Genomic DNA, 72,089 nt, shown 5'->3' with positions numbered 1-72,089 from the left:
AGACGGTGAGGTGTCACTACTTTTTAATGAAACTGTTTGACCTAGGGGTGTGTCAAATGGAACACCAACTCATGGGCTTGTCTCTCTGTCCTTTAGATCTTTGAAAGACTACCCAAGGCCCACTTATGTGCCCAGCCTGTGCTGAGACCTAGAGACACAATGGTTAAGCAGACATGGGCCCCAACAGACAGACACACAGACAAATGGAGGCACAGGTCAGTGGGATGTGAATGAGGGAATATCCAGATCCACCTGTGGGGAAGGTCAGGTCCCCCTCACTCCACTGTTGGGAGTGGCTGAATCTACCTGTAGAAGCAGGCACGTAAGGTTTCCTAGAGACAGCATTATTTAAGCATCAAAGGTCTTCAGTGATTGGAGAGTGAGGAGAACACTATAGGCAAGGGTCCCAGTGTGAGCGCAGGCCTGGATGTAGTCAACATGGCCATCTCTTTGGAGGCAAAAAGAGTGATTGCTGTGGTGGGGTTGAGGGTGCAGAGCCATGAGGTCATCACAGAAGGAGGGAGGCTGAGGGGATGTGGGTGGTGCAGGGAGACACTGGGCACTGTGTTTAATGACAAATTACCCAGTAGGGCATTGGGAGGACTGATGCAGCTGGAAACTTACTATGTACCATTCACTCTGCTAAGCCCTATCAAAACATCTTACGTAATCCATGCACATTCCTGAGGAATATGTTCTCCATTTTGCAGAAGAAGGAGACTGAGAGACGTGTAGAGGTCAAGATGCAAAACTAGGTCTCCTTCACACCCCACCATTTTGCACCCACTGTTCCATGAGCACCTACTATATGCAGGAAACTATGCCGGGGTTTCAGGAGAAACTGGTGAGTCAGACAATGTCCAGCTCTCAGAATGATGGGCAGGAGCCAGGCATGTCCACAGGAATTCAAGAGAAGGAACACCAAGCGACAAGAGTGTCACATCCAGGGTGGGCTAAACATAGCATTAAAGAACCTACTTGGTCCAATTCTACTTCTGGTTATATGGTGTGTAACAATGAGATTCAGGCATTCATTTGCTCAGCAACACTCTGGAAGCTCCCTATGACCAGAGGTGAGTACCAGTAGAGAGGAGGTTGATGTTTCATGGGCAAAGTAGATTTTAATGGAGCAGCCTCCAGAAAGTGTGCAAGGCATCACTAGACGACAGTAGAAAGGGTTGCCTTGGGAGAGGTCAGTGATGTTTTCTCTGAGAAGCGACATTTAAACTGCAACACTAGGGATCAGAGGAGGCCTCAAAGATAAATCCAAAGCAAGAGTTGATTTATAACCACATCCCTTGGCAGGGTTATGCCCCTGGCAATTCCAGGATACTTGGTGATATAGTTTGGATATTTGTTCCCTCCAAATCTCATGTTGAAGTGTAATACCCAGTGTTGGAGGCAGGGCCTGGTGGGAAGTGTTTCAATCATGGGGGTGGATCCCCCATAAAATGCCTTCCCCATGTGTATTAGTCCATTCTCACTCTGCTAACAAAGACATACCTGAGACTTGGTAATTTATAAAGGAAAGAGGTTTAATTGACTCACAGTTTTGCATGGCTAGGGAGACCTCAGGAAACTTACAGTCATGGCGGAAGGGGAAGCAAACATGTCCTTCTTCACATGGCAGCAGTAAGAAGTGTCAAGCAAAAGGGGGAAAGACCCCTTATAAAACCATCAGGTCCCATGAGAACTCACTCACTATCATGAGAGCAGCGTGAGGGTAACTAACCCCATGATTCAGTTGCCTCCCACCAGATTCCTCTCACAACACATAGGGATTATGGGAACTACAATTCAAGATGAGATTTGAGTGGGGACGTAGAGTCAAACCATATGACCATGGTAATGAGTTCTCACTCTATTAGTTCATGTGAGAGCTGGTTCTTTAAAAGAGCCTGGCATCTCTCTCTTGCTCACTCTCTTGCCATGTGACACGCTGGCTCCCCTTCATCTTGTGCTGTAGTTGGAAGCTTATTGAGGCCCTCACCAGAAGCAGATGCTGAGGCACTATGCTTCGTTTACAGCATGCAGAACCGTGAACCAAATAAATGTCTTTTCTTTATAAATTACCCAGTCTCAGGTATTTCTTTATAGCAACACAATTGCACAAATATTCTTTGGCCTGCCCAGATGGCCTCAGGAAAACTGCTCACCCTATTTGGGCCTCAGTTTCTTCATAGGCAGAGCTGAGATATCTGACTACTTTAGATGCTCTGTCAGGTCCCTGAGCGTGGGCAGGGTCTTTCAGAACCCGGAGGAGTTCAGAATTGCTTTGAAAATGATTGTTCACTCATACCAGCCATCCCACCTGAATCTCTGCTGTTCTTTCACTTAGAGGTATCTGAATGTTCCCAACTGCTCAGGTTTAAATGCCTTCTTTAGACTCCATACACAGACATAAAAGGCATTTCTCTGTCCCCAAGTTGAAAGACCTGTTACCTATCAGACCCACTGTTTCCAAGCAAGATGGACCAACATCAGTGTGCTCCACCTCTGTACTCCTCGGACAGACAAATGAAACATCTTCTACTCCTCAACCATTTTATCTTCACAAGTAAGCCTGGAGGTAGGGAACTTTGCTCCCATTTTATAGATGAAGAAACCGAGGTCAGGCGGTTAGCAAGGATGGAAAGGCAAATCTTTCCAGCTCATCTCTAGGGATTGTCAGTCTTGTAGCTCAGGAGCTCAAGAGATTTTTTTCACCTTTATTTCTTCTAAAAACCAAGAACAGGATACATGTGCAGAACGTGCAGGTTTGTTACATAGGTATATGTGTGCCATGGTGGTTTGCTGCACCTATTGACCCATCTTCTAAGTTCCTTCTCCTCACCCCCACCCTTTCATAGGCCCTGGTGGGTGTTGTTCCCCTGTGTCCAGGTGTTCTCAATGTTCAACTCCCACTTATGAGTGAGAACATGTGGTGTTTGGTTTTCTGTTCGTGTGTTAGTTTGCTGAGGATGATGGCTTCCAGTTTCATCCATGTCCCTGCAAAGGACATGATCTCATTCTTTTTATGGCTACATAGTATTCCATGGTGAATATGTACAACATTTTCTTTATCCAGTGTATCATTGATGGGGATTTGAGTTGGTTCCATGACTTTGCTACTGTAAATAGTGCTGTAATAAACATATGTGTGCATGTGTCTTTATAGAAGAATGATTTATATTCCTTTGGGGATACCCAGTAATTACATTGCTAGTTCAGATGGTATTTCTGGTTCTAGTCCTTGAGAAATTGCCACACTGTCTTCCACAATGGTTGAACCAATTTACATTCCCAGCAACAGTGTAAAAGCATTCCTATTTCTCCACAGCCTCACCGGCGTCTATTGTTTCCTGACTTTTTAATAATCGTCATTCTGACTGGCATGAGATGGTATCTCAATTGTGGTTTTGATTTGCATTTCTCTAATAATCAATGGTGTTGAGCTTTTTTTCATCTTTGTTGGCCACGTAAATGTCTTCTTTTGAGAAGTGTCTGTCCATATCCTTTGCCCACTTTTGATGTGGTTGATTGTTTTTTTCCTATAAATTTTTCTGAGTTTCTTGTAAATTCTGGATATTAGACCTTTATCAGATGGATAGAGTGCAAAATTTTTCTCCCATTCTGTAGGTTTCCTGTCCACTCTGATGATAGTTTCTTTTGCTGTGCAGAAGCTTTTTAGTTTAGTTAGATCCTATTTGTCAATTTTGGCTTTTGTTGCAATTGCTTTTGTCATTTTCATCATGAAGTCTTTGCCCATGCCTGTTCAATACTGAGTATTATTGCCTAGGTTTTCTTGTAGGGTTTTTATGGTTTGGGGTTTTACATTTAAGTCTTTAATCCATCTTGAGTTAATTTTTGTATAAGGGGTAAAGAAGGGGTCCAGTTTCAGTTTTCTGCACATGGCTAACCACTTTTCCCAGCACCATTTACTGAGGAAATCCTTTCCCCATTGCATGTTTTTGTCAGCTTTGTCGAAGATCAGATGGTTGCAGATGTGTGGAGTAATTTTTGAGGTTTCTGTTCTGCTCCATTGGTCTATATGTCTGTTTTGGTACCAGTACTATGCTCTTTTGGTTACTGTAGCCTTACAGTATAGTTTGAAGTCAGGAAGTGTGATGCCTCCAGCTTTGTCCATTTTGCTTAGGATTGTCTTGGCTGTACGAGGTCGTCTTTGATTCCATATGAAATTTAAAATAGATTTTTCTAATTCTGTGAAGAATGTCAATGGTAGTTTGATGGGAATAGCATTGAATCTATAAATTACTTTGGGCAATATGGCCATTTTCACAGTATTGATTCTTCCTATCCATGAGGATGGAATGCTTTTCCATTTGTTTGTGTGTCCTCTCTTATTTCCTTGAGTAGTGGTTTGTAGTTCTCCTTGAAGAGGTCCTTCACATCCCTTGTTAGCTCCATCCTTAGGTATTTTATTCTCTTTGTAGTGATTGTGAATGGGAGTTCACTCATGATTTGGCTCTCTGCGTGCCTGGTGTTGGTATAAAGGAATGCTTGTGATTTTTGCATGTTGATTTTGTATCCTGAGACTTTGCTGAAATTGCTTATCATTTCAAGAAGTTTTTGGGCTGAGATGGTGGGGTTTTCTAAGTATAAAATCATGCTGTCTGCAAACAGAGACAACTTGACTTCCTCTCTTCCTATTTGAATACCTTTTATTTTTTTCTCTTGCCTGACTACCCTGGCCAGAACTTCCATTACTTGGTTGACTACGAGTGGTGAGAGACCAACAAGAGATTCTTGGGAGAATTTTCTGTTAGACTGTAGTAAAATCTCTTCTCTGCAGGGAATGATTGCTTGCCATAATCACTCGCCTGGTGCCCCCAATTCCCAGGCACAGAAGACCCCAGATGCTTGAGATGTCTCCTCTGCCCTCTGGAGATTTAAGTCTGGAATCTGTACACTGTACACTGGATTTAGGTCTGCTGGATATACTCCATAAACAAAGCTGTTAAACAAATAGGAGTCATTTATTGGTTGTGATTCTTTTGTTTTTGCTTTTGAATAACAATAAGCAATTTTGTTTGTCTAAAATGTCTAGATAATTAAAGCTTTTATAAAAATCATTTTTTCTCCGGGCATTGTTTAGATCACCGCTTCTTTGTTCACTTCAAACTTCATGTACATTCAACCTCAGGCTTTTCTGTTGAGTATCTACTTTCTACTGTCTCCTTGTGACTGATTTTTAGGTGTGTACATTAGAGCAAGAGCTTCTTAATTGTCAAATTGTGGCATTTGCTTTATCTCCTCTAATTTTTCATCCTGAACTCTTTGCTTACTTCCCTGTGATCCCCATCTCTCAACTGACTCTCTACTATTTCTATCATGAACTATTCTCAAGAAGACACCTTGTAACAGGCATTTAAGCCCAGTGCAACTTTTCAGGTATATTTTGCCTACCAAGGACATTTACAAATAAACAGATCAAATTTTGTGGAATAAAAAGCCTTGTCCTGGATAAAGAATTGTGAGGATACAACACCATGGAGATGTTTTCAGTCGGAGTAAAAAGCTCTACTATGATCCTGAAGTTCCACCATCCAGGCCGTGGCCTATGTTATATGGATTTTAGACTAGTCTTGATTACAGTTTTCATCTTCCTCTCTCTGAAACACCTTCCTCAGAACATAGCCTGGTTTATCCAGATACACTTAACTAGCTCTATAGGGATAGAGAAAAAAGCCAGACGTTGAGTTTTAGTGTTGTCTGAATATAAGGAGAACTCTTTGCTACATACAAGGTACCCTGGACTTTGAGACAGGAGAGCTGGCTCCAAAGTAGTCGTAGTTTAACCAGGAACTTACATGACACTGGGCAAGTCACTTACTCCCTAGAGTCTCAGGTTCACAGATTTTGACGATATAGTTGGATGAAGTAATGATTAGATGATTTCTAAGGTCCCTTCCCACCTTAAGAACTTTTCTGACTTCCTCTCTTCACTCTCTCTTCTTCTTTCCCTTCTTTCATTCTCTTTTCCTTCATTCATTCTTTCCATTCTTTCTTTCTTCCTTACCTCCCTCCGTTCCCTCCTTTTTTTCTCTCCTTCCCTCCCTTCCTCTGTCCTTTTCCTTGAGTGATGTGAATACTTAACACAGGATCTACCCTCTCGGCAAATCCTCAGTATTACCCTTGACAGCATGCATCTTTCTCCACTGCCTCCCATAATAAGAAGTAACAAGAGACTATGTCCAGTCCCAGGGTGGGATTCCAGGGACTTGCTCCATGTAGCATGAGAGCTGATCCCTTCCCAAAGAGGAAAAACCTTTTGGCCAATCTGGGACCCATGTGGGGACTATGTGGTTTCCAAAATCGTTTCCCATCTACTATCCACTGACAACAAAATGGGTTCAAGTTAACACATCTTTATGGCTCACCCACTGTGTGCCAGGAGCTGGTGAACAAGACTGAACATTCCACCTCCAGGAGATCACAGGCTTTGGGGGTCAGATAGCAAACAGATAGGTGTGTTTAGAGGGAAATAAACAGCAGACAGGGGACACTTGGGACAAGACCTGGGGCAGGAAGAGGCTGGGATGGGGAGGTCTCCTTGGAGAGTGGCACAGCCTTTGAAACCAGCCAATTGTGTGGCCTCAAGCAAATTATTTAACATCTCTGTACCTCATTTGAAAAATGGGGATGGCAATAGCACATGCTGTCACAGGGTTGTCCAGATCGTTGAACAAAGAGCATGTGAAGTACCTGGGACAGGGCCGGGTGCCCAGGAAACCTCAGCGCTTATTATCGCAATGCTGGCATGTTTGGGGAAGTCTTTCTTGGGAGTGGCATTTGAGCTCTCCTGGTCCACTTTGTGGATGAATAAGACAGGGAGGCAAGAATGGAAGCAAGGACACAAAGTAGGAGTTGATGGCAGTTGCCCAGGCAGCATCCAATGGTGGCTAGGACCACGAAGGAACTGGATGACGTGAGCTTTGGGGGAAGAACTGGCAAGACTTGTTGAGGGATAAGGAAATGGAGGGAGGCATCCAAGAATATCCCCGAGATTTTGGCCTGAAAGAGCAAATGAAGCAAAGATGGTGGTGTTTATTAAGGTCAGGATGGAGGGCCCAGGGAGGAGGGAGGGACAAGTCTGGGGAGGAGCTGTTTGGTTTTGGATGTGTTGAAGAGGTGATGCCTGTGATTTCCAGAGGAAACGTCAAGGAAGTGGTTGAGGATATGAATCTGCAGCTCAAGAGAGGGGTATGAACTGGAGATATAGATGGGCAGGATAATGTAGAGAGAAGAGAGATGAAAAGAAGGTCACCTGGGTGAGTGCCTAGGGCACCTTAACATGTGCAGACCTGGCTAAGAGGGCAGCCAAGTTCAGGCCCTGAGCACTGACCAAGAAGGCTGAAGGATCAGGAAGCCCCTTGCTGGGTCAGGCATCTTCCCTTTTGTTTCAGGATTATGAGGAGGCCCAGGGATTCCTGTGCAAGGGTCCCTAGAAAGTGGGAGGCCCGTGGGGGGTTGAGGAAACAATTTACCAACGAGTATGAAAGTATTCTAACAGTTAAACAAGCAGGATAATTGTACCAGTTCCACTGAATAACACCCCATGTCAAGACCCCTTGGCAGGGGTGGCCCCAGCTCCCCCAGGTTCCTTGCATCCCCAGTCCCAGCTGGGACACTGATGTGGCTGCCAACTGGTCACTGATTCCAGCTCCTGAATTTTCATTAAAATCCTGGGCATTTCCCCAGAGCTCAAAGGCGTCCCGATTAATTACAGGCAAATGTTGGCTCTCCCCCCGGAAATCTGCTGCCCCAGCCTGGCTCCGTCCCCTATGATTTTATTAAAATCCACCTTGCCAGCCAGGGCCCTGAGATTTATGGCCACAGCTAATAGGCTGCCTCCCCAGGAGACATAAATCTGGGGCCTGCCCAGGGAGCTACTCGCTGCTAAGAGGCCGGTTAATTGTTCCACCCAGAGGGTTCCATGGAGGAATGTTCAATTAGGCCTCTTAGAAAATTTGGAGCATTAAATAAGGTGAACAGGGATTTGGGTGCCATTATTTTCTGAGTGAGAAACAGCCCTTTCTTGCTCCCCTGGCCTATTTCAGGCCCCTGGGCCTCCACTGGCTTTTTGCAGAATAGAAGGAATTCTCTAGGGTCAGGGCTGTGCTCTTAGAAGACAGCTAGACATAAGACAAGACCAGGATTTATCATCCTACAAAACCCTTGAAACTTTCTAATGCAAGGTCAACTACAGACTTGTGACTGTGTCCTTGGGTGAGTCACTTCTACTCTCAGAATCTGTTTCCCTTTCTATAAGATGGGTCAATACTGTGTATTCCATTTGCCTCACAGCATTATTGAAGGATACATTCATTCATTCATTCATTCATTCATTTATTCATTCATTCGTTCAACAATTATTTGACGAAGGATAGGCCTTCTGTCTTGGTCAGTTTGGGCTGCTGTAACAAAACACCATAACAAGAGCAGCTTATGCAATAAAAATTTATTTTTTACAGTTCAGGGGGCTGGGAAGTCCAAAATCAAGGTGCCTGCAGGTTTGGTGTCTGGTGAGGGCCCACTTCCTGGCTCATAGATGGCCGTTCTTCTTGCTGTAACCTCACATGGCAGAAAAGGGAGGGAGTTCTCTGGGTTCTCTTTAATAAGGGCACTAATCCCATTCACATGGGTTCCACCCTTATGACCCAATCCCAAAGACCCATCTCCTAATACCATCACAATGGAGACAAGATTTCAATAGATGAATGTTGAGGGCATACAAACATTGTCTATAACACCTCCTATGTGCCAGGAAATATGCTAGATCTGAGGTTATAGGGGAGAAAAGGACAAGGTTCCTGTTCTCAAAGAGCTCACAGTCTTGAGGAATGGCCAACAAGGAGCCCAGAGGTGTGGACTTATACATGCTATGATAGAGGCACGAGGAATGCGGGAGCCCAAAGGAGATTCTCATTCCAGATGGAGGGTGGCACCAGTCTGGGGAGACTTCCTGGAAGAGGCAACAGGAATTATGTGATATTGTATCTGTGTGTGGCTCAGCTCCATGACATCATGCCACCATTTCCCTTCATAGCATTTCTTCCTCAGAAGATTACTTTATGAGCACACTCTGGGTACATCTTGCATTCACAAATTAACAACCCCAGGTACCCAGTTTATTGCTATAGATTAGGACCTGGGGCTCAAAGTCATGGAGTAACAGGTGTATGGTGATGCCGCTATAGCTAGCAAGTGGTGGGGCAGACTGTGAGATGGGCTAACAGCTCTGCAAGGAGATGATCAGACCAGTGCCCCCACGAATGCCTAGGGGTGATGGCCACAGGCCCCAGGTAACATTCTCTGCTGGATTCCACCTGGAGGAGAGACCTTTCTCTGAGCTGCCATTTCTGGAGACCTGAATCCTGGTATGCCCTTCATTTGTTCAACACCCAGCTGCCCTGAGCCCAGCAGTCCATGAGCCTGTGACCTTGGTCCAATCTTGCAGGCCACACAGTCTTGGTCAGTGGGAAGAGGACCCAGTCTCCCGCACTGAGCTCACAGGCCCCTTCTCTCCCTCCTCCAGGATGATAACTCTGTCCCCTGAGTTCTTGAACCCTGGCCCCAAAATGGGGCTGTAGCTTAGGATGAGCTCCACACTCATCCCCTTGCAAATACTGCCCAGCCCTTATAAACGGTCTCATTATTAAATACTTGAAAATACTCTTTCCTATTGGACCCTGACTGGTAACACCAAGTAAGACATAGACAGGAAAATGTCTCCCAGGTTTAGGCTGGAAGGACGAGGACATCAATTCCAACCCTACTGGGAACACCAGTTGGCTTTGAACACATTCGTGATGTGATATTTAGTATTTTTCCTGATCTCAACTAATACATTAACAAGAAGACAAGTGGCAAAGCAGAAGGTTCCTCCATGTGGAGTCAAGCAGGTCTGGCCTGAGTCTGGGGATCTCACTTCCCTTTCTGTGGCCTTGGGTGCCTCAGTTTTCTCATCTATCATTAGGAATAAAACCCCCAGCCTGGAAAGATTGTGGTGGGGTCTGTGGGGCGAGATGACTGGGAAAATACTTGGCAAAGTGGAAAGAGCCGCGAGAACAGAAGGGATTATCACAATGCTTTGCATTTTTATTTTTAACCTGCATGAGATTCTGGAAACCACTGGCTGCCAAGAAATGCTAAGCTATAGTTTATGTTCCACAGGAAAACTGACTTTTCTTTTTTGTTTTTTGTTTTTAAGTGGGGAATTGCGTGGTGCACAACTTATTTATTTGGGAAACATGGACAGAACCAAGACAACTCCAGTCACCAGCTCTCTCCCTGGCATTGCCTCCTGGGACGCACCACACTGATGGGCTCTTCGTTTGCAGTTAGGGCCCATCCAGAATTTGGAAACAGATTGTTTTCACCCATGATCTCTGCCTCCTGCCCCTCCCTCACCTGTAGGGCTGGTTAGCCTGTGTTTGCACAAGCTGTCCTGAATGCCGCTCCCCACAAATATAGTAACACTTCTCACCAGAAGAGGTATGACTGCTGGCCTCACCAACACAGAGAAACAGTAACTGGATTCTCACAGCAAGGCTATGGCAGATGACACAGTTCAGGAGGGACACAGCTCTGTGTTGCAGAAAGTGTTGGTGGCAGAGGCTCGCTCCTGAGTCCCCCACCATATTTGACTTCAACTAACGAGCCCTCTTGGCCAACGCAGGAAGGAGGAGTGGCCCCAAGTCAACCCCAAGGGGCTGGATCTGCTCCATCTGCGGAGCAGCCCCTCCTGACTCTTGTCACCTCTGCCATGCTCTTGAGCTCTGCTTCCCTTGTTCCTTCAGATGCACCACTAAAATCTTGGGCACACGAATCACAGAATCTGTTTCCCAAAGAACCAGACCTGTGGCAAACCCTACGAGAAGCTGTCCCCCTTTCAGAAATGAGAAAACGGAGACACAGAAGGTTGAGGGACTCACATGAGGCCCTGAAGCTGGCAGGTAGCAGAGCTGGGATTTGAACTGAGGCCATCTGACTCCCCAGGAACATAAAGCTAAACACTCACTGTCAGTGAGCACCCACTGCATGGCAAAGCCGTTGCCAGCCCAGCCCTAGCCCTCCTGAAACCCCACACCTGGGCCATGCACAGGAAAGCCTGGAGCATGTAGAAGACAGCCCTGGGCAGCAGCAGCAGCCACATGGATCACCTGAGGTCCTGCTCCTCCCTCTGCTTCCCTGCAGTGCCTATGGCTCTGGGTAACAGAGGCTGCCCCCTGCCTGGGTCACATGGCTCCTGATATTCTCTCTGGCAATGGAGAAGGATGAGACCTGTGCTGGTCCGCAGGGACCCAGATAACTAAGATACGAAGTCCCTGAGAACCTGTAACTCATGGTCAAGCTGAGATGACTGATACTCCAGGTACGGTGGTGATCAATGGAACACAAAGGAAGAACAGCACCTCTGCCCTTTGTCCCTGCCAAGACGCACTGTCCTAAAGATGGAATTGTGTACAATGCACAATTACAATTATATACAACAAAGCACTGCTTGGCCCAGATTCACAGGTGCAGAGGTGCTGATCTATCTACCTGGTGGGTCAGAGGGGCCTCTGGAAGGGGTGGCGTCTGAGCTTTGAAGGTGGCACCCGCTCACCCACAAGGCAGTAGTGGAGAGGGCATTTGTGGCCAAGGAAACTGCACAGGGAGTAGTCATAGTTCTACCTCCTCTGTTCTGTGCACCACTAAATGCCCCATCCCCTCTCTACCTCCTGCCGACCCAGAAGCACACTACTTATTAGGAGGCATCAGCCCAAACCTCTGTGTGCTGCATCTGACAACCCCAAGGCCCCTTCTGTTTTCTCAGAGACTTAACAGGGGATGAGGTGCTTGCAAACCTCTTGGGAAGGCTAAGGAGGAGCTGGAGGCTGAACCTCCTGGGAGTGACTGGCCAGGGTGGCTACTAAGGTTTCCACCATGGTATGATGGGAAACCAGAAGGTCACCACTTCCACTGTGGAGCTTAGGGGGCCCAGGGCACTGGGCAGATGGAAATGCTTTATAGCTGGATGATGGGGTGGTTACTTGGATTTATGTATACATGTAAAAAACCAATCAAGAATCCATTTTTTCACACTTTATATAGGAGGTTAGATCTCAACAGAAAAGGACCATAGCTATAGCTATAATCAGGGATCAGGGAGAGGAAATCAGCAGGTTGCAACCACTGCTAAAACTGCCCCTCACCCTCTAGGAACCTGCAGAAAGCACACTTCACTGGAACATCGACTGTGGCAGAAATGTGCCCTGGCTGCCAACAAAAAAGAGCCCGAAGCGCTGGAAAGAAGACCTCGCCCTGTTTGTGCTTTCCAGGGCTCCAGATGCATCTATTTGGTGGAACCTAATTTGTCTTGGATCCAGAACTGAAAGGAAGTCTGGGAAATGTAGCTTTTAGCTTTCCAGCCCCTGAAGTCCAGGAAGAAGAAGCAGAAGGCATGGAGCAGGGATGCTAAGGGCCTGCCTACCCCATGGACTCTTTCACGTCTGCTTGAGTTTTCTCTGGAGCTCTTGTCAGCATCTGACAATTCCTGACATATTTATGTTTATTGTCTTCTTCCTCATTAGAGTGAAAGCACTGTCTCCCATTTTCCCAGAGCCTGTGCAGTGCTTGGCTTACAGTAGGTGTTCAAAAAGTATTCACGGAGTGTAGGAATGAAGTCTCATTTAAGTCATTGCAACTGCCTCCTTCCTGATCTCTTTGCCCCCAGCCTCTCACTCTTTGGCCTGCACATTGCTACCAGAGATCCCTCCCCCCAGATAAAGCCAATCATATCTCTCCCTTGCTTAAAACCCTTCTGTGACTCTCAAGTCCAGACTCCCCTGCTGGCCTGTAAAGCCCTTGCCTCCACTGTCCAGTGAGTATTCCCCACTGACACACCGCATCACACCTTACCTCTCTGCACGTGCAGTTTCCTGTGCTTGGATGTCCTCCCATAAAGGGGCAGACTCCTGTGCAAGCTTCAAAGCCCAGCCCAAAGACCCCTTCCCCAGCAGGATTGTGGTTCTCTGCTCAACCCTTGCCTGTCTCCTCTCCAGACAATCAGCTCGTAGAGGTCAGTGATGGTGTCCTAGTCACCTCTGTAACCCCAGAACCCATGTCTGGCACAAAACGGGCACACAGGCAATGCTGAATGAATGGATGGATGGATCAATAACTAGAGTGAGTTCAAAGAACAGCAATTTGTTCAGTGTAAGTAGGACTTAGGATTCAAGAAGTATTTATGGCATTATTTGCATACCAACTTCCTGACTTCATCCTCGCCTATGGTAGGGGGTAGTGGGAAGGAGGAGTTTTTCACTTCCATTTTATAGGCAAAGAAACTGAGGCCAGGAAATGTTGACAACACACAGTGGCAAGTGGCAAAGCTGAGACCAGAGGCACCACCCCAGAGGCAGTGCTGCTGTGGCTCAGCTCGCCCCAGGGCAGCGTGAAGTGCCACAATTAAGACTTCAAGAGAGGGACCCTTTGATCCAAATTATACAGCCCCTTGTGCTCTGGAGCAATTAACTTGGAGCCACCGGATGGCTCTTGCAGCTGGTGCGGCCAGTGTGGGCGACACAGAGGCATCATTATCTGGTGCCACGTTGCCTGCTCCGCCCTGCCTCCAATGGAGGGCCCAGGCAGTGCCCAGCACAGTTGAAGGCGGTGCAGGTTTCTATACTGGAAAGCTCAGGAGTGTCTACGCCCTGCAGGCTGTAGACCTGAGCCCCAGAGCTGTGGAGGAAGCTTCCCTAGACCGCAAGTTCCCACCGTTACCCCCTTCCATACTGGCTTAAGTGTTCCCTCCTGGAGAAGTTCACTCTGACCACCCAACTTGCATCTGCAGTCCTCTCTCCCACGTGCACTCCCAATTCCTGTTACCAACTCTACCCTTTCTTTTTTTCATGATGCTTCCCCAGGAACTCGCATGGAGCTTGCCTTATAGCAGACACTCACGAGACACTTGTTGAATTAATTAATTAATTGGTAAATAGTTGAATGCAAGGAACTAGTGGTGTGACTTTAAGCAAGTCACCTTACCTTTCTCCAGGCATTCATCTGCTTCTCTGTAGAATAGGGAGAGGCCTTCCCACCTCAGCCAAGGATTGTAAGACTCTTGGAGATAGCAGAGGTGGAAGCCTTTGCCTGAGGCTTGGCACTTAGTACAGTCTCAAAACTTTTTCTTTTTGCCCTTCCAATCTGGAGGTGCTCCCTCCACCCCCACTAGTTCCTGCAGTGGTACTTGCTAATCATTTAATATGATGTCACCTCTCCAAATGACTGTCCAAAGGTCAGTCCAAATGACTGTTCCAGGTATCCACTGCTGCGTAACAAACAGCCTCAAACCTAGTGGCACAAAACATTTTATTCTATGTCATGATTTGGGGTGACGGGTCAGGGTTCATCATGATGATTCTCTGGTTTATTTGGCATTGATGAGGATCACTTAGTGGTATTCAGCAGGCTGTTGGGCTGGGCTTGTCTGGAGGGGATGTGCAGACACAGAAAGACAAGTTTACACAGTCCCTTTACATGTGGGTTCATTATCCAAGTCCTGATAGGTACTGTGCAGCAAAGGAAAAAACACAGGTCTTTGTAACAGGAAGAGACTCACAAGTGAATGGACTACATATGCTGTCATCCCCAGCAAATCGCCTTTTCTGCTCACCTCCACCAATCATCTTGTGAAAACCACAAACCATGTCTCTGCTCAAGGCAGACCAGTCTGAGGCCATCTAACTCCTCTGACTGTAAGCAACACAATCTAAATGTTTGCTGTCTTACATGGAGTATCCCAGGAAACATGTCTGAGGGCTGATGGGCACGCAGAAAATTCCTGGAGAGTGCTCTGGGCAGCAATGCCCAGGAGGGAGAGAGAGGAGCACCTTGGACAGGGGAGAAGCTGAACTGTGATGCAGCCACCACTGAGCACCACGTGGAGCTCTGAAGCTGGGATGAGCTGAAACTGTCCAAATCAAGGCCAGGCTCTGTCCACCTGAGATTGACTGTTCATTCAATGCAGGCTGCCCCAGTGGAGCAGGTATAACCTTGGGTGAGGCTGCTTTCTTCTGCAGAGGGCAGTTCCCAGGGAGGACTTGGCTGTGTGACATTTATAGGAGAGTGAGGGCCTGGGTGGGATGATTGGAGGGGCAGACACAGAACATCAACTATGCATCCAGCCCCCACTATGACTGCAAAACAAATTTCAAAGTTTTCAAAGATGCACAATTTCCTCAAAGTGAATAAAAATGGTTGCATTTGATTCCTACTGCTGCTGTGACAAATGGACACAAACTTAGTGACTTAAAGAACACAAAGCTATTACCTTACAGTTCTGGAGGTCAGAAATCAGAAATGGGTCTCCCTGAGGCTAAAATCAAGGTATGGGAAAGACAGTCTTCTTCCTAGAGGAGAATTCATTTCCTCGCCTTTTCCTTCTTCTAGGGGCCTCCTGTGTTCCATGGGGTCATGGCCCTTTCTTCCATCCTCAAAATGCATCACTCCAACCTGTGGCTCCTTCATCACGTATACTTTTTGTGACTTTGACCCTCTTGCTTCCCTCTTATGAGGACCCTTGTGATGACTTTGGACCCACCCAGACTGTCCAGGAGAGTTCCCCCATCTCGAGGTCTTTAATGTCATCGCATCCACAAAGTCCCCTTTATCAGGTAAGGTGACATGTTCATAGACTCCAAGGATTAGGATGCGGACATCTTTGAGACCATTATTCTACCTGCCACAGTGTTTTTCAAGAATTTCTTCTGCCACAAGCAGAACTGGAGACACATGAGGATCTGGTGGGATTAACTCCGAGAACATTTGATGAAGAGCAGATCCACTCAATCAGGACAGCACAGGCACTTCAAGAGGAGGGATTTGCATATCCAAACTTGAGAGAAGCTCCTGGGAGCATTGATGAACTCCTCGAATGCTGTAAAAAATGATGCCCTTGACTTGACGCATCCTGGTGTCCTACAATTTGTCAGGATCTCCAGAAGAACCAACTCTCATCTCATCTTGACCGGTCCCAGGAGCCAGTCCATTGGTATCATAGGACTAAATGTTGTGAAATGTAAAATAAACTGTTTCACAATGCTATTTTATCTATCTATCTATCTATCTATCTATCTATCTATCTATCTATCTGTTGAGACAGAGTCTCGCTCTGTCACCCAGTGGCGTGATCTCAACTCACTGCAGCCTCTGCCTCCCAAATTCAAGCAATTCTGCCTCAGCCTTCTGAGTAGCTAGGACTAGAGGTGCCTGTCTGCCACTATGCCCGACTAATTTTTTTTTGCAGTTTTAGTAGAGACAGGGTTTCACCATATTGGTCAAGTTGGTCTCGAACTGCTGACCTCAAATGATCTCCCCGACTCGGCCTCCCAAAGTGTGAGGATTACAAGTGCGAGCCACCATGCCTGGCCTGTTTCACAATTTTAAATTTTATTTGCAAGCTAAGCTCTGTTCAGCCTCCCCTGTCCCACATTATTTACTATGACTTTTTGGTGTCTTTCCAAGAATCTGGCATCCTCCACAGCCAGGCTTTCCTGCCCTTGAACTGCAGCCAGGTTCAGAGTCTCTACGAGGCACAGAATGGGAGCAGAGGAGGACAGGGCCAATTCTGCTTGGGGATGTGGATTTGAGTCAGTCAAGACTTAACAGATGAGCTGAGCCTGAGGTGAGGTGCTGGCTTGGCTGGCAAAACAGAGCATGCGTATTGGAGGAGGGGTGCAAGCAGGCATGGTGGCATGAAACTGCTCTTGAAGGTCCTGGGAAGTTCTGGAACTCTAAGATGTTCCAAAGGGGTGCCGTGGGAATGGGAGGAGGCTGGGGAAGAGAAAGAAGGAACAGGTACTACAGCTCTCATAGGGGGCCAAAACCACAGAGCTTCCCAGAGACCCCAGCTGTGGCGTTAGGACTGTGAATAGAACTGCAGCTGTTTTCAGCTCCCTGGACAAGGCACAAGGGACAGAAGGGGGTGGCAGGAACAGGAGTCCAGGCCACTCAGCCAAATTGCTTGGGTTCATCTTCTGGACTCAACCTCTTTCTAGCTGTGTGATCTTGGGCAAGTTCCTTCACTTCTCTGGGCCTGTGTCCTTGTTGATAAAATGAGGATAGTATAGTCGCTCCCCCAGAAGGTTGTTGAGAACATTCAATGAGTGAGCTCAGGAATACCTCTAAGAGCAAAGCTTGCCACAGGAAAAACATTTACATGTCTAATCTTATTGGCTCTCTCCTTAGAAACGCATTTTATTTTTGAACCATTTTCATCTTCCTTGGAAGAATGTTATGTCTGGAATGCATAACTCACGCTGATACCTCCTTCTTGTCTAGTATTTCAGTCTCTCTTTCTACCTTTAAAAAAAAAATCCCAGCTTTGTTGAGATGTAATTGACATGCAATAAACTGCATATATTTTAAGTGTACAACTTGATAACATGTTAGCAGATGCATACGAACTCAAATCAACCAGTCATCACAATGAAATTAGTTAACTTAAAAGTTATCATCCCTCAGGGTTTTCTGGGGCATCTTTATAATCCCTTCCTGCTTTCCCCGCTGGGTACTCCAGAGAGCCACTAAATCTTCTATTTGTTATTACAGATTTTCTAGAATTTTATGTAAATGGAACCATTACATTATGTACATTTTTGGTCTGTCTTCTTCCACTCCACATAATTAATTTGATACCTGTCCACAATGTGCATGTACTACTTCTCATTGCTTTTTTGCTGGGTAGCATTCTGCTATATAGATATACCACAGTCAGTTTACTTGCTGGGTAGCATTCTGCTGTATAGATATACCACAGCCAGTTTACTATTCACCTGCTGGTGGATATTTGGATAGTTTCTAGTTTGGGGCTATTGCAAATAAAGCTGCTCAACGTGTTCCCAACATTTGTGTGCAGTTCTGTGTGCTTTCATCTCTGTTGGCTAAATACCTAGTAGTAGAATGGTGGGTCATTTGGGGGTATGAGTGTAACTCTTTGAGAAATTCCCAAACTGCTTTCCAAAGAGACTGCAGCTTTTCATGTTCCTACCAGCAGTCTATGACAGCTCTATTTGTTCTACATTTTCTCTGATACTTGGTTAATCGGTCTTTTTAATTTTAGCATGTGTGTGTGGTGGTATCTATAGTTTTATTTTTTATTTTATTTTATCTGAGACAGAGTCACACTCTGTCAACCACGCTGGAGTGCAGTGGCTCCATCTGAGTTCACTGTAGCCTCTAACTCCTGGTCTTAAGTGATTCTCCCACCTCAACCTCTGAAGTAGCTCAGATTACAGGCACTAATCACCATGTCCAACTAATTAAAAAAAATTAAAGACACAATCTCACTATGTTACCCAGGCTGGTCTCAAACTCCTGGCCTCAAGTGATCCTCTGGCTCCAGCATCCCGAAGCACAAGGATTACAGGTATGAGCCTCCTCGCCCCACCTCCTTGTAGTTTTAATTCCCTAATGATTAATGATGTTGGGCATCTTTAATGTCAGTATTTGCTATCCACATATCTTATTTAAGTCTTTTGTCCATTTAAAAATTAGTTTGTTTTTCTTACCGAGTTATGATAATTATTTATATATTCTAGATATGAGCCCTTTTCTGGATATATGTTTCATAAAAACTGCCAAATTTGTGGCTTGCCTTTTCGTTTGAGTGTCTTTTGAAAAGCAAAAGCTTTATATTTTGATTAAATACAATTCGATGCTTTTCTTTTATAGTAGGAAATTTCCGTGTCCTATTTAAGAAATCTTAACAAATCAAAGATCACTATGATTTTCTTCTATGCTTTCCTCTTGAAGTTTTATAGTTTTAGCTCTTACATTTTAGATTTATGATATAGTTTAGGTTAGTGTTTGCACATGCTCTCGGGTAAATGTCGGGGTTCATTTTCTTGCATATGGCTATCCAATTGTTACAGCCTCATTTGCTGATAGATTATCTTTTCCTTATTGAATTGCGTTGGCACTTTGGCAAAAGTTGAATGTTTTGTGTCTCTAGTGATGCGTTAGTGTTGATAGTAGACATTTTTAACTTATCACGGTTGACCTTCAAGTAATATTACACCACTTCACATTATAGTTTAAGAACGAACCACCTCCTAGCCTTTTTGCTGCTATTGTTACACATATTCAGCCTCTACAGGTTGTAAACCACATGGTTGTTATTTTAAAATATAAACTGCCAATTACATTTCAAAGTGGTCAGAAATTTAGAAAAGAAACCCCTTATATTACCAACATATTGACCATTTCTGTTGTTCCTTTTTTCTTTGTGTAGATCCAGGTTTTCATCCCATCTCATGTTACTTTGGCTGAATAATTTCCTTTAATACTTCTTGTAATATTGCTCTGCTGCTTTTAATGTTTGTGTGTCCTTTTCACCGCTCTCTTTTTATTTCCCCTTTCTTTAGAGAGAACGTTTGCTGGGCATAAGATTTTTATCCACAGTTTTTTTTTTTTTTTTTCTTTCAGTTCTTTAAATATTTTGCTCCACTTCTTTCTGGCTTACATTGATTCCAATGAGAGATCTGCAGCTATTGTTACCATTGTTTTTCTATATGTAATGTCTTTTTTTTTTTTTTAACAGGATACTTTTGAGATTTTCTCCTTATCATTGTTTTTGAGCAATTTAATCATGATGTACCTTGATAATGTTTTCTTCTTCTTTTTTTTTTTTTTTTTTTTTTTTTTTTTTTTTTTTCAGTGGGTTCACTGGCTCTCTGGGTTAAAGTTTTCATCAAATTTGGAAATTTTTTTAGCTCTTAATTCTTGCAATATTGTTTCTATTCTCCCTTTCTCTCTTCTGTTTTGTGGACTATAATACACATTTGTTAGTAAACTAGAATCTGTACCACAACTCAATGATGCTCTGTTCAGTTTTTTCAGTTTTTTTCTTTTTTGTATTTCCTTTTTGAATAGTTTCTATTACTAGGTCTTCAAGTTCACTTATCTTTTCTCTCTGCAGTTTCTAATCTGCTGTCAATCTCATAAAGTGTTTTGTTTTATTTTTTTAAAATCTCAAGCAGGCCGGGCGCGGTGGCTCAAGCCTGTAATCCCAGCACTTTGGGAGGCCGAGACGGGCAGATCACGAGGTCAGGAGATCGAGACCATCCTGGCTAACACGGCGAAACCCCGTCTCTACTAAAAACTACAAAAAACTAGCCGGGCGAGGTGGCGGGCGCCGGTAGTCCCAGCTACTCGGGAGGCTGAGGCAGGAGAATGGCGTGAACCTGGGAGGCGGAGCTTGCAGTGAGCTGAGATCCGGCCACTGCACTCCAGCCTGGGCGACAGAGTGAGACTCCGTCTCAAAAAAAAAATAAAAAATAAAAAATAAAAATCTCAAGCATTGTAATTTTCATTTCTAGAAGTTTGATTCTTCTATACCTTCTATGTCTCAACATGCTCAATTTTTTCTCTACTTTCTTAGACATAGTTATGTAGTTGTAATCACTGTTTTAGGGTCCTTGTCTCTTAATGCTATCCTCTGTGTTATTTTTTGTTCTGTTTCTATTGACTGATGCGCTCATCATACATTTTATTTTACTGTTTCTCTGCATGCCATTGCTTCTTTTATACCACATATTATGATATTTATTTTCTTGTGTGCTAGACATTTTTATATTCTGTAAGTATTTTTGAGATTTTTTTCCTGCAACACGGTTAAGTAACTTGGGAGCCATTTGTTCCTTTCAAGGTTTGTTTTTAATCTTTGTTAGATGCTATCAAGGCAGCTTTTAGTCTAGGGCTAATTTTGCCCACTTTTAAGACCATAAATGCCTTCTGGAGTACTCTGACATTCTTCTAACTATGAGGCTTATCCACTATGGCTGCAGAAAGCGCTGTATTCCTGGCCTGTTTGTGCTCTAGGGATGTTTTCTCTAATTCTTTGGAGGAGGGTAGCTTCCTCTCATGCAAGTGCTGATAAGTACTCACAGGATCAGATGAAGACTCAGAAGGGACCCTATGCAGCCCTTTCTGTGTTATTTCCACCTCTGGTACTCGGCGTGAATTTTAGCCATCTCATACTCCCTGTACTCCCACTTCTACCGCCTCAGCTTGTGGAGATGGTCAAATGCTGCCTGGGTTCGACCTCTCCTGTAGTTGGAATGTGTTGCCCAGAACACATGTGCTGCAAATTGAATCCCCAGTGCAACAGTGTTGGGAGATGGGGCCTAATGGGAGGTGTTTGGGTTGTGAGGGCTCCATTCTTCAGAATGGATTAGTGCTGATTATAAAAGAGCTTGAGGCTGAGAGTTTGATTTCTTGCTCTCTTTCACCCTCCCTTGCCCTCCTGCCATCCACCATGGGATGATCCAGTACAAAGACTGTCGCCAGATGGAAGCCACCTAATCTTGGACTTCCCAGCCTCCAGAACTGTAAGAAATAAATCTCTGTTGTTTATAAACTACTCAGTCTCAGGTATTCTGTTGTAGCAGGATAAAACTTACTAAGATAGCCTCCTTGCACTGATCTCAGGAAATGGTCTCCATTTCCAGCAACAGGCTGGGCAATTGCAGCCTTGTTTGTTTTCTCTTTCTCAAGGATTTTGGTCCTGTGCTGCCTGATGGCCAACATCTGAAAACCAGTTTTCACATGCTTTGTCTTGGTTTTTATTTGTTTCAGGAGGGAGAATAAATCTGGTTCCTGTTCCTACTTCTATGCAAGAAGCAGAAATATCCTCTTACAAGTTTTTGAGGTAGGTTTTTCCTCCCTTTTAATAGACTAAGAAACTGAGGTTCAAAAGGGTTATGGGAATTCCCATGGTCATGCAGCTGTGATATGGAAGCTCTGGGCTGGTAAAGCAGAATCCTTGCCCTGGAGCCTTGCATCCTTTTCCTAATGCCTCCCATGCTGATAATGCTGAGGAAATTGACTGGGTGTGGGCATGAAGAACCAATGTTAAGCTATTAGAATTGTTGCTGCACAGATCTTTATTTGGACCAGAGGTACTCAACCCAATGGATCCCATAGAAAATTTAAGGAATGTTATAGACTCTCTTCCCTGAAAATCACATGTATATATTCCTCATTTTGCATACAATTTTAGGAAGTCTTTGACTCCACTGTGGCAGAGACAGCTGGTAGTCTATTCAATATCCACTTCCCTTCTTTCTTTTTAAGAGCATTACAGTTTTACTTGGAGGCTGCAGTCTACCAACTCAAATACAAACTTAATTCTCAGCCTCTCTTGCAGTTTGCAGTAGCCAATGGGATGTATGGGGAATATCTTTCTAGCAAAGACCTTAAACAGGGATGAACCAACTGCATATGCTTTTTTGCCTCTCACATTTACCCCTTCTTCCTGCTCAGAAAGACATTATGATGGTGGGGGTGGAGGACGTCTGCCCTGTGACCAAGAGTACAGGAACTGCAGGCTATGGATGGTGGCACCAATGAGTTGAGGAGTCCTGGGTCCTAAGGAGCCCTGGATTCTGGACCAGTTATTTCCAGAATTCTTATGTCAGAGAAAAATGAGTCCTATTTGTTTGATTTTTATACTCCTTTAAGTTGGCCATGTGTCACTACAACTCTTAGAGAGAGCAATGATTTTGTCTCCTTCATGGTTCAACTCCTTCATTGCTCAATAATTTTCATGGAGACTGAGCGTAAGGCCAGAAACATGGTGAAGATGTTATAAATAAAAGTGACAGAAAATGGTAGCTGGGAAGTGTAAAATGTCACACTATCACCCGTTGCCATTAGAACATGGAGAAGATGGCCAGGTTAGTCCTGACAGAGAGCCAGGCCTCTAGGGAGTGGGACACAGGAGAGGTGGGGGCGAGATGTGTAGTGAACAGGGAATCAGGCTGCAGAATTCCCCCAAGCCCTGCCACTAGCTTTAGCAAATCACTCCTTCTCTCTGAACCCATTTTTCCATCAAAATCAAAGGCCTAAGCTCCTTATCAACCTTGACTTTCTCCTTAGCTTTGAGATGATGATTCCAAGGGCCTTGCTGTTGATATACCCCGTCCCTGTAAAACCATGCGGAAATTTCCATCCCCTCCATAACAAGGGGCATTTAAATTTGACCTGTAGGTCTGCCTCCTCTACTGTTGTTGATTAGAAACCATTTCCCGCACAAGCACAAACCACAAACTCTCCCTGAGGAGCAGGATGTGGTGCATTTGTGTGCATGGAGGCACTCCAGGCCTGAGGAACCAGGAAGTTTGCTTGGTCAAGAAGCACATGGCGGCCAGGTGCAGTGGCTCACGCTTGTAACCCCAGCACTTTGGGAGGCCAAGGCAGGCAGATCACTTGAGTCCAGGAGTTTGAGACCAGCATGGGCAACATAGCAAAATCCTATCACTATAAAAAATAAAATAAAAGTATCCCTGTGGTGACACGTGCCTGTCGTCCCAGCTATTCAGGAGGCTGGGGTGGGAAGATCACATGAGTCTGGGAGGTCGAGGTTGCAATAAGCCATGATCTTGCCACTTCACTCCAGCCTGGGTGACAGAGTGAGACCTGGTCAAAAAAAAAAAAAAAAAAAAGAAAGAAAAAAAAAAAAGAAAAGAAGCACATGGCTATTTAGTGTGTGCTGCTGAAGGGCAGCAAAGCCAAGGGGCTAAGATTCAGATGAGCCAACCCAGCTTTGAATCCTGTCTGTAAGCCTCAGTATCCCCTGCTGTCACATCGGCATATTGGCAGAAAAAAATCAGAACAATTAAAGGAGACAAAAAGGATTAAAAGTGCTCTTGATGCCAAGATTTGGCACAATGCCCAGAGCACAGGTGTTTTAAATGATGATTACAGCATCATGTGCCCCACAGTGTGCTTGTGTGCTTGAGGATGTGTAGGAGAGGACAATCAACTCACATTCCCAAGCACCTTTTCCAGTCCAGGCAGTGTGCTCCGTGCCTGACATCCTGATTGTCTTTACAACTTCTAAAGCTTATCAGGAAGATCTTTCTGTTCTCTCATTTCATTTTCCACAATACCTCTGCCCACTAAGATTATATTATTTCCTTTTCATTTTATGATAGATGAGGAAACTCGCTAGGAGAGGTAAAGTCACTTGCCCAAGATCATGTAGCTGGTCAGCAGCAGGGCCACATCTGCATGGCTCTGATACAATGTGGTCCTCACTTTTAGTGATTTGCCCTGTCCATTCAGTGTGAGAAGAGCTGTCCAAATAATACGCATTGAGTCCGTCGTGCTACTCCATGAAGAAGAATGTGTGAATGCTCTAGATTGCAGATTAAAGTAGTGTAGTAAGTCTCATTTTTGGAAGAAGCAGGATGGAGAAGGAGGAGGAAGGCATTCCAGGCAGTATGTGCATAAACAAAGTCACAGAGATGGAATTTAGCCCAGGGCATTAAGGAGCTATCACAGACACTGTGATATTAGAGGTCCTAGAAGGATGCCCTAAGGGACTTTCAAAAGTTTAGCTTAGTGTATTTAGTCCTTCACACTAGAAGAATCCACTAAAAATTTCTGAGCATAAGAATTTTGTGATGGTAAACATCACTTGCAAGAAATTCACCTGGTGTGTGCAGGATAGACCACATGGGAGAAGAGGTACATGATTGGAATCTTGGATCAGGGATGAGCAAACAAAAGGGCAGATCATGATGGAGCAGGGATGAGGGATGAAAGTAGGTGTTTACAAAGCGTGAACAAATCAGGCAGCCTGAGGCTTTTGCTGTCACAGGTACTTTGCATGATACATTGGAGAACTTCCTTGAAAGTCAAAAGATTAGAGCAGCAAATGGTAGAAGAAACAGTGTGGAGTGGTGCCTAAGAGAAGTGGGAAGTAGGACAATCATGGATTAGATGCTAAATCTGCTGGTTATCAGCCATGTGACCTCCATCAAATTTCTGGGGGCTTCAATCTCCTCTTCTATAAACTAGGAGAGATAAATATAGTTCTTATCTCAAATGATTGAATATGGGAGTTTAAGAAGAGCACAGCAGTAGTATAAATGCTCAGGGATGGTAATTACTGTTGTTACCACCACCACCTCCATCATCATCATCATCATTACTACCACCACCATCACCACAAACATTATCACCATCATAACCACCACCATCACCATCACCACCATCATCACCATCACCATTATCACTATTGCTACCATCACCATCACCACCATTATCACCCTCACCATCATCACCACCACTGTCACCATCATCACCATCACTATCACCACCACCATCACCACCACCACCATCACCATCATCACCACCATCATCACCATCACCACCACCACCATCACCATCATCACCACCACCATCATCTCCACCATCACCATCACCACCACCATCATCCCCACCCCACCACCATCACATACCACAGCCTCCACCACCATCATCAATATCACTACAATCACCACCACCTCCACCACTATCATCTCCATCACTATCACCACCATCATTCCTACCACCATCATCCCGTCACCACTATCACCACCATCACCCCCATCATTACCATCATCACTACCATCACTATCACTACCATCAGCAACATCAGTCATCACCATAACCCACTGTTACTACCACCATTACCACCACCACCATCACCACCGTCATCATCACTACCATCACTGTCACCATCATTACCATCACTACCATTACAACTAGTATTATCGCCACCATCACCACCAACACAATCAGTACCAACATCACCATCACCACCATTATCATCATTACCAGCACCATCATTATTACTTTGCAGAACCACAGACTGTCAGGATTGGAAGAGTCCATGGGGATTTCCCAGTCTAAAAATTCTCATTTTACGGCCGCCGCCGCCGCCCAGGCCCGCACCCCCAGCCATAGGCCTAGAGCGCAGTGCTACGGGAGCCGCGGTGCCTGGGCCAGACGCTCGGCGAGGCAGCTCCACCGCACACGCACACACAGACCCCGGCAGCAGGAACGCAGATGACACGCCCGTAACATGGAAGCCACTCCTGCCGCCGCCACCGCTCGGACCACAGCAGCAGCAGCCACAGCAGTAGCCGCCAGCGGCGCTGCACTCAACAAAGGTCGTAGGAGCTGCCGCCCAGACGCCCGGGCTTGACCTCCGCGAAGGCCAACCCCGGGAAAGGGGTATGTTCTGTTTTGTGGTTTTTCTTTCAGACGCTACTAAAGGATGTTGGGGATGCTTCTGACTATTATGAAGGCCAAAAGGCCTGTTGACTGGGGCTACTTTTAACCCTTTCCTATTTGTTGAGAATGCAGCCGTGTGACAGTAACTGAACATTGGTCTAAAGTCTTTCCAAAAGGTCAGGGTTCACAAGAACATCTGCTCAAATTCATGACCCTGAGGCATATGAAGACCCCAGACTTTGATGACCTCCTGGCAGCATTTGACATCCCAGATACGGTCGATCCTAAAGCAGCTACTGAGTCTGGACACAATGACCATGAAAAGCCGCATGAAGCAGAACGCTCAGGGGGACGATGACTCCCACACACCATCATCTTCCGACGTGGGTGTCAGTGTTATCAAGAATGTTGGGAACATCCACTTGGTCGAGGGCAGGGAGAAAGACGGCCGTAACCCCACTGGCGATGGCCTACATAATGGATTTCTCACAGCGTCCTCCCTCGACAGTCACAGTAAAGATGGAGTGAAGTCCTTGAAAGGAGACGTGCCTGCCCCTAAGGTGACTCTGAAAGACTTGACGTTCAGTCAGTTTAGCCCGATCTTCAGTGCTGAAGAGTTTGATGACGATGAGAAGACGGAGGTGGATGACCCCCTGACAAGGAGGACGTGTTAAGCTGCAGGTCCAACGTGTTGACAGGGTCGGCTCCCCAGCAGGGCTACGATACGCTGAAGGCACTTGGAGGGGAAAACTCCAGCAAAACGGGGCTCTCTACATCAGGCAATATGGAGAAAAACAAAGTTGTTAAGAGAGAAGCAGAAGCCAAATCTATAAACCTGAGTGTTTATGAACCTTTTAAAGTCAGAAAAGCAGAGGATAAATTGAAAGAATGCTGGAAAACAGAGTCCTGGATGGGAAGCCGAGCTCCAACAAGAATGACACCGGCCTCCCTGGTGTTGTGCCATGAAGACAAAGTCATCCTGCATTGCTGCCATCGCAGCTCTCAGCCCTAAAAAGGCGGCTTCAGACTCCTGCAAAGAACCAGTGGCCAATTTGAGGGAATCCTCCCTGTTACCAAAAGAAGTAAATGACAGTCGGAGAGCAGCCGACAAGTCTCCTGAATCCCAGAATCTCATCGAGTGGACCAAAAAAAAAAAAAAAAAAACAAAAAACCACCCCTAAAGCAACTGGATAGTCCCAGAAGCATCTCAAGTGAGAACAGCAGCAAGGGCTCCCCGTCCTCTCCTGCAAGGTCCACACCAGCAATCCCCAAAGTTCGCATAAAAACCATTAAGACATCTTCTGGGGAAATCAAGACAACAGTGACCAGGGTATTGCCAGAAGTGGATCTTGACTCTGGGAAGAAACCTTCCGAGCAGATGGAGTCCCCGATAGCCTCTGTGACATCCATTCTTTCGTCTCTAGCATCTGTCGCTGTCTTTTCCTCTCCCCACAGGGTGCCTCTCCAGTCCGTGGTCATGACCACGTGGTCAGTTTCCCCTGCAGAGCTCACCCTCAAACAGGTCACAATCAAGCCTGTGGCTGCTGTTTTCCTCCCAGTAGTCCACTGTGAAGACGGTAGAATCCCAAGTCATTAATTTGAAGCTCGCTAACAACACCACGGTGAAAGTCAGGGTCATATCTGCTGCCTCTGTCCTGAGCACCAGCAGTGCCATCATTAAAGCCGCCAATGCCATCCAGCAGTAAACTGTCATGGTGCTGGCATCCAGCCTGGCCAACGCCAAACTCGTGCCAAAGACTGTGCACCTTGCCAACCTTAACCTTTTGCCTCAGGGTGCCCAGGCCACCTCTGAACTCCACCAAGTGCTAACCAAACCTCAGCAACAAATAAAGCAGGCAATAATCAACTCAGCAGCCTCTCAACCCCCCAAAAATGTGTCTCAAGTCCAGGTGATGTCGTCCTTGCAGAGTTCTGTGATGGAAGCTTTCAACAAGGTGCTGAGCAGTGTCAATCCAGCCCCTGTTTACATCCCAAACCTCAGTCCTTCCGCCAATGCAGGGATCACATTACCGACACGTGGGTACAAGTGCTTGGAGTGTGGGGACTCCTTTGCACTTGAAAAGAGTCTGACTCAGCACTCCGATAGACGGAGCATGCGCATCGAAGTAACGTGCAACCATTGTACAAAGAACCTCGTTTTTTACAACAAATGCAGCCTCCCTTCCCATGCCCATGGGCATAAGGAGAAAGGGATGGTAATGCAACGTTCCCACTTAATTTTAAAGCCAGTCCCAGCAGATCAAATGATAGTTTCTCCATCAAGCAATACTTCCACTTCAACTTCCACTCTTTAGAGCCCTGTGGGAGCCGGCACACACACTCTCACAAAAATTCAGTCTGGCATAACTGGGACAGTCATATCGGCTCCTTCAAGCACTTCCATCACCCCAGCCATGCCTCTAGTTGAAGGCCCCTCCAAACTGTGTAGACATAGTCTACAATGTTTGGAGTGTAATGAAGTCTTCTAGGACGAGACATCACTGGCTACACATTTCCAGCAGGCTGCAGATCCAAGTGGACAAAAGACTTGCACCATCTGCCAGATGCTGCTTCCAATCCGGTGCCCTTATGTATCACACCAGAGAATCCGTCAGCACAAATCTCCCTACACCTGCCCTGAGTGCAGGTGCCTTCTGCAGTTCTGTGCATTTCCAGACCCATGTCACTGAGAACTGTCTGCACTACACAGGAAGAGTTGGTTTTCGATGTGTGCATTGCAATGTTGTGTACTCTGATGTGGCTGCTCTGAAGTCTCGCATTCAAGGTTCTCACTGTGAAGTCTTCTACAAGTGTCCTATTTGTCCAATGGCGTTTAAGTCTGCCCCAAGCACACATTCCCACGCCTACCTTCAGCATCGTGGCATCAAGATAGGAGAACCAAAAATAATATGTAAGTGTTCCATGTGCGACACTGTGTTCACCCTGCAAACCCTGCTGTATCGCCACTTTGACCAACACATTGAAAACCAGAAGGCATCTGTTTTCAAGTGTCCAGACTGTTCTCTTTTATATGCATAGAAGCAACTTATGATGGACCATATCAAGTATATGCATGGCACATTGAAAAGTATTGAAGGGCCTCCAAATTTGGGTTTAAACTTGCCTTTGAGCATTAAGCCTGCAACTCAAAATTCAGCAAATCAGAACAAAGAGGACACGAAATCCATGACTGGGAAAGAGAAATTGGAAAAAAAATCTCCATCTCTTGTGAAAAATTCGATGGAAACCAAGAAAGTGGCCAGTCCTGGGTGGACGTGTTGGGAGTGTGACCGCCTGTTCACGCAGAGAGATGTGTACATATCCCACGTGAGGAAGGAGCATGGGAAGCAAGTGAAGAAGCACCCCTGCCACCAGTGTGACAAGCCTTTCAGCTCATCCCACAGCCTGTGCCGGCACAACCGGATCACGCACAAAGGCATCAGGAAAGTGTATGTCTGCTCACACTGCCCAGACTCCAGACGTACCTTTGCCAACCGGTTGATGCGGAAGAAGCACGTCCAGCTGAAGCATGGCATCAAGGACCCTGACCTGAAAGAAATGAGACGCCACCAATGAAGAGGAAGCAGAAATAAAAGAAGACACCAAGGTCCCCAGTCCCAAGTGGAAGCTGAAAAAGCCGGTTCTGGAGTTCAGGCCTCCCAGAGGAGCAATCATTCAACCACCAAAAAAGCTGAAAATCAATGTTTTTAAGGTCCACAAGTGTGCCCTGTGTGGCTTCTGATTTGTTTTTTCTAAGACCACCAGAGCGGGCACAAAAGAACCAGTGAGTAGGCAAGGGTAGGAGCAAAACTGCAAATTTATTCTTTGGTCACCCAGCTTCAGGGAAGTAGGTGGGTAGGGAGAGGTCTGTCGGCCTCCAGCAAAGGAGGCCAAGAGAGTCACGCGGTGGAGCCCTCGGACGGAGTTCCTACAGTCCCCACGGGGCGTCTGCCGGGAGCGGCTTTTCTAGGAGTGGAAGGGCAATAGGCCGGGCACGGGCGTGTCGGGGGGCGTTCGGTAGGTGCGACCAGGTAAATCTTGGTCTCTTCGGATTGATGTCACCTGGTGCATGCCCGGTTGGTCTGCACCTTCCTGGGTGCCGGCTGCATTTTCGTGGACGCGGGAAAAGTTGGTGATGAAGAACCCGGAAGTGCACCATCTTGCCTCCATTAGTCCAAACAGCTTCTCCACTGAAAACCTGCTGCAGTTCCATGAACACATCTCTCAGCACAAATCGGATGGTTCTTCCTACCAGTGCCGGAAGTGTAGTCTCTGCTACACGTGTCACATCTCTCTGTCCAGGCACTTCTTCATAGTACACAGGTTAAGGGAACCTCAGCCAGTGTCCAAGCAAAATGGGGCTGGGGATGATAACTAACAGGAGAACAAACCCAGCCATGAGGATGAATCCCCCGATGGCACCATGTCAGACAGAAAGTGCAAAGTGTGCTCAAAAACCTTTGAAACTGAAGCTGCCTTAAATAGTCAACATGCGGACACACGGCATGGCCTTCATCAAATCCAAAAGGATGAGCTCAGCTGAGAAATAGCCACACATGCTCCATGGGGAAAAATCCCTGTCCACATTGGAATAAAAAAGACATTTTTGTTACAAAAAGTTTGCAGTATAATAGAGTTAACAGTATATGTTGCAACATAGTCTCTTTCAACGTACCTTCCTTCAGCTCGTGGTATATATCCTCGGTAAGTATTAAAACAGTATTTGAGTTTAAAAGAGTTTGTATATATTTAAATGAATAACTTTTTATACTATTTGTTACATGTTTATGTCAGTATTTAGTGGAAAACCATCTGAGTTGCTTTGGGTTAGAATTTTTCTTTTTGTACCGTTTCTTTAAAACAGTGTTCTTAGTAACAGGGGCAGTTCCTGAATTCAAATAAACTATTTTGTATGTTTGGATTTTGAATGGGTTAACAAATTACAGGCTAAAATAATGCCTTTTTTAGTGTTTTTAATTTTTAGAATTCACTACATAAATTGTAAGTAATTGTGGGTCTCAAAAACACTAGGAACTTTTAAGTGTCTTAGCACTTCCTCGATGTGTCTGCCCTGAGGGAGTGAGTTCACATTTGAGACAACTGCACTCCAGTATGGGCGTGCCTTTGCCTTCAGGCCACACCGAAGGGTGTTTAAAGCAGCCTTGAAGGTCACTCCTTTCCCAGCCGTGAATAAAAACTGAAGCCAGGAATCTAATAAGGAATGCTGATTTCCTCAATTCCATTTTGAGGAATGGGGAAAACTATTCAAAAGAAAAAAATGGGACTAGTTTTCTGGGCAGATCTGCAAGGCTGGCTTTAAGAGCACAGGGAGGGAAAATAATGAAAGGGCTGGACTACTATAAAAGTTACAAATACGTAGTTAGACCAATAGATTTATATAGTCATATTTTTGTCATGTAATTTATTAACTATTACAGAAACACAACTAAGAATATCAAGCATTTCTCTGGCTCTTGACAGAAAAAAAATCAGTAGACTTAACCCTTTACTGTCAAAAGAGTTAGTGTTTCCTGTTCTGGATGCTACTGCCAAACGTTCTGGTGCTTAGAGTCAGGACTGGACAACCTCAACCACCGACTTATCAATGCAACTGCCTGTGTATTGCAATTGGCCGTTACCTTAAGCGCTGAGCCACCCGGGTTTAGTTCAGCCATTTCAAGAGTATATTTAATGCCGGTAATTCTGCTTTATTAAAATGCAGCAGAGGTACTCTTCTGTCCCTTCTGTTTATAGTTCTCTGAGAGAGTTCTATTTTTTGGTTTTGTTTTGTGTTTTCTTTTGCATTTTATACCTTGTATTTATCCCTGAACATGTTTTGTACTTTTTTTTTTTTTTTTAAGAAAAGGAATTCTTTTGTGTATATATAGATACTTGCATGATATATTGTAGTCAACGTTCAGTTCCTCGAAAGGTCTTGCTGCTGTCGGGTGTTAAGCACTCCATCCATCATAACTGTATGAAACACATTTCATATGTAAATAAACATGGGACATTTGGCCCTTGAAAAAAAAAATTCTCATTTTACAAAAGGGGAAATTGAGACCCAGAGACTGGCCCAAGCTTATGCCATTAACTCATGGCAGACTTGGAACTAGAACCAGGGACTCCTGGCCGCCACTCCCATGTTCTTGCCCCTGACACCAGACCATGTGAGAAATGTTGTCAATCAGCACACATTCTTCACAGGATTCATAGGGAAAGATTTGAAGACTCTTTCCTCTTCAGAGTAGTCCTAACTCTTCCATTTCCTTGTGGTATGTTTCCATAGTCAGTTATTCATTGTGTTCTAACCCTCAGCAGGTATCCAGAGAGAGTATGTTTCTAACAAACTGATTTTCATTTTAGTAAAAGAAATTTTAAAAATGAAACTAAGAAAGAAAAAGAAAGTAGGAGTCTCTTTCAAGGGAGCCTCCCTGATCAGTGATTTGGAGCCGGGGTTCTGACACATGTGGACGTAGTGCTAAGGCAGTGGCGATTCCTGCAGAAAATTCTGCCGTGGATGTGCTTAAGGCTCTGACACGCTTCCAAAGAACTCCTACTGGAATTCTTGAAACATTTGGATGGAATTTTTGCAAAGTAGCCTCGTGGAATCTTTTATAAGCCCGCCCGTAAGTCCTGCTGCACTTCCTTCGGTTGCTCCTAAAATGTTCATGTCATCTGTGCTTCCTTCTCGTAGAATTTTTCCACAAGTCTGAGGGAATGTTCATAGAAGACCTATGGAGTTCTCAATGAATTTTCATGAAAATCTCTCAGAGTTGCCATGTGATCCTTAATGAATTCTCACAGAAACAGCATGGAATTCTTACTTGGAAGAGTCCCCCAGCTTCTATGGAATTCTTAACTAACCCTCATGGCATGCTAATAAAATTCCAAAGACATGTTCACAGAACTTGCATTAAATTATCTTAGAAACCACAGAAAGGACTCCAAGAAAATGTGCAGAATTCCTTGGGAACAAAAACCAACGAGTCTCCAAACTATCAAGGATAAGACGGGTCCAGTCCTCGGGGTCACTTTGTCCTAGGATTCTTAGAGTGGGTGTCTTCACTGAATGTGATGAGAAGGCAGGCGCAGATGTGTCTCAAGCTGTAACTTCTGATTTGAGCAGCAGGGAAGGAGCAGGTCCTCTCGGCGTAAGATGAGGCATTTTCTCATCAAATATTTTCCCATCCCACTTTGTACTGTCACACGCCAAAGCCAGCTCCACACAGGGTCTAGCAGCAGTTGAACGGAGTGTCTCCATCCAGTCCTTTATGTTATTAATCTATCCCCTGCCCCTCCCTTTGGAGCCTCGGGCTGTCCGTGGATGTTCTCCCAATCATTAATTAAGCCCGAGTCAATTAAGAGCCCTGGATGCTGGCACATTATGGGCACCATCTATTGATGTAACATAATTCTTTTCAGGTTAGAATCCATGCAGGGCTGGATTTTCATTGAACCCACCCCAGAGCCTGCTGTTACAGAACAATACCCTGGGTTTTGCAAGCCTGGCCTCCACAGAAACTGGATCCCAAGGGGCTCGGCATGGGGGACAGTACTGCCACACAAAGGAGATGCCCTGGGAGGTCAGGGAGGCAGCCAGGCAGCGCTACCCTGCCTTCAGCACACAAGTATCTGCCAAGGCCTGGCCTGCTCTGAGCCGGCCTGGCCCTGTCCCAAACTCTGGGCCTGGGAGCCGAGGCCCGACAAGCTGGTTAAGGCCGCCAGTACAGAGGGTCTTTGGCCTTCATGCCTGGTTTGCTGAGCAGCCCTGGATGAGCCTCTGGAGCTCTGTGAGCTCTTCTCCACTCTTAGCTGGGCAGACTCCAGCTGGTTCCTGAGGACTCAACTCATGACAGCTGCTCCCCAGGGAAGCCCCGGGTAAGCTCAGTGGCCCTGCTTCATGCTTTCAGGGCCCCTGGCATGAATCACAACTCAAGCTCATTAAGTGTGGGATGAATCACTTAGGGGCTGGGCTCCCAGCAGGGCAGAGACTCTGCCTTTTTTATTGCCGACTCCACAGTGCCAAGGCCGTGCACGGCACACATGGGGGTGCGAGAGATGCTTGTTGAATGAATGAATGATGACAATCCCAACAATGCCATGATAATCATAAGAATAGTGGCTAACGCTTAGGGAGTACTTTCTATGCCTGGCACTAGTCTAAGTCTTTCCATGCATTAAATGCATTTAAGGAAAGAATGAATACACTTGGAATGCCCTGGTGTGGAATATTTATAAGCATAAATTAATGCTAAGTACCTACTACGTGTCAAGCACTGCACTTGGCACTTTTTCCTTTTTATAATTCAAGGTTGAATTTGCTGGATGAGTTTCTTTTCAGGCGGCCGGGCAGCCTGTGGCTAGTTTCTGAGGACATGTGTGGTTCTGAAATCAATGAGAATCCAGAGTCAAAATCAATATCAATGACAGTCCCAAGTTCCCTACCTTGTTTTATGCTTTAATGCTTACATCAGGTCCCTGGGACACCCCAAGCTGCGAGGGAAGCTGGAAAGGGAGGACTCCATCTTTGCAGCCTCTGTGGTGGAGGGTGGGCCAGAAAGAAGCCGTGCTGTTGGGAGAGCCCTGGGTCAGTGGCTGCTGCAATCCTGGGAAGAGACGAGGGTGTGAGCTCTGGCCTTAGAGGCAGCAGGGCCAGCTGCCCAGCCTCTCTAAGCCTGGGCTTGCCTCCTTTGCAGGAGGAAGGAAGCTGTGCTAATGGTACCAACTCCAGATCCTGGAGTAATGCAGACGCTCAACACTTCTTCCTGCCTTCGCGATGGTTACCACACCCACCTGTTACCTGGACTTAATGTCCTTAATCATTCTCTTTCAATGGCCTCAACTTTTAAATACTCTAATCTCATCCCAAGCAATAATATCAATGAAATCACAGTCTGGATGTGTGTGGAAAAGACCTCAGTCTTTCCACAATAATCGCTCTCCCCTTCTTCCCTGTGGAAGAACTTCTTATTTCTTTGCTGGCCACAGAGTAGCTTGGAATAAAGGTTCCCTGTCCTGGCTTCTCTTAGAAGGAAAAGTGTGGGTTTTTTGTTTTTGTAAATGTTTTTAGAGATGTGGTCTTGCTATGTTTCCCAGGTTGGTCTCAAACTCCTGGCCTCAAGTGATCCTCCAGCCTTGGCCTCCCAAAGTGTTTGAATTACAGTCATGAGCCACCATATCCATCTCACTAAGTGTGGTTTTATAGCATGTCCTCACCAGTGGGATGTAAGTGTGAGTTAAAAGAGAGGAATGTATCTTTCTCCTTTCCTGTTCTCCTTGCTGCTGTCTGGAATATGGGCATGATAGCCAGAGCAGCAGCAGCCAGATTAGACCATGAGGTGACCTTGAGAGTGGAAGCCCTGCATAGCAGAGCAACAAAATAGAAAGAGATGGTCCTTGATCTTGTGGCATGCTGTAGTAGTCTGTTTTCATCTGGCTATAAAGAACTACCTGAGACTGTGAAATTTGTGAAGAAAAGAAGTTTAATTGACTCACAGTTCTGCAGGCTAAACAGGAAACATGACTAGGAGGCTTCAGGAAAGTTACAATCATAGCAGAAGGCAAAGGTGAAGTAAGGCATGTCTTACCATGCGGCAGGAGAGAGAGACAGTGAAGGACGAAGTGCCACTTTTAAACCACCAGATCCCATGAGAACTCACTCACCATTGTGAAAACAGCATGGGGGAAACCACCCCCATAATTGAATCACCTCCCACCAGGCCCTCCCTCAACACATAGAGATTACAATTTGAGATGAGATTTGGGTGGAAATGCAGCCCCAAATCATGTCATTCTACTGCTGTCCCCTGTTCCCTCCCAAATCTCATGTTCTTTTCACATTTCAAAACACAATCATGTCTTCCCAACAGTCCCCCAAAGTGTTAACTCATTTCAGCATTAACCCAAAAGTCCAAGTCCAAAGTCTCATCTGAGACAAGGCAAGTCTTTTCCACCTATGAGCCTGTAAAATAAAAAGTAAGTCAGTTACTTCCAAGATGCAATGGGGTTACAGGAATTGGGTAAATCTTCCAGTTCCAAATGGGAGAAATTGGCCAAAACAAAGGGACTACAGGCCCCATGCAAGTCAGAAACTCAGCAAGGCAGTCATTAAATCTTAAAGCTCTGAAATGATCTCCTTTAACTCCATGTCTCACATCCACGGCATGCTGATGCAAGGGGTGGGCTCACAAGGCCTTGGGCAGCTCCACTTCTATGGCTTTGTGGAGTACAGACCCTGAGGCTGCTTTCACAGGTTGGCATTTAGTGCCTGTGGTTTTTCCAGATGCATGGTGCAAGCTGTCAGTGAATCTACCATTCTGGGGTCTGGAGGATCATGACCCTCTTCTCACAGCTCCACTAGGCAGTGCACTAGTGGTGAGTCTGTGTGGGGGCTCCAATCCCACATTTCCCCCTCTGCACTGTCCTAGTAGAAGTTCTCCATGAGGGCTCCACCCCTGCAGCAGACTTCTGCCTGGGCATCTAGTTGTTTCCATAAATCTTCTGAAATCTAGGAAGAGGCTCTCAAACCTTAACTCTTGCATTCTGTGCACCTGCAGGGCCAACACCACATGAAAGCCACCAAGGCTTAGGGCTTGTACCCTCTGAAACAATAGCTGAAGCTGTACCTTGGCTCCTTTTAGCCATGGCTGGAGCTGGAGCAGCTGGGAAAAAGGGCACAGTGTCCTGAGGCTGTATAGAACAGTGGGGCCCTGGGCTTGGCCCAGGATGCCATTTTTTCCTCCTAGGCCTCTAGGTGTTTGATGGGAGAGGCTGCCATGAAGGTCTCTGAAATGCTCTGGAGACATTTTTCTCATTGTCTTGGCTATTAACATTAGGCTTCTCTTTACTTATGAAAATTTCTGCAGCCAGTGGCTCGAATTTCTCCCCAGAAAGTTGGTTTTTCTTTTCTAGCACATGGTCAAGCCTCAAATTTTCCAAACTTTTATGCTCTGTTTCCCTTTTAAACATAAGTTCCAATATCAGATTATCTTTGTGAACGCATATGAGTATATACTTTTAGAAAAAGGTTACCTCTTGAATGTTGTGCTGCCTAGAAATTTCTTCCACCAGATGCCCTAAATCATCTCTCTAGAGTTCCACAGATCTCTAGGGCAGGGGCAAAATGCTCCCAGTCTCTTTGCTAAAGCATAGCAGAAGTGACCTTTACTCCAGTTCCCAATATGTTCCTCATCTCTGTCTGAGACCACCTCAGCCTAGACTTCATTATCTCTGTCACTATCAACATTTTGGTCAAAACCATTTAACAAGTCTCTAGGAAGTTCCAAACTTTCCCACATCTTCCTGTCTTCTTCTGAGCCCTCCAAACTGTCCCAACCTCTGCCCATTACCCAGTTCTAAAGTCACTTCCACATTTTCAGGTATCTTTATAGCAGTGCCCCATTTCTGGTACCAATTTTCTGTAGTAGTCTGTTTTTACACTGCTATGAAGAACTACCTGAGGATGGGTAATTTATGAAGAAAAGAGGTTTAATTGACTTACAGTTCCACAGGCTTAACAGGAAGCATAACTGGGAGGCCTCAGGAAACTTACAATCATGGCAGAAGGGGAAGGGGAAGCAAGGCATGTCTTACCACAGCAGCAAGAGGGAGAGAGAAGGGGGAAGTGTCACTTTTAAACCATCAGATCATGTGGGAACTCACTATCACAACAACAGCATGGGAGAAACCACCCCCATGATCCAGTCACCTTCCACCAGGCCCCTCCTGCAACACTGAAGATTACAATTTGAGATGAGATTTGGGTGGGGACACAGACCCAAACCATATCCCATGCCATGCCAGCCCCTGACTTACAGCAGAGGAGAAATAAACTTCCTGTTGAAGCCACTGGTTTTTGTTGCTGTTTTCTTTATTTTTTGTTTTGTTGTTTGCAGTGAAAACTATTTCTGATATAATACACTAGAAATATTTTAACACATATTAAAATAAATGCAAAAGTATTAACATTTTAAAAGGTTCATTCACATATCACCAACCATGTTGCACTGGTTGCCCCCAGTGCATTGCTAGTTTAGGAAACACTGACATCATGTGTCTTAGTCTATTTGGGCGCTATAACAAAATACCATAGACTGGGTGGCTGAGACAACAAACCAACAAACATTTCTCACAGCTCTGGACACTGGGAAGTCCAAGATCAGGGTACTAGCAGATTTGGTGTCTGGTGAGGGTGCTCTTCTGGTTTGCAGACTATCTTCTTGTTGCATCCTCATTCAGTGGAGAGAAACCTATCCTGTCTTTTTCTCCTTTTGTAAGAGCAAAATCTATCATGGGGGTCCCATCTCCATGACATCATCTAACTTTAACTAGCTCCCATGGGCCCCACCTCCAAATACCATCCCACTGGGGATTAGGGCTTCAATATATACATTTTGAGAGGACACAAATATTCAGTCCACAGCAAATGAAAAAAACTTCGAAAATGATCAAGTAGCCCATAAATCTCAGACCTCCTCCCTCCAGGTACCCTTGGTCTTGCTCAGCCTCCAACACATACAAGGTGCTGGGTCATGCTTTTCACTACAAAAGAAAGGGGGCAAAGGTGCATCAAAAATGCAAAGTATGAAGCCACGGCCCCTCTGCCCCCTCCCAGGAATAACAGAAATCTTCATGTCCATGCTTGGATGTGACAATAATCTCAGAATTGACACTGAAGGTGCTACTTAAGGTTCATATCCGAAGCCAAAAGTCATGAGTTCCAGTAATGGGTTCCAGTCATGGGTTCTGTTATTGCCCCTCTGTGTGACCTTGGACGAGTTCGTTGATCCAACTGAAATCAAAGCATTCAATTCAATTCTCCAAATATTTCCTTGTTGCTTTGTCTGTGTCTGGTGCTCATGCTTTGTGCTGGGATCCTTGCCCTTAAGGAGAGTAGAGTTTAACTGGGGGTAGACTTAGCTCTGAGAAGATCAGGAAGAGAGGAGCTAGACACAGGCCTCTGCTCAGAAGGCAGCATGTTCATCTGGGTTCCCAGAGACAAGGGTTCAGCATCAGAATTTACTTGACAAGTGATCTTGGGAAGTGTTTGTCTTAACCTCTCCATGTCTTAATGCCTTAATCTACAAAACTGGCAGTAATAAAAGTGCTGTCCCCCAATCAGGGTGCTGTGAGTTCTTAAGATCAGTGCATTGGAACCACACAGGAGACCCAGTTGTATGCAACCTCTCCCAATTCCCTGTCAGTGACCTCATGTTGATAGCTTTGAGATCCACCATGGTGGGAAGTGGGATTATTTACACCATGAAGGGAAATGCTGTGGATTGGAGTTCTCTCTCCAAGAGCTGTTTGTCAAACATTTCCCAGCATGCCACTGATTTCACACAGGACAGTGCCTAGCACAAGGCACTTCACACATAGTCAGCAATGATTATTAGAAGGCAGTGAGGGCCACGTGGAGCCCAGACCCAAGGCACGGAGGACATAGCCCCAAGGACACATTTTCCACTCCAGGTCATGGTTCACTCCCTTCATCCGCCTTGAATCTCAGAACTCCTGCTGGCCTACAAGGGCACAGTCAAAGGGCAAGATAACCCTACTCCTGTGCAAAAGTAGATGAATTCATTACTGTCTGCCAAATACCAGAGTTTCTGTTCAAAAGTAACAATGGTTCCAAGCAGATGGTAGCTTTTGTTCCTGCTTCTCCTAGCCATTAAAACTAGTCACCACTCTCCAGCCCTGTGATCTTGAACAAGTCACTTAACCACTCTGTGCCTCAGTTTCCTCATCTGTAAAATGGGAATGAAAGTAGTAGTACAAAAGTGCTGGGCATGTAGTCAGTGTTGAGGAAAGTTTACTACTGTTCATATAACGTGACGTTGACATCAACAGGGCCCTCACATCTGTGCCCGTGTCACCATTTATATTTTACCTCCACACACAGCTGCTCAACAACGTATCAGATAAGACCTTTGCACCCATTTGAAAGATGCACAATGGGAGGCCCTGAAATTCTGTATCTCTAACTGAGGTCACAGTAAAGATTAGAACTTCTCCATCCAGCCCAAGTCCAGACCCTGCAAGGGGGAGATCTCAGTCGTCTGTAGAAGGATGGGGAGGCATCTTCTGCAGTGAGGGACCAGCATTTGCCAAGGCCTAGGGTTGGAAAGTGTGTGGCTCCATTAGTCTATCAATGTTCCTCGAGTGTCTGCTTTGTGCTGGGTCACACACCAGGTGGGAGGAAGGAGACTTGGCCCCAGCTTCATGGTGCTAACAGAGGTATGGTGGATGTGCCTGGGTGTGCACCTAGGTCTGGACTCCCAGAGAGGTGACTGTGTCCTATTCATGTTTATATCCCAGGGCATAGGCTTGTAGCTCTAGTGAGGTCGCAGCAAGGTCAGTGTGGGAGCTGGGGAGCCTCAGTACCTTGCACACCCCACCCCACCACCTGGTCCTAACTCATCACCCACACTCCGGCTGTCTCCGCCCTGACCGCCATTTCAGTCCCTTCCCAGCTGAGAGGCTGCCGGCCCTAAATAACTTCTGCATCCCCTCCTCCCAGCGGGAGCTTCAGAAGTCAGTGGCTCGGACAATTGCACTTGCTTTTCTCTTTCCAAAGAGGGATCTGCCTTGGGAGCCCTTTGAAAGGGCTGTGATTACATCTTCATTTGTGGGTAATGGGATTAGCACACGGATGGCAGAGCCTCCCTGCGGCAGTGGGGATTGTCAGGCCTGCCCTAGTGGGCTGGGAAAGAGGAGCTCCAGGTTCCTCTGAGCTGCCAGGCGATGGCCACCGCCCCGGAGGAGGGGGGACCCCAGTGCTGGGACACAGGGACTGGAAAATGGAATTAGCTCCATCCCAGTGCACAGAGGCCAGCTGTCTCGCCCAACCCCAACTCCTAAGCCGATGGAGAGGATCTCTCTGAAGAGGAGATATGAGAGTGTGTGGCGGGGGTGTCGGTGGGGGGTAAGTTGGGGGGTCTTTTCGTGCCTTTAATCCCCAGCTATCCCCTTCTGGAGGGACTCAGACAGGTGAAGTCACCAGGTTCGGGTCTCCCACAGGTTACATCAAATTTCCTGCCTCCCATGTCCCAGGCCCAGTAGTACTTACAGGGACGCACATCACAGTCACCCTTCTTTGAAACCTGGCTTCTGGGGCAGGCTTGGTGCTGAGGACTCTACGCACGTCATTCATACAATGCTCACCACACACCTGTGAGGCCGTGACCAACCTCATCCCCATCCGGCATAGGAGGAACTCAGGCCTGGGGCCGACTGACACTGGAATGCGGGATCTACTGGCCACCAAGACGCCCCACAGCAGGGCTCGGTTTAATGCCCGCTAACACATTGTGTGTTTACTTGATATTTTCTTTAAGCGTTCTCACTTTTAAAAGTTTTAATTTATTATTTTTCCAACGTTTTATTTTGAAAATTTTCAAACCTACTAAAGAGTTGCATGAATAACACAGGGAACATTTATATGACTTTTCTTTAGAGTCTAGATGCATTGGGTATTAATGCTGATATTTGCTTTTTTCTCTGTCTCACCCTCTTCTCTCTCTCTTTGAATGTGTATGTATATGTGTATATGTATTTATATGTATATCTATGTATACAGATATGTGCACGGCTGTGTACAGCAGTGCTCCCTAATCCACAGGGGATATGTCCTAAGACCCCCAGTGGCTACCTGAAACCTCAGATAGTACCGAATCCTATATATACTATGTTTTATTCCTATACATATCTAAGATAAGGTTTAATTTATAAATTAGGTGCACTAAGAGTTTAACAACTGTTATAACAATCTACTATAATAAAAGTTATGTGAATGCTTTCTCCCTCTCTCAAAGTATCATCTTGTATTGCTCTCCCCCTTCTTCTTGAGACAATATGAGTTGGTAACACGCCTGCATGATAAGATGAAGGGAGATTAGGCTGCTGTCACCTTCTGATGATGCTTTGGAAGAAGGAACACCTGCTTTGGGTGATCCTGTATCATAGAGACAGGATGATATTGATGGCTGGATGTCAGGAGCAGATGATCTCGGTGACTAACAGTACGTAGTGTCTCCAACGTGGACCAACTGGACAAAGGGATGATTCATGTCCTGGCAGGATGGTGTGGGACAGCATGAGATTTCATCATGGCCACTCAGAATATTGCAAAATTTTAAATTTCTCAATTGTTTATTTCTGGAATTTTCCATTTCATATTTTCAGACCACGGTTGACTGAGGCTAATGGAAACCACGAGAGTGAAACCATGGATAAAGGGGGACTGGTGTGTGTGTGTGCGCACACGTGTGCACACATGCATATATATTTTTTGTGAACCATTTGTAGACAAGTGTGAGACAAACATGAATTGTCTCCTAAATACTTCAGCACATATCTCCTAGAACAAGGGCATTCTTGTACATAAACACAGCAATGATTCTCACACTCAGGAAATTTAACATTGATTCAATTCTATCATGTGCTTATTAATCTACATTCAAATTTCCTCCCAATTAACCCAATCATGCTCTTTAGATTCTTTTTCTTTGCAAATCCCAGCAATCATCAAGGATCATGCATTGTACTTACTAATCACTTCTCCAAGATGTGATCTGAAGAACTGAAAGCAGACTGAATGAGGGGACTCTCCCTCCCGGCATGGCTGCGGAATGCTGTGTCGGCATGCAGAGAAAATCAACACTCTCGTGTGGGGCACCTTCCAGGAACCCTGCTCACTGAGATTGCTTCCAAAAATCAGTACAAAGCTAGATCTCCTTCAGATCTTGTCCTTGGGCAGTCATACTGGATTTGGACTCCTAGCTTGTTAAATGAAGGTGTGGCCAAGTCTTTTCCAGGTCTGTCTGGGTTTCCACACCCCCTTGCCCTTCCCTTACAGCTGCAAAATCATTGTGATTCATGAATGTTTCATGTGATCGACCCCCAAAGAGCAGCGAGTGCAGCACTGCTGTTACCCAGGCCAGGGGTGGACTCCGGCTCTACCACGCGCAAGCTGGGCAGCTGTGTGGGCGAGTCACAGCTTCTGTGAGCCCTGGTTTCCTCATCTATGAAAATGGAAATAATCATATCTGCTGAGCAATGTTACTGGCGTGTAATTGAAACTCGAAGGGAGCAACTCCCTTTCCCTTCCCCTCACCATCCGGCCCTAATTTTGTTCAGAGCAGCAGTGAGCCTGTCCCCGGTGGAACAATCATGATTGGCCTGGGCGACTCTGGCCATCCCGTCAGTCTTTGCTGCAGGCCCACTTCTCCAGCCGCCCTTGCAGCCCAGGGTTGGCCATGTGGCCAATCTAACAAGCAAGGCTTAAGGGGAAGTCTTCTGAGACAACTGCCTCTGGTTCCCTTTTTCCTTTGCTGATATAAGAAGAAAGCATTTCAGGAAATGCACCACCCCCTCCTTCCTTCCTGCCTCCCGCCTTTGAACTTGGTTGTGATGCCTGGAGCTGTAGCAGCCATTTGTGACCATAAAGCAACAACCATTAGGACAAAAAGCCAACTGGTGGAGGATGACAGAAGAGGAAGCTGGAAATAGCCTGGTTCCATGATGCCAATGCTCAGCTGTTGCCCCAGTCCTGAACTGCCACCTCCCACTTCTCATGGAAGAGGAGTCCATCTTTATCGCTTAAGTTACTGTTGTGCTTTATAGCTTAAGATTCTGTGGAAAGCATTCCTAATTGATACAACTTCCAAGAAACTTCTAGATGCAGTGGAAAATATAAGGCATATGGGATCAAACACAACTGGGTTCAAAGGTAAGAGGCAGCCCCTAATTAGGTGCATGGGCCAGGATACATTACTTCACCTCTCTGAGTCCCAATGTCTCATCTACAAAAAAAAAAACAAAACAAACAAACAAACAAAACAACAACAACAACAACAACAAAAATTCCACAAACAAACAAGGATATCCAGGAAATGCTGTGAGGCTAGAAAGACATACTTATATGCCTATATTTAGTAAATTGTCCATTCAACAAGTATTTGCTGAGCACTGCTGTGTACTGTTAATTCAATGAATGTTTTAATTGAGCACCTAGTACTGCTCTAAGTACTGTTTTAACACTGCAGGTATCACAATGAAATAGATCAATTTTTCCCTCTCATAAACTTACATTCTGCGGTTCCCTTTGAGTTTCAATTACACGCCAGTAACATTGTTCAGCAGACATGATTTATTTCCATTTTCATAGATGAGAAAACCAGGGCTCACAGAAGCTGTGACTCGCCCACTCGGCTGCGGAGCTTCCATGTGGTGAAGCCGGAGTCCACCCCTGGCCTGGGTAACTGCAGTGCTGCCCTCGCTACTGCTTGAGGATCGATCACGTGAAACATTCGTGAATCACCATGATTTTGTGGCTGTAAAATGCTCTGGAGGAAGGACAATGCTGTTTCCAACTCCTTTTGGAAATGTGTTTCTCATTTTGATCCCATTTTATCAGATACATAAACTGGATTATCTGGAGAACGAACAGGCTCAATGGTGCATTTTCAGCTAATAATCTTTGCTTTCAACTTCTCAGACCTAGTGGAATTGCCATGCTGAGAGAGCCCCGGCCCGGCCTGGCACAGAGCATGCCGTCCTGTTTATTTGTATCACCCTCTTCTTCAGCTACTCGAGAAGCCTTAGAAATCCAAGTGCGGTCTTTCCTTCCACAATCAGGGAGAGCAGGAAAGAATTCCACGTTTTAGAATGTCTACTAATGTGGTGGCCCCTGTCTCTACCTACTTCATTTCATCCTCGGGTCAACTCTGGGATGTAGGGGTTATTCATCTTATTTTATAGATGGAGAAACTGAGGCTTGAGGGGAAACTTGCTCAAGATCACCCAGCCCAGACCTGTTTGTGGTTATTTGTTTAGCGTCTGTCTCCCAGCATGACTGTGAGCTCAGAAACCATGTCTGTTTTATTTACCACTAAATCCCCTTAGTTCGGGGTCTGGCACCTAATATAATAAATGTTTGTAGGATTGAAATGTGGAGTCTAGAACCTCTTGCTGCCTGAGGGTCTATATGGCTACAATTCTAAAATTCTCCAACTTGTTTACCTTAGCCTGAGAGGGGATGTGCAGGGCATAAGACAGAAAGAAGAAGAAAGGAGACTCACATTGAGAATAAATGCAAAACCCAGGCTAATGTTGGAGAGACAAGGCTTCCCCATCATGGCCCAGGACTGCTTCATTGGAGCCTCTGCAGGTTTCCATCACACACATTAAGCAAGGCTTGGCATCATTTTCTAAAACAGAAAGAAGTGGGCAAAGCCTAAACGGTTAGCACTGAGTGAGTCGCAAGCTCCTGGGTAAACCCCTTTCCTTTTCTGGACCTCTGTTTCCTCATCAGTAAAGTGGAGGAAGTTGAATTCCTAGACTCAATCTTCTCTCTGCTCAAACATCCTTCCCAGAGCTGAGATTGCTGAACTTTTTTTTCCAGGCACTATAAAGTAAAAATGCAAAACTCTAGCTTAAGACACCTTGATCTTATCTATTTGCAGAGTAGGTAGCTTAACAAACTAATAGGAATCAACCACATCAATGTACAGATGAGAATAAACCTATGCCTACATGATACTTACCAGGTATTTCATCATCTCCATTTAACAGATGAGCAAACTGAAGCACAAAGAAGATGCATTTGCATAAGGTGTCACGGTTACTAAGTGGCGGAGGCTGACTCTCAGTGTCCATGCTCCTAACTACCTTACCGTGCCACCTTTCAGTTTGGTCTCTGCTATGTGCTGGACCTGGGGCCAAGATTTTACACAAAATATTTCTCACTGAGTCCACACCTAGGTTCGCAGCCCAGGCACATCCACCAGCTATTGCCTGCAGTTTGGCAATGGGAAACTGCAGATGGGAAGACATTCCCATCATCTCTGTTTTCAAAGAAAGTAAGTAGTGCTTACACAGGAGGCAAAAATGGCTGAGCTAGAACCAGAGTTTCCCCTGGGAGTTTGACACTCATGTCCCTAAAGATGTCGTTAAGCAGGCCAGCTTGGGTGGCGATCCCTGCTCTTCCACTCAGCTCTGTGACAGCAGGAAACTTGCTAAACCTCTCTGATATTAAGTTTTTCCATTCTGGGAAAACTCTCCCGGGGCTGTGTAATGCAACCCTTTGAGATTAGGCTCTGAGATAAAAGAGAAACTGCCCTGGATTATTCTTTGTAGTGAGGCTGATGCACTGAGGGATGGAGGAATACACACATTGGCTCCAGGTACTTTTCCCTTCAGACTCTTCCCTCCCCAGTCCTTAAAGTGAGTGGAGCTGGGACTGGGCACCTCTGTTCAGGCCACTCTTTGTGAGGACAGAAGGGTCACTACCAACCTGCCAAGGATTTAAGGGCAAAAACCTCCTGTATCCCTGACCAAACCACGTTCACTCCTCACCCTGCGGGGTGTGTGGAAGGCCATCACTGTTCTACTGTGGCACACAGCATCTCCTGATCCAACCCAAAACACTCAGAGAGGACTGATATTGGAGGATGTGGACATAGGGGATATTAACTCCCATTTGCAGAGGGCTTCCCACGCCTTGCTTATATTGCGTCATCCTTTGAGCTTGGTGGTGTTCTTCCTGCTTTACAGATGAGGGACATGGGCCCTGAGAGATCATTTCCGTATCATATGGTGGTGCTAGGATGGAGGTCATGAGTTATCCCGTCTTTAGATCATGGTTGTCACTGCCAAACTGCAGGCAATAGCTGGTGGATGTGCCTGGGCTGCGAACCTAGGTGTGGACTCCCAGAGAGAGGACTGTCCAATTCATGTTTATATCCCAGGGCACAGGCTTGGCCCACAGTAGGTGCTCACTGAGCACTCACTGGATGGATAAATGAAGGATGAATGCACAGATGAGAGCCCCAGCTCCTAAGGTAGTGACTAACTTCTCACCATGCCCGCTTCCTCTTCCCCTGGGCACCCAGCTGGACTGCGTTTTCCAGCCTCCCTTGCAGTTCTGGCCAATGGACTATGGGGAGACATTAAGTGCACCATTTCTGAGGTTGGTCCATGAAAATCTTCCGTGTGATCCTCCACTTTTTCTTTTCCCACATTGTCTAGCCATATGCACAGCATCCATCTAAGAACTCAGAGACTCGAGGGATGGTGGAACCACAGGTGGAAGGAGCCTTGATGCCTGAGTCACTGCCTGGAGGAAGGCCGCTGGTAAGTACCTGCATGGAGCTGTTACTTGGCCAAGAAATACACTTCCACAGCATGAAGCAATGAGTGACGAGGTTGTTGGCAACAGCATTAGGCTACCTTCATTAATCTTGGAGTTGGAAGAGAAAACTTCTCCTGGAATCATAGGCTCTCAGGGTTGGAAAGTACCTTGGACATCTCAGAGATAAAGTTTCCACCCAGTGCAGCAATCCCTTTATAACACGTCTGCCTACAGTTCTTCCAACGAGATTTATACACCTCCAGTGATGGGGAGCTCACTTTCACGGAAGCTTCTTTCTCTATCTTTGGACTGCCCTGGCTGCAGGAAGAGACTTCCTTACCCTGAGCCCTACCTCCTCACATCTTTCTCATCTTGATCTGCCTGTTAGCCCCTCAGAGATGAAGCTGGCTTTTCCTTCTCACCTGTAGTTGAAGGCAGAGATCAAGTTCTCCTGAGTGACTTCTCATTCCTTTAGTCAACAGCTATGTGGTGAGCCCCTCACTCCTGCCAGGACCTCCCCAGACCAAGCCTTGCCAGCTATTCACTGTTACCCCCTGGGCATGGTTTTAGGTCCTGCTCCATTTTTTATCATTTCCTGTAGATATGAGCGACCAGATTCTCTTCAGGTCTGTTCCTGGCATTGACCTTAGTGGGAAAACTCACCTTAATAAACAGCAGTTCCCAAATGACCACCTGTGCAGTGCCAAGTATCCTTTCTCCCATTTCACCCTCACAGTGATTCGGTGGAGTGGGCATCGTTTTACTCCCATTTTACCGAAGAGAAAACTGAGGTCAGAGAGGTGACTTGCCCAGAGGACCATAACTAGAAAATGGCAGCAGGGAGTTTGAATCTAGGTGCGTCTGACACCAGAGCCCAGGCCCAGCCTTTCAGGTGGAGGGGAGAGGCCCCAGGCCCTAGGCAGCCAGGCATGAAGGACCGGGCTCAGCCACACTGGCCTTCAAGCCGTATCATGGGCTCACCCCTAGGAGCAGCTGCCCAGCGTACACTGGCCCTCTTTGGTTAGCATGGCCACACCATTGGAGGCCATGACTCCTCCCTAGGCACGTGGCAGCTGGGGTTACAGGAGGAATGCCAAGGCCTGTGCTGTGGCTGTTCCTTGTGTCCAAATTGGTTAAGGGAAGCCCAGAGTCTGGTGGAGTCAATTGCTTGGCCGACCTCTGCTGACTGGAAAGTTGCTAACATAGGTCCCTAATCTGACCTGCCAGCCACTTGCCAGGCGCTGGAATTTGGGAGCTGCTCTGAGGCCCTGCTGATTTGGACAGGAGGACCCCAACAGGAGGGCTGTGTACCCACTGTGTGCCAGGGGCTCACACACCAGATTTTATTTTATCCTCACAACAGGCCAGAGAAGTAGATCATAATCTACCTACTTTCCAGATGAGGAAACTGAGGCTCAGAAAAGTAAAGTCACTGGTGTACATAGACAGGGGCAGGAGAAATGGGATCTGTTCCCACTCGGGCAGATCTGGGTTTGAATTCCATGTTCATTCCATTCTGTGATTTTCCAGTCTTCTGGCTAGAAGAGATTTATTTACAAATGGTTTCTCCCTCACCCCTCACACCTCATCCACCACGCGGGCAGGGCCCCACTGCACCACGACAGCAAGAACTGACCCAGTTAACCCCTCTGTTCCTGCGACATGCAGGAGATGCTCAGGTAACGGTGAGTGAATGGGACTCCAGGGGTTTGAGGCAGGGAGAGCATGGGAGCGGGAGGCCTGGGGAACACAGGAAGGAAGGAAGCAGAAGAGTGAAAGGGCAAAAGATAGGGAGAAAGACAACCAGAAGCAAGCCTGGAAGGGAAATCGGTCGCAATAAAAGCAAGAGATAGAAGAGGAAGACCTTCAGCAAAGGGAAGGCCTTCGCCTCAACAGGAGAATGGAGAGAGCTTCCCAGCTAGTAAGGTAATGAGCTCACTGTCGCTTGAGGTGTGCAAGCAGGGCTGCATGAACCTGTGTCTGGAAAGTCCTAGGGTGGATTCATGCATCCAGGAATGGCTGCACAGGCTTCTCCTACCTCTGAGAGACCGAGGTTCTGATCAGATAACCACTCCCCTCTTATACACAAGCACATTTAGAGAGCTCAGTTCTCATCTCTCATGCACTTTGAATGGAGGTAGAAAGTGCCAGAATTATAGGCTCAAAACTGCTTTTCTGAGTTGTAGGTGCTCTGTCCTTGACCCTGAAGTCTCTCAAACTTAGGCAGAGGAGAGCTGTGAACCTAATGAAGGCTGCTTAGCGCCAGCAGAGGATCAGGTCTGCATTCCTCAATCTGAATTCAGTGCTGACTGTAGTTGGTCTGGGCCCTCCCCACCCCTGTCCCTCCACACCCCATCAAAGCCCCACATAGGCCTAAGTTCAGTCCCAGCCAGTCCCTGCCCTCCTCTCCACTCTCCAAATAGCCACGGTGGTGGCTGCACAGTGACTGCTGTAGTGCTTTGCTTGATGCCACGTCCAGCATAACTCTGTCAGCACTGTGAAGCTGGCGTCAAGTCTCCTTCCTCCCGCCTGGTGTGTGACCCGGCACAGAGCAGATGCTCAAGGAACATTGGTAGACTAATAGAGCCACACGCTCTCCAACCCTAGACCCTGGCTAATGCTGGTCCCTCACGGCAGAATACGTTTCCCCATCCTTTTACAGACGACCCCATGCAGGGTCTGGACTGGGGCTGAATGGAGAAGTTCTAGTAATAGCTCTAGTAATCGGCAAAAGCTTTGCTATGTGTTCTCAGTTCCTCAAGGTAACCTTAGGAGGTAGGTACATCACTATCTCAGTTCATAGGTGAGGAAACTGAGGCAGAGAGTAGCAGAGGGGTGTTCGAGGCCAAGAGTGTTGGCTTCTGAAGCCACACCCCAAACTCTAGACTGTGAGTTCTCAGGAAAAGAACGCTGGACTGAGCAGCAGAGAATGGTAGCTGTAGGTTTCTCTCCCCCATCCCCTGGCTCCTCTCAGGAAGGCGACAGAGCTCCTTGGGATCTGGCAAGATGCTTAGCACACAGTAGGTACACAGAGAAAAGTTGGGTAATTAATCAGTTCCCTTTAGGCAGCACTTTACTGGACTGTCTTTTCTTCAAATGACCCACCAATATGAAGGATCCTGAATACTGTGCAGCTTCCCTCGCCCCGCTGATCAAACAATGGAGCATCAGGAGCTGACTTTGTGGTGGCTTGCGAATCAGGGATGGGACAAATGTTTTCAGTGTCACCCAAACCCTCTGCTGATGTCCTGAGACCTTCCTGCAGTGGAAGAGCCTGGGATTGGGGTCTGAGGTGCCCAGTGTGCATTCCCATCAGCTGTCACAGTGGGTCCCCCAGGAAGTGGGCAGGACGGTTCTTAGGGCGTGTTCTGAGGCTCCATACCTATGGGGCAGACGCAGAGGGAGCAGGCTGAGCGGAGGAAGGCATGGAACTGCAGTGCAGGTTCCCCAGGGCTTTGTATCAGGGATGACCCTTCAGAGCCTTCCTGGTTTGGGACAAAAGGCCAGGTCTTGATGCCCAGTTGGGCAGGCCCTGGGTGGAGCTGACCCTGGAAAGGGGCGTGAGTTTGGATGACTCCAGCCCAAGTCCAGGTTCAGTTTTCTTCAGAAAAAAAAAAAAAAAAAATCCCAAAGAGGGCCGACAGCAAAGTTCCATCTTCCAGCTGCTGGGGAGTCTGGGAGGAACATCACCAGCCCTCCCACCATGTTGAGTGAATTTCCATCATGGCGACCTCAGCCACATTGCCATCCTCTCCCCAGCTTTGATTTCCTCGTCTGCAAGATGGACTAACCAGTGGTTCTCAAACTTTTTTATCTCAGGACCCCTTTGTACATTTTTTTTTTTTAGATGGTGTCTCACTCTGTTGTCCAGGCTAGAGTGCAGCGGTGCAATATTGTCTCACTGCAACCTTCACCTTCCAGGTTCAAGTGATTCTCCCGCCTCAGCTTCCTGAGTAGGTGAGATCACAGGCACCTGCCACCATGCCCGACTAATTTTTGTATTTTTAGTAGAAATGGGGTTTCACCATGTTGGCCAGGCTGGTCTTGAACTCCCAACCTCAAGTGATCCGCCCGCCTCAGCCTCCCAAAGTGCTGAGATACCGGTATGAGCCACCGCACTCGACCTCCTTCGTACTGTTAAAAATTACTGAGGATCCCTAAACAGCTTTTGCTTATGTTCTGAATCTACCAGCATTTAGATATTAAAACCAAAACTATTCTAAAATATTTATTAATTCATTTAAAAACAATAATAACAAACCTTGTATGTGCTAACACAAATAACCTGTTTTTTAAAAAAAATGAGTGAGAAGAGTGGCATTGTCTTATTTGTTGCAAATTTTTTATCTTCTGGTTTAATAGAAGTGTTGAATTCTCCTATCTACTTCTGCAATCTGTTGTGAGGTTGTTTGGTTGAAGTATATAAAGAAAATCCAGCCTCACAGATATGTTGTTGGATGCAGGACAAATATATTTATAGGCTTTTCAGATAATTTCTTGATACTACATAAAACTTGACAAGCAGTAGTATAGTTTTTTAATGTGGAATCTGAAAACACATCAGTGAACATTTTGTTCTTTGTCACATTAAAATCCACTAGTCTGTCTTGTACTTTGGATGTATCTTCTGACTATGTGAGATTCTGAAACATCATGCATTAGTCATTGGAAAATGCTGGTTCACCGACTTACAAGAACTGCCAAATGTTGACACAATCAATTTTACAATATCAAAAGAAAGCACATTCGCTAATACTATCATCAAAAAAGTCTTTACATTTGGAGAGCAAGCTCACAATGATGGATACAAGTTTTCTAAAACTCTAAGTTTTGTTAGAAGTTCAAATCTCAGCCTGGCATGGTGGCTCATGCCTGTAATCCCAGCACTTTGGGAGGCTGAGGTGGGTGGATCACGAGGTCAAGAGATCAAGACCATCCTGGCCAACATGGTGAAACCCCGTCTCTAGTAAAAACACAAAAATTAGCTGGGTGTGGTGGTGTGTGTCTGTAGTCCCAGCTACTCAGGAGACTGAGGCAGGAGAATCGCTTGAACCCGGGAGGCGGAGGTTGCAGTGAACTGAAATCGCGCCATTGCACTCCAGCCTATGTAACAGAGTGAGACTCTGTCTCAAGAAAAAAAAAAAAAAGCTCAAATCTCTCTGGCAATAAATACTATTAGCTGTTCACCTTGAAGCGACAGGCTCACTTTGTTCATTCTCAGAAAGTGTCTGCCAGAAACACAAGTCCGAATAACCATGGTTAGCCTGTCAATCATTCTTTTAAATAAAAAGGGTGCTCCACGAAGAAGGCAGTGAGTTTCTTTTACCACTCAAATGATTGCATAACGAACTGTGTTTCTTCTATCTGCAGCGGAAGTGCTTTATGCAGGCTTCCCATTTTGTCACACAGAATGCTAAAAAGACGCTCTCAAAGATTGAGATTTGACAATCCTTAAGGAATTTTATTGCTTCATTCAAGATTATGTGTTTATGTTTTGCTGACTGCATGATGGTGAACAATACCATAACTATTAGTATAGTATAGTATAGTATAGTATAGTATAGTATAGTATAGTATAGTATAGTATAGTATAGTATGGTATAGTTTGGGGCCAGCATTTTGATTCCAGTTAAGCCTTAGCAGTTTTGCCCACTGTTGGATTTGTATCATCAGTGATAAGTCAACAGAGTAAAATATAACTTAGTGTTAGTAGTATTAGTATTAATATTAACATTAGGATACTGAATTAATATTACTATGAACACAAGATTTTACCTCAAAGACCTCAGAGAACGTCCAGGGGTCCACGGAGCATTCGTTGAGAATAATTGATATTAAAAAAGGGTGGTATTTGAAGTCAGATAGACCTGAACTAGAATCCCAGGTCCTACTAGCTGTGTGGTATTGAACAATTTGCTTACACTCACCAGGTCTCAGTTTCCTCATTCATAAAATGGAGATAATACTGCCTGCCTCACAGAGTCCTCTTGAGACTCAAATGAAATGGTATCTATGAAAGTGCCTGGTTCAATGCCTGGCACATGGCACATGCTTCATAAATATGCCCTTTCCCCCTCTAATGGACTTATTTGTGTCCCCTGGCTGCCAATTCACCTGTTGAATCCTCAACCCTAATGAGACTATATTTAGAGATGGGGCCTTTATGGAGGTAATAAATGATAGGTGAGGTCACAAGGGTGGGACCTTAATCCAATAGAACTGGTGTCCTTGTAAGAAGAGAGAGAGACACCAGGTTTCTCTCTCTCTCCCTTTCTCTCTCCCCTGCCCTGTCCACCCTCCCATCCCCGACCCCCCACAACACTATGAAAGCACAGAGGAAAGGACACAGTGAGATGACAGCCATCTACAAGCCAGGAAGAGAACCCTCACCAGAAACCAAATTTGCTGACACCTGATCTCAAACTTCCCAACCTCCAGAACTGTGAGATAATAAATTTCTGTTGTTTAAGCCACCTAGTCCTTGGTATTTTGTCACGGCAGCTTGCGTAGATGAATGCACCCTGCCCCCATACCCTTCTCCTTTCAAAGTGCTTGTGCTGTTGGTTTATATATTAATAGTTTGAAAGGCCTCTGTTTGCTGAAAAGAGCTAGGCATGAGCAAATAATATTGGCATTAGGAGCTCTGTTCCCAGACAGCCCTTGGGCAAATCTCCCAGCTTCAACGATCATGCCTTTCAGGAGATTTCTGATGAGAACATTCCAAGATGCCAGTGGAAAATCCTGATGCTGGCTATTTGAGAACCATACTGGGAAGAAAGCAATTTTCTAATAGATTTTCTAAAACAGTAAACAGTGGAGAGAATGCCAGGATAGTATTTTTAACTACCACAAGCCAAAAAAAATCAGCTTCAAGTCCTAAACCATCATACAGACTTACCATGACTGGTCTGTCCCATGGAAACACCATCAGTCCATCTGATGGTAATAATGGTGGTGGTGACGATGGTGGTGGTGATGACGAAAGGGATGATAATGATGAAGATGATGCTGATGTCATGATGATCATGATCATGACATGATGATGATGATCATGACAATCGATAATGATGAAGATGATGCTGATTGTCATGATGATCATGACAATCGATGATGTCAATAATAAAAATTATGGTGATGACAACGGTGGTGGTAATGGTGGTGATTGTGACAATGATGGTTATGGTTACAGTTATGATGGTGATGTTGGTGATGATGGTGGTGATGATGATGGTGTTGGTAATGGCGATGATGGTGATGATAATGACAATGGTAGGGATGGTAATGAAAATGATAATGCTAATGCTAATTATGATGATAGTGGAAACCATGGCAATGATGATGATGGTAACTATTGTGATAATGATGATAGTAATGGTAATGATTTTGACGATCATGGCAGTGGTAATGATGATGATGGTGATAGTTACAACAGTGATGTTGGTAATGATGGTGGTGGTGATGATGATGGTGATGCTAATGATTTTGATGATGATGGTGGTGGCAATGATGATGATGGTAACTATTGTGATAATGATGATAGTAATGGTAATGATTGTGATGATCATGGCAGTGGTAATGATGATGATGGTGATAGTTACAACAGTGATGTTGGTAATGATGGTGGTGGTGATGATGATGGTGATGCTAATGATTTTGATGATGATGGTGGTGGCAATGGTGATGATGGTGATGGTGATAGTTACAGTAGTGATGCTGGTGATGATGGCGGTGATGCTAATGATTATGATGTTGATGGTGGTGGTAATGGTGAGGATGGTGATGGTTATGATGGTAATGTTAGTGATGATCATGGCTGTGATGGTGATGGTGATGACAATGACAGTAATAAGGATGGTAATGAAAATGATAATGCTGATGCTAACTGTGATGGTAGTGGGAATCGTGGCAGTGATGATGGTGGTAATTACAGTGATAATGATGATGATGATGATGGCAATAAAACAGCCAGTTTTTTGAACATCATATGCAAGGAGCTTTGCTAAGTGCTTTAATGAGCACTCATTTAATGTAATTAAATGTGTTATTTAATGACAGGCAATACCTTCGAAGTAGGTAAAATATGCCCATTTTACAGGTAAGGAAACTGAGTGCAGAGAGGCGAAGTAACTTGACTAAGGGCACACAGCTGGTACATGGCTGAGATGTATTCTTTTCCCTCCATTCCAATAGTGATTTATTTTCTTTTGCTTATTTTGTTATTGCAGCTATTCCTAGGCTGACAATAGACTGAGATCAGGGTTTAAGTTTGTAGGAGAAGAAAGCTGAGCAACTTGCCCCAAAGTCACACAGCTTGTAAATGGCCATGCCAGGATGTGTCCTCCAAAGCTCTGTACAGCTTTTGGAGTTTCAACTAATGTGCAGGTGTAAGGCCTTATTGGAAGTGCATGCCTGATGGTTTGACCTCCAGAATCCAGGAAACTCCAGAGTCCTCTCCCAGGTGGCCAGGAGAGGGAAACAGGTTGATGGACACTTCAGACACTGAGCAAGGCATTTGGGCCCCATCCTGCCTTGTACTTAGCTCCTGCCACTCACTCCCTACACCCCATCCAGTCCAAAGCCGGCTTTCTGAGACAGTCTCAGCCCTCCAGCTCCCCGAGGATCCACAGCACTTGCCAGGAGCTATCAGTGAAGCAGAGAGAACTCACTTTTCAGGCTCACAGAACTGGATCGGGTTTTTTTTGTTTCATCCCAACTTGCTCTGTGACCCTGCACATGGTACCCCATCTCCCAAAGCCTCAGTTTCCCACCTGCAAGAATAACCACTTCCCAGATTCAAGCAATAATCCACGTGAGCCTGCCTCAGGCAGAGTGTGGCAGGAGATGGATGCTGGGTCAATGGAGCTTTTATCCTCCCTTTCCTACAAAATACAAGTTTTATGGGTGAGCTACATATATTTTGGCTCAAGAAAGGCTCACTACCCACAAGATGGAAAAACAAACGTTCGGTGTTGAAGAAAACTGCGTGTTCCAGGGACCACATTGGCTTCCCTGTCTAAAAGTACAACTGCAAGCCCAGTAATTACCCATGCCACTGGCCCCAGAAATGTTGATTGACCAAAGTACAATTTCATTAGTGGTTTTAGAGATATACTCACGCCAAAGTGGCTAATGCAGACTTTTCCAGCACATAGCCTTACGAATTAAGCTCCTCTTGCAATCTGAGATTTAGCAGTGGATGTGGTCAACTCCCCTCACCTACCCCAACCCCGCATTTATCCCTGAATTTCCGCTTATAAATCCACTTTGGGATTTGGCCTCTCTATCTGTCCATCTCCTGCACACTAGGCTGATAGAATTCATTAGGGAATCCACAGGCTGCCCACTATGCAGCAGGGGCCGGTAATGAGGGGCCGGGGTGGGTGATCACAGGGCCAGTCACTGTGAGCAGGGCCCTGAGTGCACCTAGCTCCTAGTCCTGGCATTAATCATGATTACCCAGGGAACCCATGGGGATGGATAGGAAGCCTCAAATTGTTGTTTCAAGGCCCACCAAGCCCAAGCAAAGCACTTTTGAGGGAGGGTGGCTCCGATCCTGGTGGAGCACCTTCAAGGCCCGGGTATCCATCCTCACCGCCCCTTGATCCTCTGATCCACACTGCACCATCAGGGCTGAGAGCGGTTTGGGTTCTTACTCGAAGTCAGGGTCTCACTGCGACGCTTTAGTGCATGGGCTCTGGAGCCAAATTACCTGGATTCAAATCACAGCTCCACCCTTCCTTGATGACATAGGGCTGTCTGCTTTATCATTCAGGGCCTCAGTGTCCCCATCTGTAAAATGGTAATAATGAGGATAGCTTTGTGACAGGGCTGCCGTGAGAACTAGAGGAGCTGTAAGGGCTCGGAACAGGGCCCACACCGATAAGTGTTCTGCTGCAACTTCACGTCATCCTCAATCGACACAGTGTAAGAATGGCATTCAAAAGTCCCTCAGACATAAACAACATGGTTTTATGTATTTATGTAGACACTGGGGTTGCTGGGGTTTTGCTGTGATGCCCAGGCTGGAGTGCAGAGGTACGATCAAGAATCACTGCAGCCTTGACCCCCCTGGGCCCAACTGGTCCTCCCACCTCAGCCTCCCAAGTAGCTGGGACCACAGGTACGCCCACCACACCTGGCTAATTTTTTTTTATTTTTGTAGAGACAAGGTCTGCCTATGTTGCCCAGGCTGGTCTTGAACTCCTGGGCTGAAATGATGCTCCTGCCTCAGCCGACCAAGGTGCTGGGATTACAGGTGTAAGCACCCAGCCTGGTTCTAATTTTTATTGAGGTAAAACTCACCTAGCATAAAAGTAACCATTCTAAAATGCACAATTCAATGGCATTTAGTACGTTACACTCACATGCTATGCAGCCATCACCACTATCTAGTTCCAGCACATTTCCATCACCCCAAAGGGAAATCCCATACCTATTCCCCAGTCACTTTCCTTCTTCCCTCTCCCAAGTCCCTGTAAACCACTCATCAGCTCTCTTCCACTATGGATTTTCTTGGACAAATTCTGGACATTTCATATGAATGGAATTATACAGTGTTTGCCCATTTGTGTATGCCTTCTTTCCCTTAGCACAGTGTCTTCAAGGTTCACCCACACTGTAGATCCTCATTCTTTTTTATGTCTGAATGATAATGCATTGCCTTAACAGACTACATTTTATTTATCCTTTCATCAGTGATGGACATCTGTTTCTACCTCTTGGCAATGGAGAGTAGCATTGCTATGGACATTCATGTACAAGTTTTCATGTTGACATCACTTTTCCTTTCTCTTGGGAATATACATAGGAGTGGAATTGCTGGGTCATATGGTAGCTTTATGTGTAACTTTTTAGGAAATCACCAAACTGTTTTTTACAGTGGATGCACCATTTTACATTCCCACCAACAATACCCAAGGGTTCCCGATTTCTCCACATTCTCACCAACATTTATTTTCCATTTTTTAAATTAGCCAGCCTAGTGATTGTGAATGGATAACAACATGGCTTTCAAATGAAGGTAGGATGTGACTTTTTTTTTTTTTTAGCACAAGAATTGACCCCACAGCCTTGACCCTCTATAAGCTCAACAAGGAGACTCAAGGAACAAACTGCGGCCAGGATTTCCTCTCTCTGGGCCTCAGTTTTCCCCTCTGTACCATGATCCGGTTGGTTTAGATTAGTGTGTCTCAAATGAGCTCTGTGGAAGTGGCAGAGAGAAGAGGATGGAGATATTTTGCTACAGAAATGGAATAGTGCAGATGCTTTCTGGAGTCCCAGGGGAAGAAAAGATGAGTCATTCAGATAGATTCCCCTTCGTCTGGAGTTTCTCATCTACTCCGAGATGAGGGGTCTGGCCCTAATGATCGAGTCAGTTCTTTGGGGCTGTTGTGTCAATGTCTTAAGAAAGAGTACCCAGCCCTCCCAGCCATCAAAAAGCTCTCAAGTCAGATCAGAAACATAGGAAGTCTCCTTCATCCAGCATTCAGGCTTCTCTAACCCAACCCTGAGTGGGGCCCCAGAGACCCTGAGGCCACATGGAACATTCCAGGACCCCTCTGTTACTCAGGAGGAAAGGCATTCCCACGTCAACTGCTTGTCTATTTCTCACTGCATGTTTTGCTCACCCTCTGCTCAGAACACCCTCCCCCGCTTCTCCATTCAACCAGCTCCTGCAGCTCTGTGAATGCCCAGCACAGCCCTGCTTCCTACAGGAAGCCTTCTCTGATGCTCTGCCTGGAGTTAGGGGTCCCATCCTTGTGCCCCCTCTGTCACAGCACTCTACCTTGTTTCGAGCACTTTCTACTTAACTAGCCTCCTCCACTGGGCTGTGAGGTCCTTGAGCAGGCACCGTGGGACCCACCTAGGGGCCCGGTACTCATCAAGGCCACATCTGGGATAAAGAGCCCATCAGGGATGACCCGTGTCTGGGCTGCCAGAAGCCTTGCGAGGTGCTTTCCTCCAGGAGCCAGCTCCTTCCTGTCGCAAGCGGTGTTGGCGGAGGGTCAGTCATGGTATCTGACCCTTCTTGAGCATGTGACCCAAGCTGAATTAATTTTGTGCTCCCTGCTGAGAACTTCAGGCATGAGAGAGCAACGCCAGGCGGGATAAGAGTTGACACCAAGTTTTTCTGACCTCCCCTTACTTCCTGCTCTGTAGAAGCCCAGAGCTACCCAATTCCTGTCTTCCTGCGGTCTGATGGTTCAACTTCTCTTGACTTTTGTGAGCTACTCCAAATCTTGAAAATAGCGTCTTTTGTTGCATGAGGTTTGCAGACGTCCATCTGTGTTGCTTTTCTCCAGAAAACCCTCCAGAAAACAGCATACCCATTATTCTTTAGTGCACAGATCACACAGATTGGTGAACAAATGAGCTGACTCTTGAGGGGAGAGATGGCCAATCAGATGGGAAGGACTGAAGAAAGAAAAGCCCTCACAGTAGAGGGATCTGCACTGGCAAAGATCCCTGGCAAGGATGTACACAAGGCTGCAAGGCTGGGGTGAAGGTGGGTGGGAGGGGTCCCAATTGCAGGACCATCTTCTGTCATCTTGGCCTCCTTTATTTTGTGTGTGTTGTGGTTGAATACAAAACAGAGAGAAGATGTCCAAACCTATGCAGCAGTTTATGGAAGTGGAGAAGGTGGCTGGAAAATGAGACTTTAAGTGATGTTCCCCTCCCCAAGACATTGCTGGGGAACCTGGGGTGAAGGACAGGGCCCCAGAGCAAGCTGAGGTCCCTGCTGGGAAATCAAAGGTCCAGTTCAGCCAACAGCACGCTGCATCAGACAGAGCTGTCTTACTTCAATAAAAATGGATAATCTCTTCCTTAAGCCTTTCAAAAGGTGGGCTCCAGATGGATTAAAGGCCCAAATGTGAATGTTAAAATAATAAAGCCAATCAAAAAAGCATAAGGGGATATCTTTGTGCCTAAAAAGGAATGATTCTACTCCAAAGACCCTAAGAGCACAAGACAGAAGGAGATAAATACGAAGAATTGGACTGCGTGAAAACTAAGGATTCCCGTCCACCCGAGGCACCGCCTGGCCACGGCAGCAGACAGAGGATGCACGGGCTGATGCTGCAAAGAGTCAAACTGATGAATAGTGACTACTTGGAATATACACGGAACTCTTACCAAACAATAAGAAAAACATCAAAGATCTGATAGAAAAATAACCACAGGTTGTGAAAGGCAGAAGAGAGGTCTAAATGGTTAGCAAGGATAATGAGATGTTCAAACTCAGCAAAAATGACTGGTAGTTGTTAAAGCAGCGGCGTCGCTTTAGACTTACTATGAAAAAGGCAAATTTCCATAAGTGGATGAAGTAACATTGCCTGGAATGTCTGGGAGAGCTGTGCACTCTCGTGTACTGTAAACCCGAGAGTCTTTCTGAAGGCGTGCTGGTCAGTCCGGACAGAAGTTAGGCCTAGGTACAGCCCACATCCCTGAGACCCCACTCTGGGCTGTGGAGGTATGGATGCCGGGGAGTTGTTACATAGGCCCCTAGAAGGGCAGAACACAGATACCCAAGTAGCACTGGTCATGGGAGCAGAGGACTGGGGACATCCTGGTGTCCACCCCTCACTAGGAAACACTGGAGTTCAATGCAATGAGCTCCAGGTATAGCACACCATGGGGTGGGCCAGGAAGCAAGGGGAACAAAGGTGCCCAGTCCATAGTAAGTGCTCAGCAAATATTATTACCAACTCTTGCAAACATGGCATCCGTTCACAGTAAGGCAAGCCTTGCTCAGAGGAAATGGCCTGCCCTCACTCCTCTAGGAATGTTTAATACCCAGGCAGTGTCCCTGGGACCTTGTGGGCACCAAGTTCTTATTCATTCGCCTTTTTGCCGTCCCACCAAATCCTGTGACAGGAAATGCAGCAGGTCTAATCCTGAGGTCAGAGTGGCCCTCTGCGATGGCTGTTCTTTCCGGCCCACCCCCCTCGCCCCCCTCCCATTCTTGGGACCCTGATTAGCCTGAGTATTGGATGACCCTTGCTCTTCTTCCCCTGCCTCGCAAGGGTTAATCAGCCTTCCTGCGGGGCGGCAGGGTGGCTAGGAAGGAGGCAGCAGGGCGGCCTGGCGGCAGGCGGCTTTCATTACTTTGATGGGATACATGTGCTCGGCTTTATCTCCGGCCCTTTCTCCGTAATTCAGCACTTGAACGTCTCAGCTGTCGGTCGATCTGCAGACAATTGCTCAGGGTAATACTATCCGGAAAAAGCTGATAAAACGCAGATGTGACGAGGCCTCTGAAATTTGCGGTTTGCTAAGTGGTTTGCTGCGATGCTTGCCCCTGGCCAGGGCGGCTTCCCTTCGAGGCTGGGAACCAAGGGGGTGGGAGTTGCATTTTTTTTTTTTTTTTAAGTGAAAGGTTGAATAGAGGAAGTGAGTGTAGAATTTTTTTCTCTAATTAGGAAGATGGGCAAATAGAAAGTAGAGGGGGAGGGGACAATACCGGAGGATGTGGCAGTTCTGGCCTCCCCTTGGGTCCCCATCTAACCAGCCTCTCCAGGGGGTACCTCCAGAAACGGACACCTTGGGCTTCCTCTGTGCAGCCTGGAGGGGGTGTGTGGTGCAGGGGCCCCTTGGAAGGAGGCCACTCACCCGCTGTGTGACCCTGGGCAAGTCACTCAATCTCTTGCTCCACTGACTCAACCAAAAGACCAAATGATTCACAATCTCAGTTACTTACCTGGTACGCTGTGCCCAGCAGGATGCCTGAACACAGTAGGTGCTCAATGAATGATGCAGAGGTTTCCTTTACCTCACTTGGGATCCCATGTGACCCTAGAGAGTAAAGCTGCGTGACACTGATGTAAACACAATGAGTCCCAGTTGGGTGGTAGGCAAGGGGCTGGCCAGGCTGTTAGTCTCAAAAATCACAACTTCCCAGGCCAAAGTCACCGGGCTGGATCCCCTGAGGAAACAACCATCACTGTATTTTCCTGGGCCAAAGAAGTGTTGGGGCAGAGCTCCTCCACGTTACTGTGCACCCGAATCACCAGGGACCATTCCAAATGCAGATTCCCATTCAGGAGACCGGGGCAGCCTGTGAGCGTGCATCTCTCACAAGGTCCTAGAGACGCTGAGGCCACAAGCCAGGTGAAGACCCCGAGGCGATAGGCTGGGGAGGAGGCTTTGGGCATACCCAGGCCTTGCCCTCTCAGTCCCAGGAGAACCCTGCTGATCAGAGAGGACAGGAGGCATGGTTGGTGTTGCTCAGCACGTTGGGGACAGAGCCAGGCTGGGAGGGTGACTGCACCTGGGGCTTGGTGCTTTTCCCACAGGGCCTCTGGTGACCAACCTTCCATAGCCAGACCTGGTTTCAGACCCGTGGGTGAATCCACGTGACAGCATCCCAAAGAGAGCTCGCCTCATTACGCCCTTCCCAACTTGCTTTTATGACAAAGGAAAACTATTAATACATGAATTGATGCTGTTATGTGCTGCCATTGAGGCCATGTGACACAGTTCTTAAAACAGCCATGGGTCTGACCTGCACCTGTCTGTGGACTTCATGCCCCAATCTGTGTGCCAACGTCTCAAATAATCAATGAGCCATAAAGACAGCTTGTGAAAACATGGCTTCAGTTTCAGGGATGCCTTTTCACTCTCTTATATGTTTACGCTAAGGTAAAAGTAGCCAGCACATTGAGCTGCTCCTGCCGTCCTTACCTCTATCCTCGAAAACATCCCTGGGAGGTGACTTGATCACACCCATTTTCAGATGAGGGAAACTGAGGCCCAGAAGGTTAAGGCACTTGCTCTAAGGCTCCTTGCTGGCAGGATCAGAGCTGGGGTTCAAACCCAAACGTGTTTAGGAGTATCCAGCTCCAAAGCACACACAGCTGGGTTGGTGCCACGCTGCCTCTGGACAAACAGGACCCCAGGGTCGGTGTGAGGACGCAGAGTGCTAAGGCAGCCGAATGCAAAATTTAGGGCAGGGCTTGGGTATTTCCCTTGAAAAGGCCAGTCTGCAATTAGAGGGGCCGTTTGCAGTTCTTGCCTTTCAAAGAAAGAGGGCGTCTCTCCCCCTGCTGGGGTGTGGGCAGAGCTGGTAGCAATTTTCCCACAATGTGTAAATTAGTCAATCTCCGAGTCTGTAAACGGGGGCCTTTGAAGCGATCTTAATGAAGCACTCCATTAGGACTTAGTGATGGCTGCCTCCAGCATTACTGGACCCAGCTCCTTTTGATGTCTTGGGGCCACGGGTTGGAGGCTCAACTTATCTAAATGCCCCGGCAGGCTTAAAAAAAAAAAAAAAAAAAAAAGGCAAAAAGCTCCCTTAGAGAAGTTGAAAAATTTTTAATGAAAAAAGTTAGTCCTGGCCTGACTGATGTTGGCACTTCAAAGCCGGTGCAGACTAAATTGCTGTAGACTGCTTAATTCAAAAGTGCTCCTTCGCGGGTGACAGTCCAATGGTGACAAAATACAATTGGCAACAGGAGACGGGCAAGATCAAAGGCTGGCTATTGTAATAGTTTTGTTCCATGAAGAATTGCTCATTGTCAGGAGTTTTTAAGCCTTTCTCTCTCTCTCTCTCTCTCTCTCTCTCTCTCTCTCTCTCTCTCTCTCTCTCTCTCTCTTTTTTTCTCTCGTTTTGGCTCCAGCGCCATCCCGGGATTCTCTGGTTCAGAATCAGTGTACATAAATACTTGTAATTACATCCTTCTGATAATACATTTCAGTTCACAGAGGTTGCGACAGCCTTCCCGTCTCTCTCAAGGTTCATGGAGCTGGTGGTTGGTTGGATTGTAAAAATCATTTCTGTGTTTTTGTTAGAAAAGAACTTTTGAGGCACCTGGAGGATGAATTAGAGCTGGGATGGGCTCATCTTCTTGAGGACTATTTTAGGATTTGCTTCGGATTAAACTGCTGCCTGCAGAGGCCCTTGAGGGGTGCTGGGGTGGAGGGAGTGTCAGATGACTGGCCATGGGGTTCTGGCTCTTCTTTATGATGTTACCTGGTTTCTCCTGGCCTCAATTTCCCCAGTTATAACCTGGGGCTCATTTGCTCACACTGCAAGTATTTATTGAGCTCTGATCTGGGTGAATGCATGCCTTGCAGGGTCATTTAAAAGGCCATTAGGATAAAGTGGGCATGAAAGCACTCTGTCATCTGGACACTGCCTCCTTCACTCTGCTCTGCAGTTCGGAGAGGCTGTTTCTGGGATCTGTGGGTTACCTGACTTCTTTGGCCACCATCATTTCCTAGGAACACAGAACCCAGAATGAGATATTCTGGTGAGTTCTTCACAAGCCTCTACTTGGAGAGAGGGAACAGATGAAAGGAAAGCGTGTCCCCAGGCCTAGAATCCAGTTCTCACTTCTCTTCCCACAGTGTGGCTCCACCAACTCACTTTACTTCCAGAACCTCAGTTCCCTTCCCTGTATCATGGGAATCATATTCCCTGCCCTGCCAAATCTCTTGTTTTTTACCAGACTTGACACAAGGCTCAGACAAGAGAAAAGATGCCAATGCACTTTGTAAATGACCGGAAAGCCAGAAGCATCCCAAAGTTGGTCCATGCTATTTTCTGACCCAAGCCGGAGGAGGCTGGGGCTGTGTGGGTCTGGGTCGAGGGTAGGGATGACTGGAGACCATTAAGAAGCAGGAATGCTATGGCTCCTTTTATCGCTTCAAATATTAGTCACCAGGAAGCTGCCCCGTGAAGCCTATGAGGCCTCGTATCATTTACTTGTCTTGAATTAATTAAGAAGACTCGTATGGGGACAATTAGAGGACCCTCAGGCTGATGATATCTCATCTGGTTGGGATGGAATTTGCTTCTGCATCCCGTTCACCTCCCTGCATGCCCCCAGATATCAGCAGGTTCTTTTTTTCCCAAAGTATCTTAGGTACATGTTAGGGCTGGATTTGTGGTTCTATAGGTGCATGGACAGTCATCCCCATGAGGGATGAGCTGAGGGTCTATCTAGTTGACAGGTGTCTGTTTGCATTGACTCCATGTCTTGCTTTCCTACTTTCTTTTCCTTTGAACCCAACTCCCCCTGCCCTTCCCTACCCTTTGCCAATGTTTGTCTGTCTTTTGTTTTTAAATTCCATTGGCACCAAGAATTCTAATTTCCCAAACATTTTAAGCAAACACTCAAGGGTGGCACCATTCTAAAGCCAGTAAGCTAAGGGGCTCCATCCCAACTTTCTGAGGGTGCTGTCCAAGTGTCCGCAAGGCCATGTGAGACCCCCAGAGGCTCCAGATCCACCCGCTAATCAGGAAGGGATACATCATCCTCTACAGACTGGCCTGTTCACCATAATCACGCACAAGTATGTGTAAGCCCAGCTGAGCAATTATGAATAATTAAATCAATTAGAGACAGTCTAGCACCAGGGATTATGACCGTTCGGGTGTGGGCCTCTGTAATATTTTAACAGTAAATGCAAGAGCCCCAGAGAGGCCTGGCGGGGAGAAGGGAACAAAAGCGTGTCCAAATGCCAAGCCATGTTGCTCGGTGACCCTCCTCCACAGCACCGGCGGCCTTCCCAAGGAAAACAATGGCCATGAAATGCCAAGAAAATATTTTGGGGGCAAGTATGAAAGCTTCAAAATGAGTTAATTAAAAACGGATAAAACACGAGCCTTCGAAAGTATGTTGAGGAAATCTAGTGCTTGAAATTTGACAGAAGGGAAAGGTTTTCCAGCATGAAGCAGAACTTAAAAGTGGCAGAGCTGGACCACTGGGTTGTTTTCTTCTAAAACCAACCTCCTCCAGCTTCTTCATACCACAACGGCAGCTCAGGGAGGCCTTGGAAAGCACCTAAGCCTTCCAAAGTTGCAGAGATCAGCCAGGGCACCTGTAGGATTTTTTGGGAGCAGGCGACTGAGAAACCTGTTTCAAATCATGGGCGGGCACGAGGTGAGCGGTTCTGAAATGAGCGATTGAATATTTAAGGCATTTGCAGAATGAAATCTTGACTCCATTTACACTTGCTTAGCATTCAATGAATCCGGAAGAAGTGACGACCTGTGAGAATTAACACTGTGTGACTCACTGGTCCAGATGCACGAAGGGGGTCCGGAAGAGAGAAGCATCCTTGCACGTCTTCTTATGGAGATGGGATTCATCTCACAGCCCAGCCAATTTGAGAGCAGCTGTTGAAGATGCCAGCTTCCCAGATTCCACCATCCCCATGGTCTGGGAAGGGCTGAGATCTCACTGCTTCATTGTGGACAGTCAGAGGACACCAGGAATATGATGGGTTTGATGAAATCAACAGGAACATAATCAATTTTCTGTTTCTTCCATGTCTGAGCCAAAGGCATAAATATGGCTTGCTTTGGTCCAGCAGAGAGACTTGAATCGAACTCTTCTGGCAACAAAGGACCAGTGTGCCTTTTAAGTGACACTTTGTCCAGATTCATTAACCAGGCCCTGAAGGTTATGCAAGAAAAGAACAGAAAGTCCCACTATTCTTTCCGACAGGCCAAATCCAGTCCTGTCCTTATGAGTGTGAGAAAAAGCCTGGCCTCCCAGGCTGCACTCTACTTTTCCAAGGTTCCATTTGACACTTTGCATTTGTTTATCGCTGTGCTGGGTTTGAGACATTAGATATCAACCTTCTGTGTTGTGGAGAAGGCTACTGATGCTCAGAGAGGTCAAGGAACTTGCTCAAGGTCCCACAGTAACAAGTGGCTGCTGAGATTCAATCCTGCAAACACCTGCACTGCTGCCTTGCGCTGCTTCTCAGAGCATGTATGGTGCATGTCGTGCTAACACTGCGAGGTATCAAGATGTCCCAGTGAGTCCTGCCCCAAATGGAGAAGCTCAGGATCCTCACCTGTGATTTTGTAGGGTTGTTGTATGGATTAGCCATCATGCTCCAATGCAAACCTGATTTCCTCCAAGTCTCAATGATCTAGAGACATGATTTCCCCAAGTCTTGATCCTATGGGGTGAAGGACTCACACCCTTACTAACCGTAGCATGTCACTAGCTCCTCACCCCTGCCCAGTTCAAGATGTCCCCTGAGATTCCCACCCCCACCCTCAGGCTTGAAAGGAAGCCTCCAGCACTGTCAAGAGCCTGCAGGGGAGATCTGAGGTTAAGTCCTTTCCTTCCAGGTGTTGCTGAAATTCACTTCCCCACATTTGCTTGGCATCTCTGTGTCCATGGTGACTCCAGCTCATCCACCAAGTTCTCAGGGTGCTAAGGCAGACTATGCCCCATTGTAAGAGCTGGGGAATAGTGTCCTTGCCCCTCCTTGGGTTACACTGCTATAGGGTTCCTGTCTGTGCTGTTCAGGTCCTACTGGGCACAAGGCAAGTGCTGCCATTTTTCTTTCTAGAGGCTGTCTTCCTTCTGGAGCCACATGTGGGTCTGTCCAAGGGATGGATTTGAGTGAGTTGTCACCTGAGCCCTGGGTCACTGTCCTCTAATGACTGGGCTTAGTCACTAGGTGGTTTTCTCCAACGGCCATGCATGCAGAAGCAGACAGTGCATCCCAACCCCTGTTTGCTAAGATTGTGTTCCTCCTCAGCAGACCCTCAGCTGTCCAGATTCAACCTGGGTATGTTCCTCTGCAAGCAGCCAGGTGTGCCCAGAAATCTTTGCCCATGAGCAGTGGATGCCAGCTCGGCCCATGCTGAGATCCCCTCTCCATGTGTACCACAGTCCTGGCTCCTATTAAACATAGCAATAGAAAGAGACCCTGACTCCTATAAAGAAGCATAGAAGGTTGCTGGATGCTAGAGTGAAATCTAGGGTGGGATGAGAAGATTGACATCCATCCAGGCCACACTCTGATGACAATGAGTAAGGTCAAAACACTGATGGTGGAAGTGGATCCACTGGATCATTTGACTTGGCAGGTTCTCCTGAAAGCCCTGGCAGAAGGGGGCACAGACAGTACCTACAGAATGACTCCCGGAAGTGCAGGCACCTGCAGAGGGTTGGGGCTGCCTGCTCTCTTCCACATTTTCATGGCAACCAGTAGAATGAAAGCGGCCAGGAGGCGACCCCAGGCTGGCCTCTGCCCTCAGAGGCAAAGCCACTTCCCCACGGCAGGTGGGAGTCGCTGGCCTTCTGCTGGCAGTGAGTCCCGCCTGGAGTCTTGCTAAGCCCTTCCTAACAGCCAGCAGCCTCGAGATCAACTAACACTGGGAACAACATGGTAAAAATGGGGTTTAGATGAGGGGCATGGCTCTGAATAGGGGAGGGGCACAGAAACCTGAATCTTCTCTATTTGCAGCTTTGTCTAGGACTGACCCTTTACTGACCCCACACCTCCTCACTTATCCCCTGCTGAGGGCCATCACAAGCCACTCTGTCCCCAGCTAGGCATAGCTGCACAGATGATAGTACAACCACGTGGGAATCTGAGCTTGCAGGCCCTCAGGTCACCCTTCCGAGCCTCAGTTTCCTCATCCACGAAATGGGAGCAGCCCTAAAGCTGGCCTGGGTATCTCACAGGAATGTGGGAAGCAGGAAATTAGATGATGGGTAAAAGTGAAGGGCAAACTGTAAAGTGCATGTCCATCAAAGGCATTCCGATTGCATAGGAATACTGTGGGATGAGAGAATTTAAGGCAACATATCTTTACATGGCTCCTCTGGTATGATAGCAAGTCCAAATTTTTCCAAATTCAGTGAGTTTCCCACAGTGCCCCAAAGAGCTGGAGGAGCCTGGGGACATCCCTTAAGGGTCACCTCTAGGGGAAGGCAAAGAGGGAGGCCAAGGAGGGCAGAGGTTGGGGTCTACCAATTCAGCTCTGCTCTTTTCGGCCTGGTAAGTTGTGAGGTTTCAGTGTAAGAGAGTTCTAGTTCTTGACGCAGAAATTTAAAAGCCAAAACTCAACAATGCACAGTGCCTCTGGTGGACTTACTGGGAACACAGATCCCCTAAACAGCCCTAGGCAGAGCTGCCGAGCAGGAGTTAGCAGGGGAAGAACCCAAGCTCCTTGATGAATAATCAGGATGAAACAAATCCTGTTTCCCCAGCATGTGAGGATGCCACATGGACCTCCTGAGGCTCCCAAGACAGCGATGGCTCCAGGAGCAGAAATGCTCCTTGTGTCTGATTTGCTCAAATTGCTGCACGTTCTCAGGTCCCTGGATTATCTTGGTCACATCACTGCCCCTCCGGGCCTCAGTGCCCCATCTGTGCCTCAGTTTCCCCATCTGCACCACCGGGGGTGAACTGGATGGTCTGAAGCATCCCATGAGCTCTGCCATCCTAATCTTAAATTCACCAGGGTCCTCTCCCTGTCACCTGCTTTTCACCCTGTCAGCCCTGCCCCGTCTCCAGGAGTATCCAGCACCCCCATCCCAGATCCATCATTCCCCTCCTCCCCTGCCAAGTTATCTACAAGGCCACCGCAGAAAGCAGCAATTTGGACAGAAAGCAGCAATGTTTTAATTTTACTCGATTAAATCACCATGTGGACAGAGGCTTGTGAAGGAATCTGCTCTACAGAACTTTTCATTTAGTAGAATTAGTTGAAACCAGATCAGCCAAGCCCCCGTTCCTGCAGGCCATCTGCCCAGACAGGGAAACAGCTTCCCTAAATAGAACCCCATGCTGCTGGGAGCCTCCTCTGAAGGGCCGGCAGGGAGCTGCCCCCTGCACTGGCCTGTCTGTTCGAAATGGGTTCAAAGTCCTTCCCTTTGGGGCCAGCGGGGCGAGCAAAGCTCACGTCCACTTTCAGCTAAGAGCTGGGGACTATAATAAGGTTCACATTGAGGTCCACCTGCAGAGGCATCGTGCCAAGACAAGGGACTGCAGAAAAGAGATGCCAACACAGAGCCTTTTAATTCAGAAAAGAGGTCTGTCAAGTCATCTGCCCAGACTCTTTAAGAAAATTAGATAAACTAACATTTACTCAGCGTTTTAGTGTTTCCCAGGAACTTTCCTATGTGTTTTGCTTAATCCTTGTTAACGATCTTGCAGTACGGCTCTTCTACGTCCTTTTACAGATGAGGGTCAGAGAGGTTTAGTAACTGCTCAAGTCTACACAGCTAGGAGAGAGGACCCGTCAACTCCAAAAGAGCAGTTACGACAGATGCATAAAACCTAAGTGTGGGGATGTGGTGACAACCAGGAGGAAGGTTGACGATGGGAGACCTGAGAGCTTGCAGGGATTTGAGAAAACCAGACACAATATGCCAAGAACGTTGTTCTGGGGCTAAAGAAGTGATGTCACTGTAGTGCCTCACATATGGTCACTGCTACTTCCCTGCCCTTCTCCTGAGCACGTGAGCCCAGAGCTACCAGCTCGAATCATGTCGTGACTCATGCTAGTTTTATGACTTTGGGAAAACCACTTAACCTCTCTGGATCTCAGTTTTCTTATCTGTGGGATAGGAGGAGGCAATGACACCTCCTTCTCCAAGTCAAATGAGATGAGGTGTGGAAAACAGTCTGACACACCTCTGGGTGTCAGGAGCCCTTGCTGGGAATCCCAGCTGCTGACCTGAATCCTGCAGGCTGGCCCCCTTATCACTCGGAGGGCAAGTTGCCAGTGATGAGGATGTTAAGGATGAGGATGTACCATTTAGAGCAGAGGTTAGCAAACGCCAACCCGAGGGCCAAATCCTGCCTACTTACTTTTGTAAATAAAGTTTTATTGGCACAGAACCACACCCACTAGTTTACACATTGTCTATGCTTGTTCTCATCTGACAACAGCAGAGTTGGCAGTTATGACAGACACCAGAAACCGAATGGCCCAAGAAGCCTAAAATATCTAGTGTCTGTCCCTTTACAGAAAACATTTTCCAAATCCTGATCTAGAGGGCCTTATAGCAGTAGCAACACTGCCCTCACACCCAAAGAGGCTGAAGACAGGCAGAGGGAAGAGACAGGAAGTTGCCTAGGGAACATTTTATCCCAGTTGTTAATGAGATTGCTTAATCTCTTGGGCCCCTACTCCCTGATCCTAGAGACCAGTTTGAGTCTTGTGTGTTTTGATGTGGCATTCCTGTTTCAGGAGGAATTATGAATGTGCCCTGATTAGTCTGTCTTGGGGAGTTTTAAAGAGGGGAGGTGGGGTGGGAGTAAACTCTTCTGTTATCAACGGCCACTTTATAAGTATGTGGCTTCCACTGCAGGGAGTGGCTGCTGTATAGAATTGATACACTTGGAGATTTATAAGGTCAAGTTTTATGAGCCTACAGATTCTCGTGGTGTATTACCACATCCTTATTACAAGCTCATGCTGCTGTCCAGTTAAACCAACGGAGCTAATATATTACTCCTTGCCTGCCTGGGCCACAGACTTGAAGGAAACAGTGCAAATAAAATACGGCCTTTGGGAATCAATCGTGTCCTGGTTTTTTCCGCCCAAGTGGCTTTGGTTGTTTTTCTCCTCTCCCTAACCCGCACACTGAGTGAGAGACTGCTGTTCGGTTGGTGCACACAGAACAAGCCCTTGGGAGTGACCCGAGACCCCCAAAGTTAACTGGGGGAAGGGAGAGCAAGTCTGGGTGGGACATTTCTCCAATAGGAGGGGAGACCTACAGGGAGCCCTCTGCAGAGCGTGGCCCAGAAGGAACGCCTGGCTGAGCTGCTGTCGTGCTAACAGGACCATAAATTCAGGATACTTGTTTGTCTTTAGGCCGAGGCTATTTTAATGGAGATGGGGAAGTCAGCCTGAAGCAGGATGTGCTGAGCTGGTCGGAATGTCTGTTGGTGTCTGTCCCCTCTCTCCGGGCCTTTCAAGGCTTGCACTGTGGAGGGCCCAGCCAGGAAAGGGTTCTGAGCCAGCTCAGGGGAGCAGAGGCAGGGGTGCACCATGACCATTCCAGGTGGGGTCGAGGGGACCTTGTGGCCAGGGCAGGAGTGAGAGGGGCTTCAGGTCCCACCCCAGTCACCAGAGCTATGGTAGTGGTGATTTCCAAGCCTTCTCTGGTGTGGATAACCCTAAGATGAGTCTTTGCAC

The 72,089-nt window shown here is 46.5% G+C and overlaps 1 long non-coding RNA gene and 1 pseudogene across 1 annotated transcript; one reads left to right on the top strand and one right to left on the bottom strand.

Moving 5' to 3' along the window:
* The first annotated feature begins 26,260 nt into the window (after positions 1-26,260).
* On the top strand, positions 26,261-30,602 carry LOC104657711 (annotated as a pseudogene).
* Positions 30,603-37,436: 6,834 nt separating this feature from the next.
* On the bottom strand, positions 37,437-63,173 carry LOC104657712. Its single transcript, XR_747324.2, has 3 exons — positions 62,867-63,173; positions 60,477-60,688; positions 37,437-39,800 (listed from the first exon to the last, which is right to left on the bottom strand). It is a non-coding gene; the product is annotated as an uncharacterized LOC104657712 (long non-coding RNA).
* Positions 63,174-72,089: the final 8,916 nt, after the last annotated feature.

Source organism: Rhinopithecus roxellana, chromosome 2 (assembly GCF_007565055.1).
Source record: "Rhinopithecus roxellana isolate Shanxi Qingling chromosome 2, ASM756505v1, whole genome shotgun sequence".
In the NCBI taxonomy this organism is placed as follows: Eukaryota; Metazoa; Chordata; class Mammalia; order Primates; family Cercopithecidae; genus Rhinopithecus; species Rhinopithecus roxellana.
The sequence above is the reverse complement of the archived record's forward strand: the minus strand, read 5'-3'. Positions and strand labels throughout refer to the sequence as shown.